The following is a 72,089-nucleotide window of genomic DNA, read 5'->3' as shown; positions in this document are numbered from 1 at the left end:
TTTCAAAGAATCTATATTCTAGAAATGCTGATGGAGAGGTTCATGAAAATTCAAGAAATGATGGCAATAGAGCAGGAAGAAATAAAGAAACATCAAGAGATGATAAGCAAGAACCAAGAGGCCTCACTCAGAAGACTTGAAAGGCAGATGGAACAACTGGTTCAAAACCTTGCTGAATTGGGTGAGAAGAAGGGGACTCTGAACCCAAAGAGCCATGAAAAGGATGCTGGGTTGAAAGAGAAGGGAGTCATGGAGGAAAGTAAGAAGGCTATGGAAAGAGAAACAGAGGGAAGGAAGCCCATAGCAAGAGGAGGAAACCTAAGGCAACAGAAGCCTCAACTTCTATGAGCACAGAATTAAGGATGTCAAGCTAGTGACAATAAAAGAGCGCTTGTTGGGAGGCAACCCAACCGGAGGTAACTATCTTTTCATATCTATTTTAATAAAAAGGCTAATTAGTTTTATCTATATTGCTAGAAGCTAAGTTTGGTGTTACACACCAAAACAATATAAAGGAGAATGAAGGATTCTAAGTTTGGTGTTTCACCAAAATCCCATTATAAAACACATTCTCACTTTCTGCATAATGTTGGCTTCAAGCATATTGGATGAACTAGTTAGCTATTTTGCTATTTCCTAGTTTTCAGTTCCATGGCTTTTGAAAAAGAGAAAAAAATTATCACACATGGTTAATTTGATGCATGAAAACCATTGGCATGGTACTAAGTTTGGTGTTCCCACACCAAAGTAAGTTCAAAGGCCTACAAATAAATCATGCAGACTAACCATTGTCTCTAAGTGCTTGGGGAACAAGCAACTTTCAATATCACTGCAGGGTACTATACAAACTTTTGGAAAGATTTAGCGTCATCTATCAAAAGGAAGAGAGAGGAATGTAAAGATCGGCAATGATGATGAGGAAGAGGAAAGCAAGCGAACTCCAAAAGGTTGTATTATTCAGTGATTATTTTGTATCAGATGCTGCTAAATTGAAAGTTACATAATACCCCTGCCTGCCTGCATAGCATAGTTTTTCTGTAATTCAATAAGCAAGATGCTTGATCATTTACAACACTATACTCTCCAAAACTTGTTTGCACTCAATATTTCAAAATAAATGCATCACATGAAAGTTCTTTGAAAAGAAGGATTGAGGAATCAAACAATTTTGAGGCAAGCAAAAGATTAGGAGAAGTGGTGGTTCTAGTTGTATGATTATGTATTGAGGTTGCATGCTTGTGAAAACTTGCATGGGAGCTCATAGGCAGGACATGATGTTCAAAGAAGTATTGTGGAGATTCTCAAAAATCTATTGATCCAAGAAGCAGCAAACAAAACAAAAGAAAGAAAAGAAAATACAAAAACAAAAAGAACATGGCCCAAGGCTCTGAGCATAAATTACTAGGCAGAAAAAGAAAGAAGAAACAAAACTCAAAGAGTTGTTAGCCTAGTAAATGCTTGTGGTTGAGTTGTGTCAAGGAAAGAGGCTTGAGCAAGTAAATCCTTAGGGGTGCTTTAACACCTAATACCTTAAAACCAACTGGTTCAGGAGTATTGATTTAAAGCTTATCTAAAGAGCCGCTTTGAGACATGACACTTATAGTCAAGGCCAAAGCAAAGAAACTATAAGCTGCTTCAAGGTGATTACATATAAAGAGATCTCTATGATACCATTTGGATGAAAATCCTAAGACCTAAGACTCCCAATATGTGAGGACTAGTGAGCACTGAAGCCCTTGCATGAGCATATGATTTAGAGTTCACCCCACTGTTACTTAATCACTTCACTCACAGGACTTTACAAGTTGTTCTTCAATCCATCTTAATTGAAAGAACCTCTGAGCATAATTCATTTCTTGCTTGGGGACAAGTAAGTTTTAAGTTTGGTGTTGTGATGACAAGTCATCTTAGCCTAGTTTCACTAGCCTTTTTCTTTTATTTTCAATTGATTTATGCACTTTCTTGAGCCATAAGCAAGCCAATTGGGTGGATTTTAATGCTTCCTTTGATTTAATCAACCATAGAAGAATTAATGCAATTTCATGAGGTTTTATGCTATAATTGTCACATATTATGAAAGAATGAATATCTCATGATTTTGAGCATAGCTTTGATGTGTTTGGTTGATTAATGATAGGTGAAGAAAGCTTGGAGAAAGGTTGAAGCAAGAAGGAATGGCTAGGAGGAAGAGAGGACAAAATGTATGAGCAAAAGTTTGCCTCAAACTTTAGCTCAAACTTTTGGAATAAGTGAAAACGAACCAGGGAGCAAAAAACTTGACCAAAAGTTTGCCTCAAACTTTTGTGCAAACTTTTGGGCAAAAAGCTTGAGCAAAAGTTTGCCTCAAACTTTTTGGCAAACTTTTGGCATCACAAATCAACACCCTGGAGAGCAAAAGTTTGCGCCAACGTTTGCCTCAAACTTTTTGGCAAACGTTGGCGCCATGAACAACACACCCTGGAGAGCAAAAGCTTGCGCCAACGTTTGCCTCAAACTTTTTGGCAAACGTTGGCGCCATGAGTGTGCAAAGGGGAGCCAACGTTTGAGCAAAAGTTTGACCCCAAACTTTGGCTCAAACGTTGGTAGCAGCAAGGATGGGGTGGCTGATATGAAAAGTTTGAGTAAAAGTTTGCCTCAAACTTTTACTCAAGCTTACATGATTCCAAATCCGGTTCACTTCGATTCTTCTCCAAAATCCAAGAGCAATCAACCAAGGCCTCTATCAACCCAATTCCATCAAGAGCAAAGGCCCAATTGAAGGCTTGAAGACCATTTGAAGAAAGTGTATAAATAGCATAGGATTTAAGTTTTTAGGGAGCATTTCCTTTCGATTTTGATTAGTACACTTAGTAGAGAGCTCACTTTAGATTTCTTGGCATTGTTGTTTTAATTCAGGAGAATTGGGGAGGAGAATTGATCTCTCTTCTTCCTTGTTCTTGCCCAGCACTCATTACTTTCCTTGTCTTGGATCTTGGGTTGGAGAATTGAAGGAAATCTGTTTCAATCTCATCCTGAGATCTCTCTGTTTCATTTTACTGCATAATTGAATTTCCATTTTAGTTAATTGCTTCTGTCTTCTACTTTCTCTGCAATTTACAATTTACAATTCCTTTACAATTTTTCTTGTTGGATCTAAGAAGGCATTGAGATCTAGACTTGGTTATCTAGTCTCTTGAGTCCTGAGATCTGAATTCTCATTTTACTTTCTCTGTTTAACGCTTTTCATGCTCATTTACAATTCTGTTTTTAGATCCGATTCAATCCAAGTCATCTTCTATTTCTCTGTTTGTTGCAATTTTACTTTTCCTTGTTTAATTTCTGCAAATCCAATTCCCAATTCCCTTTACAATTCAAGCCATTTACATTTCTTGCACTTTAAGATTCTGCAATTTACATTTCTTGCGTTCTAAGTTTCTGCCATTTAATTTCTTGTTCTTTAAGATTCAGCACTTTAAATTTCAGTTCTATTTAATTTCATGCAATTTACCCATTCCCTTTACTTTCTATGCAATTTAAATTCTGCAAATCACAAATCTCTCAACCAAATCTTGATTCGCTTCACTAAATCAACCACTAAACTAAAATTGCTCAATCCTTCAATCCCTGTGGGATTGACCTCACTCCCGTGAGTTTTTATTACTTGATGCGACCCGGTACACTTGCCAGTGAGTTTTGTGTCGGATCATTTTCTGCACATCAAGGAATCTCAACACTTTTACTAAAATGTGTGCCAACCTCCAACACAAAGGAAGTGCTAGAAGAAATACACGGCGGTATTTGTGGCAATTATCTCGGAGCACGAGCTCTCGCCAAAAAAGTACTCCGGGCGGGATTTTATTGGCCAACTCTACAGAAAGAAGCCACAGAATTTGTAAAGACATGCCCACCATGTCAGAAACATGCCAACTTTCACATCGCCCTGCCAGAAGAGCTCATCAGCGTGACCTCGCTTTGGCCGTTTGCAAAATGGGGACTCGATCTTCTCGGCCCTTTCCCACAGGGATCAGGACAAGTTAAATTCCTCATAGTAGGGGTAGATTACTTTACAAAGTGGATCGAGGCAGAGCCCCTGACCAATGCCACCGCTCAAAGAAGCCGGAAATTTTTATATAGAAACATTGTCACAAGGTTCGATGTTCCATATTCAATAACCACAGACAATGGCACTCAATTCACAGATGCAGGCTTCAGAAAACTAGTAGCCGACTTGAATATAAAGCACCAGTACACCTCCGTCGAACATCCTCAAGCCAATGGGCAGGCCGAAGCTGCTAACAAAGTCATATTGGCCGGATTAAAACGGAGATTACAAGACGCAAAGGGAGCCTGGGCAGAAGAGCTTCCACAGGTCCTGTGGGCATATCGAATAATGCCACATTCCACCACGAAGGAATCCCCCTTCCGATTAGCATATGGAATAGAGGCGATGATTCCAGTAGAGATTGAGGAAGGGTCGCCCAGAGTAGTTCGCTACAATGAGGGAGCAAACTCCCAACTTCAGAGAGAAGAGCTCGACTTGTTTCTCGAAATCCAAGAAAGAGCTCGGATCAGGGAAGAAGCTCTAAAACGCCGAATGGCTTCCAGATATAATCAAAAGGGAGTGCCGAGAAATTTTGCAGAAAAGGATCTCATCCTAATCTAAAATGATATCGGAACAACTCGACCAGGAGAGGAAAAGCTGACAGCAAACTGGAAAGGACCTTACCGAGTTGTAGAAGTACTTGGAAAGGGCTACTACAGACTGTCTGAACTCGATGGACGAGAGCTTCCCAAGTCATGGAACGCCTACAACCTCAGAAGGTACTACAGTTAGAAAAGATAAAAGATCTCATTATTGGATGCACTCTTTTTCCTGAAAAGGTTTTTTAATGAGGCATCAAGTTGAGACTCAGACAAATCCCATATGTATATATTTGCATTTTTCCTTTAAATAAAATATATTTTAGATATTCTACAAAGATTTCAAGACACATTAATCTGAAGCATTCATCATCCGATTATAAAGCAACAGATCGGCAGAAAGTGAAAAATAATTTCACTGCACGATCATGATAAAGACAACCGTCCGATAAAGGTGAAAACGCGATTCACCCAAAGGACGATCTAGAGACGACAACCACTTTCTACAAATCGTCAAAGATGAACACAGAATAATGTAAGAAGTTATCGAAAGTGATCTAAAAAAGAACCTGACGAGGTCTTACGGATTGCTAAAATAATAACTTAAAGACTGGCCGACGTTGAGAAGTCGGACCAAGTCAACCCAAGTTATAAGTAAACCCTGGAAAGAGGTCTGGCCAACCCTATTAAAGAGGATTACTTTAACTTAGAAGGGCTCGACATGACAAAGTCAGCCCAAAATGAAAAGTTATAAAAGTAATCCCTGAAAGAGACCTGACAAAGGTCCAAGAAAGAGGATTACAAAAATAACTTAAAGGAGACCGATATAACGAAGTCGGACTCCTACTACTAACAAGTTATAAAAGTAATCCCTGAAAGACACCTGACAAAGGTCCAAGAAAGAGGATTACAAAAATAACTTAAAGGAGACCGATATAACCAAGTCGGACTCCTACTACTTAAAAGTTATCAAAATAGTCCCTGAAAGAGATCTGACAAAGATCCAAGAAAGAGGACTACAAAAAATAACTTAAAGGAGACCGGTATAACCAAGTCGGACTCCTACTACTTAAAAGTTATCAAAGTAGCCCCTGAAAGAGATCTGACCAAGATCCAAGAAAGAGGACTACAAAAAAATAACTTAAAGGAGACCGGTATAACCAAGTCGGACTCCTACTACTTAAAAGTTATCAAAGTAGTCCCTGAAAGAGATCTGACAAAGATCCAAGAAAGAGGACTACAAATAACTTAAAGGAGGCCGATCTAACGAAGTCGGACTCCTACAACTGAAAAGTTATAAAAGTAATCCCTGAAGGAGACCTAGCAAAGGTCCAAGACACAGGATTACGAGAATAGCTTAGAAGGGGACCAACGTTAAGAAAGTATACAAAGCAAAGAAAACCAAAGAAATAAGTTGGACCCCCCACAACCACGACCTCAAAGGATTCAAGCTACAAATAACATAACAAAAATAACCCAAGGAGGTCGAGCCGTAAGATTTCGACATCAGCAGAAAACAGAAAAGATGCCTAGTCAAAAAATTACTTTTTTACAGAGTTATAAGGCCTCGAAAGGCCACCAAAAACTACTATAAAAAAGATAGCGAGCTATTGTTTGTTTTTCAAAATAAAAAGTTGCTAGATAAGCAACTAAGAAGTATCAGCAAATAAATAAAAGAGTTCTAAAAAAGCCCACAAGCCGGGCCAACTACACAAATTTTAAGAAAGATCAACAAGCATCAGGAGCCTTCTCGGCAGCATCAGGACAAGGAAAAGGAGGGCGAGTCTGGATCGGCACAGCATCCACAGTTCCATCCTCCCGATTCAGGATCTGGCAATCCGGATCGGGCACAGCGGGAGGAACCGAAGAGGTCGGCACTTTGGTAGAAGACACAGGAGGAACGACATCATCATCATCACCCTCATCATCAGGGACAATCTTGCCATCCCTGACAATATTATCCAGGCTAAAAAGGGTGAGGTCGGCCTCGGGAGCAATGACCTGAACTTGCTCCCTCAAGTTCTCATAAGCAGCAGTCACGCTGCCAACGAGATGACTTTGGAGCTCAGCATAATCTTCCCGAACACTGTCAAGCTCCCCCCTCAGGCGCATCACTTCCCGATATGATGAAAGCTAACTCTCCTTGTGCATCAAGACTGCGTCCTCAGCCAACCTCAAAGAAGCCGCCAATGACTGAGAGCTCGCCTCTTCATTCTTCAAGTCCTTCTCCAGCTTGGCTACCTTCGTCTCAAGCTCCTCCTTTAGCTCCTTCATCTGATCAAACTCCTGTTTTGTCTCCTCCATAAACGCTTTAGTAGCATGGAGAGGGAGATTTTGAGCAGTCCGATATACGGCAGCCGACATGTACGCCATCTTCACATGATTTCAGGCCATGAATTCCAAGTGATGGAGGATGGACACATCGTCCATGGAAAGAGTGCTGATGACATGTCATCATGTCATGTTTTTCTATGCTTTTTCATACAAGAAATTGATAATTAGTGCTTAAATATTGCATTCTTTTATGCTTAAATGGTATATTTCCTTGATCTTTTAATTTTATAAATTTGGTAGGAAATAAGAAGAAAAAGAAGCAAAGAAGCACAAAATAAACTAAAAATTGCTCAATCCTTCAATCCCTGTGGGATCGACCTCACTCATGTGAGTTATTATTACTTGATGCGACCCGGTAAACTTGCCGGTGAGTTTTGTGTTGGATCGTTTTCCACACATCAAGTTTTTGGCGCCGTTGCCGGGGATTGAATTAGATTGACAATGATTAAGTGAAGTGGAGATCTAGATTAAGCACTTTTTCTTTATTTTTGTTCATTTTCTTTATTTCTAACTTGCACACTAACTGTTTGAGAATTTGTCTCTACTAACTCCCACTGCACTCAAGCTACAGAGTGCTCTGTGTATCTTTGCTGTTTTGGTTGTATGACATGAACCAGGAGAGAGAAATTTTTTCCTATTCCAACCTAATTCTTCTCTCCACCTCTGGAATTTCTGAAGAACGGCACCAAGAAATGGAGGAGACCGGAAGGAAGTCCATAGTGAGAGGAGAAAATCAAAGGCAACAGGATTTTCAACCTCCATGATCAAAGAATGGAGGATGTCAAGCTAGTGACAATAAAGAAGCGCTTGTTGGGAGGCAACCCAAGCTGAGGTAGTTTTCTTTCTATTTAATAAAAAGGCTAAGTAACTTTCTCTATATTGTGAGGAGCTAAGTTTGGTGTTGCACACCAAAACAATTTAAGGGAGAATGAAAAATGCTAAGTTTGGTGTTCCACCAAAAATCTCTTTTAAAAACACATTCTCACCTTTTGCATAAATGGTTGCTAGATCCAAGCAAGCAGAGAAACTACTTAACCAATGTCTGTTTTCTAGTTTTTTTTTAGTCTTATTGCCTTTAGCAAAGAAAAAGAGTTTCACACATGGTTAATCTGATGCATGAGAACCACTGGCCATGGCAAGGTACTAAGTTTGGTGTTCCCACACCAAAGTAAGTTCAAAGGCCCACAAATAAATCATGCATGCTAACCATTTTTCAAGTGCTTGGGGAACAAGCAACTTTCAATATCACTGCAGAGCACCCTACAAACTTTTGGAAAGATTAAGCATCATCAATCAAAGAAATGAAAGAGGAATGTGAAGACCAGCATTGATGATGATGAGAAGAAGGAAAGCAAGTAAATTCCAAAAGGTTGTGTTATTCAGTGATTATTCTACATCAGATATTGCTGTGATTGAAAGTGATATTATATCCCTATCTATCTGTCCGTCTGTCTATTTAGTATAGTTTTCTATAATTCAATAATTAAGATGCTTGATTATTCACAACACTACACTTTTCAAACTTGCATGCACTCAAAATTTCAAAAAAAAAGGGGGCACCACATGAAAGTTCTTTGAAAAGAGGGATTGAGGAATTAAACAATTTTGAGGCAAGCAAAAGATTAGGAGAAGTGGTGGTTCTGGTTGTGTGATTATGCATTGAGGTTGCATGCTTATGAAAACTTGCATGGGAGCTCATAGGCAGGACATAGAGTTCAAAGAAGTATTGTGGAGATTCTCAAACATTTATTGATCCAAGAAGCAGCAACCAAAAGAAAATAAAGAAAACATAAAAACAAAAAGAACATCACCCAAGACTCTGAGCATCAATTACTAGGCAGAAAAGAAAGAAGAAACAAAAACTCAAAGAGTTGTTATCCTAGTAAATGCTTGTGGTCGAATTGTGTCAAAGAGAGAAGCTTGAGCAAGTAAATTCTTAGGGGTGCTTTAACACCTAATACCTTAAAACCAACTGGTTTAGGAGTATTGATTGAAAGCTTATCTAAAGAGCCGCTTTGAGACATGACACTTAGAGTCAAGGCCAAAGCACAGAAACTATAAGCTGCTTCAAGGTGATTACCTATAGAGAGATCTCCATGATATCATTTGGATGAAAATCCTAAGACCTAAGACTTCCAAGATGTAGGGACTAGTAAGCACTGAAGCCCTTGCATGAGCATATAATTTAGAGTTTACCCCACTGTCACTTATTCACTTCACTCACAGGATAGTACATGTAATTCTTCAAATCCATTCTAATTGAAAGAACCTTTGAGCATAATTCTTTTCTTGCTTGGGGACAAGCAAGTTTTAAGTTTGGTGTTGTGATGACAAGTCATCTTGGCCTAGTTTCACTAGCCTTTTTCTTTGATTTTATTAGGTTTTATGCACTTTCTTACATTCTAAGTAAGTAATTTGGAATGAAAATGCATAACTTCTTTGAATCAAACAACCACCATTTATTTGATGCTAAATCATGAGGATAAAGCCAAATTTAATTGAATTTTAATGATTTATAAACCTTTTGAATTTAGTGATACTTTGATTGGTTGTTTTAATTATTTGTAGGTGAAGAAAGAAGAAAAGAAGAAAAGCGTGGCATAAGAAATGTGCCCAAGGAAGCAAAAAGCGTGCCCAAGGGAAGCAAAAATGTGCCAACATTGAGGAAGAAGGCAAGGTACAAAGCTAAGTTCAAATAGTTAACTGAGCACTAAAGAAAGCAAGGAAATGGCATAAAGCTCAGTTAACTAAGTGAGCTTTATCGGGGACCTCTCCAAATTAATTCAAGATGAAATCCCATGAGTGAAGCCACCAAGTTTCGAACTCATGAGCTAAAGGAAGCAAGGAACGCTCCTTGCAATGAAAATGAGAAGAAAATAGCCAAAATGCCTCCTCCATGATTCGAACTTGGAACCACACGCTACTCCTTGCAAGGGAAATCAAGAAGAAATAGCTAAAATGCTTGGGCTAAGTTTCGAACTTGGGAACTCTTTGAGAAACAAGGGAGGAGCGTCCAACCCTTCCAAGAAAAATAGCCTCCACTTGCTCCCTCTAGGATTCGAACTTGGGAATTCTTGGAGACATAAGGAAGGAGCGCCCACTCTTCCAAAGGAAATTGCTCCAAACTTCCTCCACCAAGTGTTGAACCTGGGACCTTGAGGCTGAAAACAAGGCGCCACCAAGGAAAGCTCAGTTGGTTTTTCCAACTGAGCATTACCTCCCCAAGCTCCCCACACATTGGCGCACAACTTTGCAAACCAAGGGGGCTGTGACAAGCAATTTGGCGCAACAAGGAGCAAACCTAGCTCACCATGACACGGCCTAGAGCTCAGTTCAAAATTCCAATTGAGCTCTAGTGTCACGCACTCAACCAAGGCTGGGACACACGCACCAAATGACACGGGCAGCAACAATGGAGTGCTCAGTTGGTTTTTCCAACTGAGCTTACCCCTGGGAGGTGCATTTGGGCTAAAAATTGAATTAAAAATCCAACTTAATTCATTTCTTAATCCAATTGCTCAGTTGCTTTTCTGTTTTTTTGAATTCTTCAAGGCATTTTACTCTTCTGTTTGAAATCTACTTCAATTCAATTCATCTTTTGCTTTTCTACTTGTTGCAATTTGCTTGTTCTTGTTTAAATTCTGCAATCCCAATTCCCAATTCCTTTTATGATTCAAGCAATTTACGTTTCTTGCACTTTAAGCTTCAGCCATTTACATTACTTGCAATCTAAGTTTCTGCAATTTAATTTACTTGCACTTTAAGATTCAGCTCTTTTACTTTCCTGCTCTTTAATTTACTGCAATTTCCCCTTCCCCTTTTACATTTCATGCAATTTAGTTTCTGCAAAGCACAAACCACTCAACCAATACTTGATTCGCTTGACTAAATCAACCACTAAACTAAAATTGCTCAATCCTTCAATTCCTGTGGGATCGACCTCACTCATGTGAGTTATTATTACTTGATGCGACCCGGTACACTTGCAACAAATTGTTTTCAATCTTTTTGGATGATTGCATCAAATCAAAAATGAAAGTGACACACAAAGATTCTAAGTTTGGTGTGCCACTTATTTTTCTATGCAATTTATTTAAGCAACACTACTTGTTTGCAATAATCATAATGTCTCTGCAATTTTATTTTTCTCTTTTGGTTTAACATTTTAGGTCAGACTATCCAACCTCTTCTCAAAGAGCTCGGCCAAATCGACAAAAGAGCCCAATTAAGGGCCCAAACAGAGGAGCACGACCCGAATCCTAAGGCGGCCTAAGCCTATAGAGATGAAGGCGGTTCCGTTGAAAGATACGCTGACCTCAACTCAAAGATAAAGATAAGATAAGATAACTAACTTATCTTATCAAAAAGGTCACATTTTACCATTATAAATACACTGGAGCACCCAGGTATAACTCATACTCTGATTCTACATAACACCTGTTTAATACCCATGCTAACTTAAGCATCGGAGTCTCTTGCAGGTACCCCCCACCCTTCGGTGACAGAGGATCAGCAGCACGTCCAAGTCCAAACAAGTCGGACGTACCAGCTCCGACCTCCATTCACCAACCGGACACATCGGTTCCGACCATCACTGAGGATCTCGTCCGAGATCGACTTACAGTTTCAGGTAACCTTCAGAACAGATATGCTCCCACACATGAGGAGGAATTTGATGAATTTTACACCAGTAAAACTGACCCATCATCAAAAATCGAACCTACTTCAAATAGGACAGGTCTGGGATACATTTTGAATAATGAGGTTGCTTTCAAAAATCCACCAGTTTACAACAAAAACACATATTTGAAAAATCCAAAAGCTTTCAAAAATTCTGGTTGGAATGCTTTTGCAAAGAGTAAAAACAATAACAAAAATCAGTTTGTCAAAAGAAATGCACCTTCTAAAAAAACCATAAAATTTCAGTCCTTTAATCATTTCCAGCATAATAACTCACATCAATTTCAGAAATATGCATCAGAAAATCATCGCTTTAACTGTAAGAAATTTGGTCACTCATATGCACAATGCTTCGTTGAAAAAAGAATTGTAGGAAACCAAATTTACAATGTTGTTTGTGATTTCAATGCACTTGGCAAACCAAGATGGATTAACTTCAAAGGATCTAAATTAATTTGGATACCTAAGGTTACTTGAAGTTTTTATTGCAGATTTGCCTAGATCTAAGAACAAAAGGGACATGTGATACTTGTATAGTGGATGCTCAAGGCACATGACTGGAAGGTCAACTTTCTTCATCGAACTAAACAAGTATGATGGAGGTTTTGTGACCTTTGGAGATGATGAAAAAGGTAAAATAGTTGTTGTTGAAAAAGTAGGTAAAAATCATTCTACCTTCATTGATGATGTCTTTTTGGTAAATGAGTTGAGGCACAATCTTTTGAGTATAAGTCAACTATGTGATTTGGGTTATTTAGTGACTTTCAAAAGATTAGAATGCTGTGTTGTAAATGAAAAGACAAATGAAGTTTTGTTTGTTGCCAAGCGTTTAACAATTTGTATGGACTTACCCTTGATGAACTAAAGGATCAAAATGTAGCTTGTTTTCATTCTAAAGAATCTGAAAAGTGGCTATGGCACAAGAGATTGGGTCATGCAAGTATATTTCAAATAAAAAACTTGTTAAGAAAGGATTAATAAGAGGTCTTCCTTTGATAAGGTTTGACAAAGACATCACTTGTGATGCTTGCCAAATGGGAAAACAAACAAAGAGTTCATTTAAATCAAAGGAAGACATCTCTACTAAAAGACCACTTGAATTGCTACATATTGATTTATTTGGTCCAACAAGAACTCAAAGCTTAAGTGGTAAACATTATGGTTTAGTAATTGTGGATGACTACTCTAGGTTTGGTTGGGTTTTATTTCTTGCACACAAAAATGAAGCCTTTTTGGCCTTTGAAATATTTTGCAAGAAAGTTCAAAATGAAAAGCATTTAAAGATCTCTTCTATAAGAAGTGACCATGGAACTGAATTTAAAAACCAATTGTTTGAATCCTTTTGTGAGGAATTTGGAATATCTCACAACTTCTCTTGTCCAAGGACACCACAACAAAATGGTGTTGTGAAAAGAAGAAATAGAGGTATTCAAGAAATTACAAGAGCTATGCTTTGTGAGAGGAATGTTCTAAAATTCCTTTGGGCTGAAGTGGTTAACACAGCTTGCCACATTTTGAATAGAACCATAATAAGAAAATTTTTGAAGAAAACCCTTTATGAACTTTGGAAAGGTCACCCTCCAAACTTGAACTACTTACACATCTTTGGATGCAAATGTTTTTTTCTTAATAACAAAGAAAATTTGAAAAAATTTGATCCAAAGGCTTATGAGTGCTTATTTGTAGGATATTCCACAACTAGTAAAGCATATAGAGTTTATCATCAAGATGCTAGAATAATTGAGGAGTCCATACATGTTACATTTTGTGATACTAACTTGGTTCAAAGTATTTTGGAAGACTGTGATATAGGGAATCAAGCTCAAAAGGACAATGAAACTGCACAAAATCATAAAAATGAAAATTCTGAACAAACTGAACCAGAAACTACAGCTGCTGAAAATCCAACAAGAGACAATTCTGTTTTGTCTCATGAATCTGAAGGAAATCCAGAAACCATCAGTTTTCTAAATCCATTGGTGACTGAATTTGCCTCCAAGTCCACTAGACCTTGTGAATGGAGATTCTTGAAGAATTATTCTGAGGAATTTGTCATTGGGGACGTCTCTCATGGTGTTAAAACTCGGTCTTCAACTAGAAAGGCAAGTGAAGAGTCAAACATTGCTCTTATCTCTCAAATGGAGCCTAAAAATGTCAAAGAAGCCCTTGATGACCCCTCTTGGGTAAAGGCAATGGAAGATGAGCTTCATGAGTTAGAGAAGAACCAAGTTTGGATATTGGTTCCAAGGCCGAATGGAAGGAAAGTGACTGGCACCAAGTGGATATTTTGGAACAAGCTAGGAGAGGATGGTAGCATTGGAAGAAACAAAGTAAAGCTAGTGGCACAAGGATATGACTAAGAAGAAGGAATAGACTTTGATGAATCCTTTGCCCCTGTTGCCCGAATGGAAGCCATAAGACTTCTTTTAGCTTATGCTACTTTTTGTAGTTTTAAATTATATCAAATGGATATGAAATGTGCATTCTTAAATGGTGTGATAGATAGAGAAGTGTATGTGGAGTAGCCATCTGGTTTTGAAAATAAAGAATTTCCTAACTATGTTTTCAAATTATCAAAAGCTCTCTATGGTTTAAGACAAGCTCCTAGAGCTTGGTATGAGATACTTAGCTTTTTTTTTTTTGAAAAATGGTTTTCAAAGAGGCACCACAGACACTACTCTATTATCAAGAACTCTAATGGTTCTTTCATTCTAGTCCAAATATATGTTGACATTATTTTTGGATCAGCCAATGAATCCCTTTGTTTTGAATTTGGAAAACTCATGACAAGTGAATTTGACATGAGTATGATGGGTGAACTTAATTTCTTCCTTGGGCTTCAAATTAAGCAAACTGAAAATGGTATTTTTATTCATCAAGAGAAGTATGCCAAGGAACTAGTTAAGAAATTTGGTATAGAAATGCTAAACCCATGGGAACTCCCATGCACCCTAATTCAAAATTAGATAAGGGAGAAACTGAGAAAGATGTAGATGAGACTAGGTATAGAGGAATGATTGGCTCTCTTATGTACTTAACTTCCTCTAGACCTGATATTGTGCAAAGTGTTGGAATGTGTTCAAGATTCCAATCAAAACTAAAAGAGTCTCATCTTTCTGCAGTTAAGAGGATCATTAGACATGTTCATGGCACATCCAATTTTGGTCTATGGTATCCTAAGATTGATGATTTTTCTGCAGTTGATTATTATGATGCAGATTTTGCTGGTGATAGAGTTGATAGAAGAAGCACATCAGGCTTATGTTGCTTCCTTGGAAAGTCCTTAAACGTTTGGTCAAGTAAGAAACAGCCAACAGTGGCTTTATCCACTACAGAGGCTGAGTATATAGCTGCTTTCTCTTGTTGTTTTCAGCTTTTGTGGTTAAAAATGCAGCTTGCTGATTACAAATTAAATGTTGAAAATATTTCCCTATTTTGTGATAATATGAGTGCCATTAATATTTCTAAAAATCCAGTTTTGCACTCTAGGACTAAACATATTGAAGTGAGATTTCACTCAATAAGAGAACATGTTCAAGGGGGATATTAGTATTCAATTTGTTAAATTAGAGGAGCAACTAGCTGATATTTTCACTAAAACACTAGTTAAGGACAAATTTTGCATGCTTAGGACTAGTCTAGGGATTTTAAGCTATGATTCATTGTTTGAAAGTTGCTGATGTGTTTGTTGGAGTTTTTGTCTCATAAACAGGTATGAGACAATTTTGGGTAAATGAAGAACCCTCTCTCCAATCAGCATTCTCTAGCCTTGTTGCACGTGCAGAATCATTTGAGCCAACCTCAAAAATCTGAACATGGGTGGTTCAATATGTTTCCTTAAACCAAACCATGTCTGGGCCCAATATGAATGCTACATAATTTTTTGTTTTTGTTGGAGTGTTTGTTTTAGTTTATTTCTGTTTTTCTTTTAGTCCAAAAAGTTTCAAATTTTAAAATTAAGTTCCAATTTAATTTTTTAATAAAATCAAATCTTTCTCTTTGTGATGTCAAGTCCTTTCAAGTCAAATTAGAGGTGATGCAGTTGCATGGTTTAAGAAATTTTTTTAAGGTACAGTTACCAATACTTCTACTTCTCCCTCCATAACTCCTCAAACTCTTCGGTTTCCTCCATTACCTTTATTGCTTCTCTTTGTTCAATACCAGAAACCACCCAAATGAGGAAGAAAACTATTTCACAAAAGCCTCCACGTGAAAAGATCTTCAAGCTTCCTGCAAAACAAAAACCTTCTACCTACTATCAAGACCGAACATTCACTCTCTCTCCTTCTCCTCCTACCTTACCTCCTCAGTCGGATCCAATGGCTTGCACTAAGAACCCCTCAAGGTTTCCACCTTCAGCCAAGCAGACACCACCACCAAAGGAACCTCCTTCTAAACCTGGTTTGTTGAAGCCAAGCTCTTCGAAAGAGAAACGCCTAGCTGCTACCGAACCTACCTCTGAGCCCACTCAACCTATGATAAAGTCTGTTCCCTTGCATTTTCAGAGAGGTAAACCTCAACTCCCTCTTAAATCTATTAGAGAACCAGACACAGATCCCTTTGCTCATAACTCCTAGTTCATGATATCTCATTCCAATTATAACCCTTACAGATTTAAGTCTACTATGAATAATGATTTTTATGAAGGATTTATTAATTACCGTACCTTGTGTCCCTCTTTTCTTGCTGATTTACCAACTTTGAAAAAGAAAGGTTTTCCTTTTATTGAAAATTTGGAATTTCTAGACTCGAATCACCTTTTTAACATTGTTCATGTCCTGGGTCGAGCTGTACAACCTGCGCTGATTAAAGACAAGTCGACCGACCTCTTCAGGTCTGGAATTCCCAACCTCTTCTCAAAGAGCTCGGCCAAATCGCTACAAGGAGCCCAAACATGCCCAAATAAAGGGACATAGCCCAATCTAAAGGCAACTAAAGCCTAGAAAGATAAGGGCGGTTCTCCTTAAAGATAAGATGACTTCACTCAGAAGATAAGATAAGATAACTAACTTATTTTATCTGGAAAGGTCAGCCTACACTACTATAAATACACTGGAGCACCCAGGTATAACTCATACTCTGATTCTACTAAATACCTGCTTAAAGCCCAAGCTAACTTAAGCATTGGAATCTCTTGCAGGTACCACCACTCTCCGGTGACGAAGGATCAGCAGCATCTCCAAGTCAACAAGTCGGACATGACAGCTCCGGCCACCACAGTAGATCTCATCCGAGATCGACCTTCAATTTCAGGTAACCTTCGGAACATTGGCGCCATTGCCGTGGAACCTGGAAGTCATCCCATTACCATGGCAGACAACATGGACAACGATCGCAACTCTGATTTGGAAAATAGGACGCCGCACAAGAACGCGGACACCACACCAAAAGACACTCCTCAACCAAATGGAGACAAGTACCCTCCAAACACAGAAATTCTAGAAGCTCTCCGAGAACAACAGGATCGTCTCAAACAGCTTGAACAAGAAGCCGAACACCAACGCAAAGCCGAGAGGGACCTCCGGAGAGAAACTAGACGACAATGAGAGCTAGAAGATAAGTTCCTCAAGCTCGAGGCTGATCTCAAAGCTAAAATAGTTCAGTCCAGTCACGGCGACAGCCGCCACAAAGATCAAGATCCCTTCACCAAAGAAATAATAAAACTATGGTTCCAAAGGATTTTAAAGCTCCCAACATAACCCCATATGATGGTACCTCCAATCCAAGCCATTATCTTAGCAACAGAAGCAGAATGTATCTCACCGACGCCTCAAACGCTATTCGATGCAAAGCATTCCCCATTACTCTAACAAAGACGACAATTAAGTGGTTTGACAGTTTGCCTCCTAGATCCATCACAAGCTTCGATGACTTAGCCAAGAAATTTTTTGCCAGATTCTCTATCCAGAGGGACAAAGCCAAACACGCCCCGAGGCTATTAGGGATCAAACAGGGAGATCGGGAGAGTCTTCGCAACTATAAGGAAAGATTCAACAAAGCATATCTGGACATACAAAGCCTACCAATAGAAGCAGCCATCATGGGTCTCATCAATGGCCTGCGAGAAGGCCTTCAGTCACTCCATATCAAAGAAACACCCAACATCTTTAAATGAAGTACAAGAACCAGCGGAGAAGTATATCAACATGGAAGAAAATTCTCGACTAGGAGAGACCTCAAAACCCAGATTCTCCTATCCCTTCCGGGATAAAGATAAAGAGTCTAAGAAAAAAGAAGATCAACACGGAGAGAAGGCTAAGAAATACCATAATTAAACCCCTCTTCGAGTGTCTCTTGTGGATGTCTACCGAAAAGTATGCCACACTAAGAAGATTCCACCACCTCGTCCAATCAAAAGCAAAAAAGGAGGGAAAAATCGGATAGAATATTGTGAATACCATCGAATCTATGGACATCCTACCAACGAGTGCTTCGACTTAAAGATTGTCATAGAAAAATTGGTAAGAGAAGGGAGACTAGATCGGTACTTAGCCAACAAGACGGACGAACCCGGAAAAAGAAGAAGGGACGAAAAGGTCGGACAAGCTGACTGACCACCTCACACCCCGGAGAGGCATGTTCATATGATAAATGGAGGATTCACAGGAGGAAAAATCTCCAAATCATCCCACAAGAGGCACCTTAAGGAGGTATATCATGTTGGGGAAGGAGAAGGATCACCCGACCTCCCTACTATTACTTTTACCCAAGAAGACGCGGCCGGCATCATCCCGGACATGATGATCCCATGGTCATTACTATCATATTGGCCAATGCTAATCTCCATCGTACGTTGGTGGACCAAGGAAGCTCAGCGGATATCTTGTTTAAATCCGCCTTCGACAAACTCGGCCTACAAGAGAAAGAGCTCAGAGCATATCCGAACAGCTTGTTCAGACTAGGAGACACTCCAATCCAACCACTTGGATATATCTCACTACATACAACCTTTGGAAAGGGAACCCGATCAAGGACACTCAACATAGACTACATCGTAGTCGACGTAAGCTCAGCCTACAATGCCCTGATAGGTCAGACAACACTGAATTAGCTTGCCGCAGTAGTTTTGACTCCACATCTATGCATAAAGTTTCCAACTACAGAAGGGATCGCCATGATAAAAGAAGACCAGAAAATTGCGCGACGCTATTACAACAAAAGTCTGAACCTTAGAGGCAAAGGAGAAGAAATCAACACTATCGAACTCGGGGGAGTTCGAGGTTGGGAGGAACTTCGTCCACAATCGGAGGGCGAGATTGAGGAAGTCCAGATCGGAGATATCCTGGATAAAATAACAAATATTGGGGCAACCTTGAAAAGAGACATAAAAGAGTCTCTGATACAGTTCCTAAGGGATAATGCCGACCTCTTTGCATGGAAGCCGCAGACATGCCGGGCATAAATCCCAAACTAATGTGCCACAAACTGACGGTATACCCAGGATCTCAGCCAGTACAACAGAAGCGTAGGAAGCTCGAACCGGAGAGATCCCAAGCTGTGAAAGAATAGGTACAAGCTCTACTGGAGGCAGGATTCATAAGAGAAGTCAAGTACCCACTATGGCTAGCCAATGTTGTATTGGTGAAAAAATCAAATGGAAAATGGCGGATGTGTACTGATTACACTGACCTCAATAAAGCCTGTCCAAAAAATCCCTATCCACTCCCAAACATAGACACTCTAGTGGATGCCTCCTCCGGATACAAGTACCTCTCATTCATGGATGCGTATTTAGGATACAATCAAATCCCAATGTACCCACCTGATCAAGAAAAGACCTCATTCCTAACCCCAAAAGTAAATTACTGTTATGTTCTCATGCCATTCGGACTCAAAAACGCAGGAGCTACCTACCAAAGATTAATGAATAAGGTCTTCACAGACCATATCGGGAAACTCATGGAGGTATATGTGGATGACATGTTGATAAAAACACAAAGTGATGAGTCATTACTGTCTGACCTCACTAAAGTGTTTGACACCATCAAAAAGCATGACATGCGACTTAATCCCACAAAGTGTACCTTTACAGTAGAAGTTGGCAAATTTATGGGTTTCATGCTAACACAACGAGGAATTAAGGCGAACCCGGAAAAATGCCAGGCTATACTTGACATGAAGAGTCCGACCTGTGTCAAAGAGGTACAACAACTCAACGGGAGATTGGCAGCCTTGTCCAGATTTCTAGCCGGATCGGCCATAAGATCTCTCCCTTTCTATGCCACTTTAAAGAAGGGAAAGAGGTTTTGAATAGACAACGGAGTGCGAGCAAGCTTTCTAGGATTTCAAAAGGTTCCTGGGACAACCACCTATTCTAACTCGACCACGGAAAGGAGAACCCCTCGTATTGTACCTCGCAGTAGGAAATCGGACAATAGCCTCAACACTAGTCATAGAGGACGAAAGTGGACAACAACCCATCTACTTCATCAGCAATGCCCTACAAGGGTCTGAACTGAACGACCAAAAAATAGAAAATTTTGCCTATGCTCTCATACTAACCTTTTGATGACTCCGCCCATATTTTCAAGCTCATACCATCAAAGTTCAGACCAACCAGCCCATAAAAGGCATTCTACAGAAGACAGATTTAGCTGGAAGAATTCTACAATGGGCAGTCGAGCTATCTGAGTTTGATCTTCAGTATGAAGCTCGGACCGCCATCAAGTCACAGTATTTGGCCGAATTCATTGCTGAGTACACTGACACCCCAAGAACTCCTACAAAATGGAATCTTTATATAGACGACTCTTCAAACGAAACCGGGAGTGGTGCAGGTGTGATAATAAAAAGTGATTAGGGAATTCAAATCGAACTCTCCTAAAAATTTGAGTTCCCTGCTTTAAACAACCAGGCCAAATACGAAGCATTGCTAGCTGGTTTGAGGCTGGCTAAGGAGGTTGGAGTTCAAAAGCTTATCATCTTCAGTGATTCACAAGTTGTCACCTCACAAATAGCAGGGAGCTACCAAGCTAAGGACTCTACCATGAAAAAATACCTGGACAAAACCAGGGAACAGCTTGGACAGCTCGGGGAATATGAGGTCCGTCACATACCTCGGGAACAGAATGCTCGAGCTGATGCACTCTCAAAATTAGCCAGCACCAAAACAGGGGGCAATAATAGAAGCCTCATCCAGGAAATACTGTTGAGCCCATCAATCTCGGGGGAAGAGAAGGTCCTAGCCATATCAGGTCAGGATCATGGATGGATGACCCCCATAATCAACTACCTCAAATCGGAGACACTCTCTACAGATAAGAAGGAGGCGAAGAGGCTAAGACGAGAAGCATAATACTACACCATCATAAACAACATCCTATACAAGAGAGGGATCTCGACACCCCTATTAAAATGTGTGCCGACCTCCAACACAAATGAGGTCTTGGAAGAAATACGCAGTGGCATATGTGGCAACTATCTTGGAGCACGAGCTCTCTCCAAAAAAGTCCTTCGAGTCGGATTCTTTTGGCCGACTTTGCAAAAGAAAGCAATAGAGTTTGTAAAGACATGTCCACCATGTCAAAAACATGCTAACTTACACATCGCCCCACTAGAGGAGCTCATTAGCGTAACATCACCTTGGCCGTTCGCAAAAAGGGGACTCGACCTCCTGGGACCCTTTCCCCAAGGATCAGAACAAGTCAAGTTCCTCATTGTAGGGGTCGATTACTTCACAAAATGGATTGAGGCAGAGCCCCTAGCTAATGCCACTGCTCAAAGAAGTTGAAAATTCTTATATAGAAACATTTGTCACAAGGTTTGGGGTTTCTCACTCCATCACTACAGACAATGGTACTCAATTCACAAACGCAGGTTTCAGGAAGTTGGTAGCTGACTTGAAAATAAAACACCAATTCACATCCTTAGAACACCCCCAGGTTAATGGACAAGCAGATGCTGCCAACAAAGTCATACTAGTCGGGTTAAAATGGAGACTACAGGACGCAAAGGGAGCCTGGGCTGAAGAACTTCCACAAGTCCTCTGGGCATATCAGACAACTCCACACTCCACCACAAGGGAATCACCTTTCCGACTGGCTTATGGAATGGAGGCAATGATCCCAGTGGAGGTCGAAGAAGGATCCCCCAGAATGATCCACTACAGTGAAGAAGCTAACTCTCAACTTTAAAGGGAAGAGATCGACCTACTTCCAGAAATCCGAGAAAGAGCTCGGATCAGGGAGGAGGCGTTAAAACGTCGAATGGCCTCAAGATACAATTGGAGGGTAGTACAGCAAAGTTTTGCCAACAACGACCTCATCCTAATCCGAAATAGTATGGGAACAAGTCGACCAGGAGAGGGGAAGCTAGAAGCTAACTGGAAAGGACTCTACCGAGTCACAAAGGTACTGGGAAAAGGCTACTACAGGGTGTCCGAACTCGAGGGGCAAGAGCTACCAAGGTCATGGCACGCCTGCAACCTAAGAAGGTATTATAGTTAGGAGGTAATAAAAGATCTTAGCTCAAGGCACACTCTTTTTCCTGAAAAGGTTTTTTAACGAGGCACCAAGCCAAGATCCGCAAAATTGCCTGACCTAGAAGGGTAAGCACCCACATGTATATATATCTTTTTTGGCCTATATGTCTACTTTCTATTGGAATAAAACTTTTCAGATTTTCTACAAAGTTTCTCTACCAAGATGCATCAATCTGAACGCAAATATTCATCGCCTGATTACAAAGCTACAGGTCGGCAAGGTGAAAACCAAATTCACCTCCCGACCACGATGAAGATCGAATTCATCGTCCAAATTTCTTCAAAGGTCAGCAAGGTGAAAACAAAATTCACCACCCGACTTCGACAGGGTCGGCCATGTGAGAACCAAACTCACCGCCCGATTTCTACAAAATCGACAAGATGAAAAAGCGATAAAAACAGATTAATGCAAAAAGTTATAAAAAGTAATCCATAGAAAGAGGCCTAACGAGGTCTGAGAAAAAATGGATTGCTAAAAATAACTTAGGATGGACCGACATGAAGAAGTCAGACCAATCGACATAACAGCAACAATGTTATAAAAAGTAATCCATAGAAAGAGGCCTGACGAGGTCTGAGAAAAAATGGATTGCTAAAAATTACTTGGGACGGACCGACATGAAGAAGTCGGACTAATAGACATAAAAGCAACAAAGCTATAAAAATTAATCCATAGAAAGATGCCTGATGAGGTCTGAGAAAAAATGGATTGCTAAAGTTAACTTAGGATGGACCGACATGAAGAAGTCGGACCAATCGACATAAAAGCGACAAAAAGTTATAAAAAGTAATCCATAGAAAGAGGCCTGACGAGGTTTGAGAAAAAATGGATTACTAAAAATAACTTGGGACGGACCGACATGAAGAAATTGGACCAGATTGATCAAAGTAACAGGATTATAAAAAGTAATCCATAGAAAGAGGCTTGGCCAAGCCTAATTAAAAATGGATTACTAAAAATAACTCGAGAAGAATCGATAAGAGAAGTCGGACCAACAAAAGGCGTGCGCTAGAAGGGACACAACTCGACCTAAAAAGCCACGACCTCACAAAAAGCTATCAGAATTGTTCAGACTAAAAAGGTTCCATGAGAACACTAGAAAGACATCGAACAAAACTAGCCTCAAAGGTCACTCCGACTAAAGCAGGAAACGAACAAACACAAAGGCAATCAAAAGAGGTCGGACAGCAAAGTCCAACACTCTAAAGATTCCTGGAAGCATCAAAGGCTGCAAACAAACATACCAAGAGAGACAAAGCTACTTGACGATTGGATTTTCTGTCGGTAAAGAAATTCACAAATAAAGTCTCGTTGCAAGTATAGTTTCTAAACCAGCAAAGAATCCTTTCGTACCAAAGTTTTGGTTGTCACAAGTAACAAAACCCAATAAAATTAATAACCGAAGTATTTAAACCTCGGGTTGTCTCTCAAGTAATTGCAGGGAAGTATGATTTATTATTGGTTATGGAAAAGTATCGTTTTGGATTTTTGAATTAGGGAACAAGAAATAATTTGGCAAGAAAATAAATTAATAATTATGAAAACCATTGCAAGGTATAAGAACTGGAAATCCCATCCTAATTATCCTTATCAAGTGTGATGAGAATTGTTTATTGCTCCCACTTAGTTAACCCTTACTAAATAAAGGAAAGTCAAGTAGACCAATTAATGGAATTTCTCAAGTCCTAGTCAACTCCTGAGGAAAGACTAGCTTTAGAGGGATCCAAATCAACCAGCAAATTCCAATTATCAATCAATAATGGAGTTTGATAACTCAAGTATCACCAATTACTCAAACCAAAGCAAAGGGGAAGAAATCTAAACTAAATCAAAAGCATCAATAACATAAATAAAAAAAAGCAATCATAAATCTGAAATACCTCAAATTGTATTAAATAAAAAATCAAATCTAACATGGAGTTCATAAACCAAATTGGGAAAATAAACAAACTAAAGTAATATAATAAATAAAAGTAGAAGACAAATTAAATTAAAGGAACATTGAACCTGGAATTGAGAAGGAATGAACCATAAACTAAGAGAAATCCTAAATCCTAAAACCTAAGAGAGAGGAAAGAGCCTCTCTCTCTAGAACCTACATCTAAAACCTAAAATTGTGAATTATGAATCAATATGAATGAATTTATTGATTTCCCCACTTCGTAGCCTCTAATCTGTGTTTTCTGAGCCAAAAACTGGGTCAAAAACAGCCCAGAAATTGCTCCCAGTGATTTCTGATACGTCCAGCACGCGGCAAACTCACGCATACGCGTTGTCCATGCATGCGCATGGTTTGAATTTTCTCCAGATCACACATGTGCGTGATCTACGAATGTTAGCTTTCCAACGCAACTAGAACCGCCTCATTTGGACCTCTGTAGCTCAAGTTATGATCGATTTAGCACCAAGAGGTCAGGCTGGATAGCTTTAGCAGTTCCTTCACTTTCTTGTATTCCTTCCACTTTTGCATGCTTCCTTTCCATCCTCTAAGCCATTTCTGTCCTGCAATCTCTAAAAACACTTAACACACATATCACGGCATCAAATGGTAATAAGAGAGGATTAATAATTAGCAAATTTAAGGCCAAAGAACCATGTTTTCAATCATAGCACAAAAGTTGGAAGGAAAATGTAAAACCATGCAATTAGTATAAATAAGTGTGCAAAGACTTGATAAAAACCACTGTATTGAGCACAAGATAAACCATAAAATAGTGGTTTATCAAATCTCCCCACACTTAAACATTAGCATGTCCTCACACTAAGCTCAAGAGAAACTATAAGAGTGAAGAGGAATGGTAGAAAGTATGAAATGCAACCTATCTTCATGAATACAACTACATGCAAAATGTTTCTACCTACTTGGTTAAAAGTAAACAAATCCTTCAAGAAGAAATATGAACTGGATCTCACTAATTCAAATCATAAAATAAGGTACAAGTAAACTTGCAAAAGAAAATAGCTCGTGAAAGCCGGGAACAAAGAATCGAGCATCGAACCCTCACCGGAAGTGTATACACTCTAATCACTCAAGTGTTTAAGGTTCGATTCTCTCAATTCTCTACTAATATTGCTTTCTAAGGCTTGTTCTTCATCTAACAATCAACAAAAATTTAATACACAAAATACACATATCAAGAGGTCTTTTAAGGGTTGTAATGGGGTTAGGGTCAAGGTAGGATTGTATTTGGCCAAGTGGACTAAAATCTGAATCCTTAATTATTAACTTAAACTTTTCCCACCTAACTTAAGACAATCCATGTAATTACAATAAAAAATCTAACTACCCATTTACTATGTTCGCCACATATTCATGCATCCGATTTTGAGTACAGTACATATGCATTGCTTTCACCATTTACTTTGGGGCATTTTGTCCCCTTTTTCTTATTTGCTCTTTTTCTTTTCTTTTTCTCTTTTTTTTCTTTTTAATTTTATATATATATATATATATATATATATATATATATATTCTTTATTTTTCTCAATTCATATGATTAAATTATTGAATGCATGAACATGTTCTAAACATTTCTTTCACATTTTCATAAAGAAGTTTAACATACTTAATTTTGAAAACCAAACGTTTCCAAACCCACTTTCTCCACACTTAATTCATGAGCACTCTCACTAGTCTAAGCTAACCAAGGATTCAAATTAAGGACATTATTATTTTTCACTTAGAGTTAGTGATGAGCTAAAGTAAAGAACAAAGAGGTATAATAGGCTCAACATTGGTTTGCAAAGGATAATGAAAGGGTAAGGTCATATGGGTATGTAAGCTCAGTGAAACAAAGGTCTCAATCATATAAGTGTATGCATACATCAAACAATGAAAATATAAAATTAAGCAAGACAAAGATCACAATTTTAGAGAAAAAAACACACCAAAAATAAAATATTGGTTGATAAAATGCAACCAATTCAAATAAGCTCAAAAATCTCACAGGTTTTGTGTGTTCAAGCTCTAAACCATGTTCCAAAATAATATTTCTTCAAGCAAGTTTAACAAAATTTTATTCAAATTAGTGAAATACTCTAAAAAGTTTCTTGAAAAAGTAAATATTACTTCAACCAAGTAGTTGGTAAAATATGCACAAAATGTAACAAACATGCAATCAGACATGCAAATGCAACAACTAACTACAAAGAAAATAAAATATTGGTGTTGAGAAGAAAATAACTAACCCACGAAAGTCGGTATCGACCTCCCCATACTTAAAGATTGCACCGTCCTCGGTGCATGCTAAGATGTGCAAGTGGACGGGTGGCTTCAACTGATGCTTGTCTCCAAAGGTTGTGCAGAAGGACTTGTCTGTTGCCCCATGTAAAAGTCTTCTGTTTCCCTTCCTGGTGGTCATCCTAAAAGAAGAGAAAAGGGAAGAAAAGTAACCCAAAAACAAAGATAGAAAAAAAATAAAATATGGTTGGGTCAATGCCAAATAATGAGGGTCTCAATTACATGGTAGCTACAACATGCAAGTGAGAACATAGTATAAGCAAATGGCATATTAATAGTGCAAGAATTGCAACAATGGGGGAGAGGGTGTGGGTAATGCAAGATAGTGCAAGTATCATAAAAGATTAGCATTGAATTGATAGATAAATAATATCACCCAACAGTGTAAAATAAGTCATTAAGCACCAAAATATTACCAGGAAAGATACAACAGTTGAATAAGAACAGTTAACACCAACGGAAGAATAATAAACTTAGAAAAGAAAATAAAAAATATGCACAAAATTAAAATGCAATGAATGAAAGTATGCAAATAAATTAAGTAAAATAGAATGAAAGTGAAGAAGGATGAGAAGTTAAAGAATTGAAGAAGAAGAAGGTAAGAAAAGAGGAGGGAAGAAGGAGAGAAGATAGAAGAAAAGAAAAGGGAATGAAAAACGGGATGTGACGCACGCGCAGGGCGCGCGTGTGCGTGAAAACTGTATTCGCTATTCGACGCGTACGCGTCGCCCACGCGTGCGCGTGGGTGGTCTGAGAGCGAAATGACGTTTATACGTGGGTCAAACTTTCTGCAGGGGACTCCCGCGCGTCTCTCGCGCAGCTCTCTGTCTAGTTGCGCAGGCACATACGACGTGTGCGCGTCGTTGACGCTTGCGTGTCGTTCATGCTTGCGCGTCGATCCCTTTTTTTTATGCAGAATGCAGAATGCAGGTGAATATGCAGAAATTATGAATGAAGACTAGTAAAAATAAAATAAAATAAGATTAAGAAAAAAAAGGAACGATTATACTATGGTGGGTTGTCTCTCACCTAGCACTTTTAGTTAAAGTCCTTAAGTTGGACATTTGGTGAGTTTCTTGTCATGGAGGCTTGTGCTTGAACTCATCCAGGAATCCCCACCAATGTTTGTAATTCCAATGGCCTCCAGGATCCCAAACTAGGTACAAAGAGCCTTCAAGCAAGATTAAGCAAGTGACAAGGCCCCAAGTGTGTTGATTCCTAGACTGAATTCTGGGGTCCCGAACCTTGCTTTTGCACCCATCTTCTTGTTGACCATCTTTGTTCCAACCGGGTGGTAAGCAATCCGAATTCTCACTGAGGCATCCAAACAGCTTCCTAGACCCATACAATTTAGTATTCTTCCAACCATGATAATTCAGCTGTGAGCTTCCTACCACAATGAACCTAGGATTATGTTGCCAACCACTAACCATCTCCCTCTTACGCTTATAGCCACAAAGAGCTCTAAGTTGCCCATCCGTCTCAAGCAAATCATATTCAAGTGGGCTAATTAAGCTTAGAGATGAGAGATTTACCCACTTGAATGAAGGGATAGATGGTGATGGCTTTGGGGAAGAGGTCTCCAACAACCTTGGCAAGGTAATCTCCAGCTCCATTCCCTTGGGCTCTTCTTTGACAACTGCCACCTCTTTGCAAGATTCTTCAATATCAACCTCTTCTTCTTGGTAGTTTTCTTCTAATTCGATCTCTTCTTCATTGTTTACCAAGGGCATGGGAGGTTGTGCTTCTTCTTCTTTAATTTCTATGTCAAGTCCAATGGGAGAGGATTCAAATGTAGATAAGAATTCATCAATGATTGAATCCATCTCTTGATCATCCCCTTCAAAGTCTTCAACCATGATATGCCTTGGAGGTTGTACACCCTCCTCAACATCAAATTCAAACTCCTTAAAAGGGGGCTCTATGACTGGGCTTTCCCATGGACGTTCTGCATCTCCTAAGTCTTCGACCACTTTTTCCTCTTCAATAATTCTGGCTTCCTGCACTTGTTCCAGTACAAAGTCATGCTCCTTACTGTCCACCGGAGTTTCTAGTGTCTCCTTCATGCTACGTTCTTCATTAGATTCTCCACATGAAGCCATGGGGTTCCTTGAGTGTCCGAACGTCGGGAAGCTAATTGATTTATCGCTTGCTCCAATTGATGAAGGGTTGCATAAAATTGATCCACTGTTTCCTTGAGACGATCCTGTAACTCTTGTTGCGCTCGACTATCATAAGTAGGATCATAGTGCTCTTGGATTGATGGATATAGACATGGTGTATATGGAGATAGTGGTTCTTAGGAGTAATTGGGTTGGAATTGGGGTGGCTCTATGTATGGTTCATACGGTTCATAGGGTGGTTGGTATGGTGGATAAGGGTTGGGGTCATATGAAGGTGAATGGTGTAAAGGGGCTTGTGAGTATGGTGGTTCAAAGGTATGTTGGGGAGGTGGTTCATAAGCATATGGTGGGGCTTGTTGGTAACTACAAGGGGGTCCACCATATTCATCATCTTGGTACGCTCCCTGGAATGGCTCTTAACCATAGTAATTTGGTGGAGGTGATTTGTCACGAAAGGGTCCACCATAACTATTGTCTTGGTATGCATCACAGAATGGTTGTTGGTTATAGGGCATTGGAGAGGGTTGTTGCCGAGAGGGTTGATCAAATCCTTGTGGCTGCTCCCATCTTTGATTCTTCCAACCTTGATGCCTGTTCTCATTATAGCTTCCATTCCTTATAACAACATTGGAACCAAACTTAAAGCCAGAGGGGTGAGAATTCATAGTAGCTAAAGAAAATAAAAACAAAAACTAATAAAAATTAATAAAAATAAACTCCTAAAACTAGAAACACTAACAAAGAAACGAAAAAGCAAATATTTACAATAACCAATAATAAGGCTCACATTTGCAATTCTCCGGTAACGGCGCCATTTTTTACGATCGGATTTTCTGTCGGTAAAGGAATTCACAAATAAAGTCTCGTTGCAAGTATAGTTTCTAAACCAGCAAAGAATCCTTTCATACAAAAGTTTTGGTTGTCACAAGTAACAAAACCCAATAAAATTAATAACCGAAGTATTTAAACCTCGGGTCGTCTCTCAAGGAATTGCACGGAAGTATGATTTATTATTGGTTATCGAAAAGTATCTTTTTGGGTTTTTGAATTAGGGAACAAGAAAATAAATTAATAATTATGAAAACCATTGCAAGGTATAAGAACTGGAAATCCCATCCTAGTTATCCTTATCAAGTGTGATGAGAATCGTTTATTACTCTCACTTAGTTAACCCTTACTAAATAAAGGAAAGTCAAGTGGACCAATTAATGGGATTCCTCAAGTCCTAGTCAACTCCTGAGGAAAGACTAGCTTTAGAGGGATCCAAATCAACCAGCAAATTCCAATTAATAATTAACAATGGAGTTTGATAACTCAAGTGTCACCAATTACTCAACCAAAACAAAGGGGAAGAAATCTAAACTAAATCAAAAGCATCAATAACATAAATCGAAGAAAGCAATCATAAATCTGAAATACCTCAAATTGTATTAAATAAAAAATCAAATCTAACATGGAGTTCTCAAACCAAATTGGGAAAATAAACAAACTAAAGTAATAGAATAAATAAAAGTAGAAGAGAAATTAAATTAAAGGAATATTGAACCTGGAATTGAGAAGGAATGAACCATAAACTAAGAGAAATCCTAAATCCTAAAACCTAAGAGAGAGGAGAGAGCCTCTCTCTCTCTAGAACCTACATCTAAAACCTAAAATTGTGAATTATGAATCAATGTGAATGAATTGATTGATTCCCCCACTTTCTAGCCTCTAATCTGTGTTTTCTGGGCTAAAAACTGGGTCAAAAATAGCCCAGAAATCGCTCCCAGCAATTTCTGATACGTCCAGCATGCGGCAAAGTCACGCGTACACATCTTCCACGCGTACGCGTCGTCCACACATACGCGTGGATTGAATTTTCTGCAGGTCACGCGTGCAAGTGATCCACGCGTGCGCATTGCCTATCTTCAGGAAGCTATAGCAAATTATATATCGTTGCGAAGCCCCAGATGTTAGCTTTCCAACGCAACTAAAACCACCTCATTTGGACCTCCGTAGCTCAAGTTATGGTCAATTTAGTACCAAGAGGTCAGGCTGGACAGCTTTAGCAGTTCCTTTAGTTTCTTGTATTCCTTCCACTTTTGCATGCTTCCTTTCCATCCTCTAAGCCATTCCTGCTGATGTGTGGAAAACGATCCAACACAAAACTCACCGAAAAATGTACCGGGTCGCATCAAGTAATAATAACTCACGTGAGTGAGGTTGATCCCACAGGGATTGAAGGATTGAGCAATTTTAGTTAGATGGTTGATATAGTCAAGCGAACAAGAGTTGATTTGAGTGATTTGTATCTAATAGAAGCTAAATTGCATGAAATTCAAAGGGAGGGGGGTAATTGACTGTAAATTAAAAGGCAAAGAAAGTAAAGAAGCTGAATCTTATAATGCAAGTAATGTAAATTGCAGAAACTTAAATTGCAAGAAATGTAAATAGCTGAAGCTTAAAGTGCAAGAAATGTAAATGGCTTGAATAATAAAATGATTTGGGAGTTGGGATTGCAGAAATTAAACAAGAGAAAGTAAAATGGCATTAAACAGAGAAGTAAAGGATGAATTAAATTGCAACAGATCTAAACAAGAGAAGAATAATTGCTTGAGAAGACAAACAGAAAGTGAAATGTAGCTTAATTGCAATAACTAAAAGAAAGTTGAAGATCTCAGGGGTCAAGAGACTAGAAATCCAAGTCTAGATCTCACTTCCTTCCTTGATCCAACTCAAAGAACAATTTCAAACAAATTAAAGATCAAACAGTAAAGAAACTTGAATTCAAATCACCAAATCTTGAATTATGCAGAGAAAGGAACAAAGAGATCTCAAGGTGAGATTGAAACAGAATTTCCTCAATTCTCAACACCCAAGACTCAAGCAAAGTATGTAGAAAAGAAAACAAGAAAACCCAGAGGAAGAGAACTCAATTCTCCTCCCAATTCTCTCAGATCCAAAATCAAAGTAAAAACTCTCAAAATTACTAGTGAAAATTCTAAAAGAAGAAAAAAGGTCCTTTCTAAATCAAACTAGCTTCTATTTATACAATTTCTTGTAATGATCATTAAGCCTTGAATTTGGGCCCTTGGCCTTGATGGAATTGGGTTGAAGATAGCCTCTGTTGATTGCTCTGGGTCTTGAGAAGAAATCCGTTTGCACTATGGACTTTAGGATCATTCACGTTTGAGTCAACGTTTGAGGCAAACGTTGACTCAAACGTCTTCGTGCAATGGCATCATGCAGAACGGGTGCTTGCTGTCACTCACGTTTGAGTTCACGTTTGAGGTCAAACGTGGGCTCAAATGTGATCCCTCCAAGGCAATTTTCAGAAAATGTTTGACCTCACGTTTGAGGCAAACGTTGGCACAAACGTTGAGTCCTCCAGGGTATACCTTTAAGCCCACGTTTGAGGCAAACGTTGGTGCAAACGTTGAGTCCTCCAGGGTATTCTTTTAAGCCAATGTTTGACCTCACGTTTGAGGCAAATGTTGGCGCAAACGTTGAGTCCTCCAGGGTACTCTTTTAAGCCAACGTTTAACCTCACGTTTGAGGCAAACGTTGGCGCAAACGTTGAGTCCTCCAGGGTGGCTTTGCTGTTATCCACATTTGAGTTCATGTTTGAGGCAAACGTGAATTCAAACGTGATCTTCTCAATGCTGCCTTCATTTTCATTCCTGCCATCCCCTTTCTTCAAATTAACAAATGCATCAAAGCTATGCTAAAATCATGAGACTTCTTCATATCCTTGACATAAGCAATTATAGTACAAAACCTCATGAAAATTCTTCAATTTACTCATGATTGATTGAATCCAAGTACACATGAATTTCTACCCAAATGGCTTACTTGTAACTCAAGAAAGTGTATAAAACCTATTAAAAACAAAGGAAAAAGACTAGTAAAACTAGGCTAAGATGCCCTGGCATCACAACACCAAACTTAAATCTTGCTTGTCTCCAAGCAAGCATCAAACATAGGAGAGAATGACATGAAACAGAGAAGTGTGCATATCCTTATTGAGCATATAGTTGAATTTAGTTCATGGGGTTTTTCTGCAGACAATGGTGGTTCATTTATTGCTTGTTGTTACATAAGAGATGTTTCCTTAAAGGTTTACTAAGTTTGCTGCTATAAGGCTTTGCTTTTGCTTGTTCCCTTGTTAACTTTTCCTTCTTTGTTTTGCTCAGAGAGCTTATTATTCTTTGAAGGCTTGGTGGCAAATATTACAGCAGCCTTTGGCTTAATTTCGCTCAACATTTCTTCAACACAGACACATGGCTCACCCTTTTCTTCCTAGGATCATTGATGCCCAGCATCTCTTTAGATAACTAAGTGTTTTGTAGCTAGGTTGCTCTTTATTGTGGACTTTCAGTTGGCAATCCCAAATCAGTTGATCTAAGTGGCCAAGTTTTGAAATACTCCTTAGAACTTACTTGTCCAAGCATATCCTAGCACAAAAACACCACAAGCATGTGTCCTAGGGTCTAAGCTATTGGTGCCTAGCCTTATTATTTGTTTTCTTTGCCACTCTTGGCTTTTTCTCTTTCTTTTTCTTTCTGTTATATTTTATTCTCAAGGGATCTTTTAATGATACAAGCATTTATAATAGCAAACTAGTTCCTTTTCCGAAGAACATATCATTATGCAGCATTTATTTTATGAGCCATGCATTAAATCAACAAATACCACCACTAACTTTCATTCTAACTTATGCAATATTGGATATTTACTTCCTAATTCAAACATGTCTCTTTTATTCAGGCACATGGGAAACAAAACAAAATTCAAGGTAATGAAGGATGACAATAATTATGCAGATCAGCATTCTTGACAAACAATTTTACTTGCAACCAGAGGAACGCTTTAGCAGGTCATATAAGAATTAAAACATTTCTCAACAACAAGGATTAAGTATAAATACAACCTGTTGGGTTGCAACTTTTCATTCTTCCTTCTGTTGTGTCTCTTTTGGGTCCTACTGCAGATTACTTCCAAATGTTAGCCATTTTTCTGTATGAGTCTCAAAAGTTGCTTGCTTCTCAAGCCCTTAAGGCAGCTGGTTAGTATGAAAAGCTTATTTATGGGCTTTTGAACTTACTTTGGTGTGTGAACACCAAACTTAGTCCCTTGCCACTGCTTTTCTGATGTAACAAGTTAACTAATTATGAACTCTTTTGGCCTTGCTAAAGGTTATGGAACTAAAGACTAGAAAACAGCAGATTGGTTAACTAGTTTATCTGATTGCTTGAAGCTAGCATTATGTATAAGGTGAAAATGTGTTGTATGATGGGGTTTTTGGTAGAACACCAAACTTAGAATCCTTCATTCTCCCTTAGATTGTTTTGATGTGCAACACCAAACTTAGCTTCTTGCAATATAGATAAAACTAATTAACCTTTTTATTAAAATAGCTATGAAAAGAAAACTACCTCAGGTTGGGTTGCTTCCCAACAAGCGCTCTTTTATTGTCATTAGCTTGACATTGGCCCCCATTAGGGTGGTTGATGACTGTAGTGTCTCAGTTTGTCCCCCCTCACTGTGAGCTTCCTTTTTGCTCCTTGATGCTCAATTTCAGCATGCTCAAGTGAGAGTATTTTGCAAACAGTAGAGTAGTCATTGGCTTGTTGGCTTGTTCCCAACTGTTGATAGATCAACTATACTTCATCACCCTTGGAAAATCCCTCAGTAGGGATCTTCTTGTTCTCCCATCCCTTTTGAGTCTTTTTCTTGCTTTTCTTTCTTCTTTTTGTTGATCCTTCTTCCTTGACAATAGGCTTCACCTTGGGGTTTTTCTTCTCAGTGGTTAACACTTCAATTTCTTCTTGATTTCCCTCTTCGCCTTGCACAGTCTCATTCTCCTTTTGCCTTACTATGTTGTTTATTTCTTGCCTTGGAAAATAATCAGTGATTTCCTTGCTAGTTCCTTCCTTCCACTGCAAGTCCTCTTTGTCAATTTCTATGCAGTTTTTCTTTTCATCTCTGAACTGTGTCCCTGGAAAGACATTCAAGGTGATGCTTTCATCATGCATTCTGAGGGTAAGCTCTCCCTGCTCCACGTCTATAATGGCCCTAGCAGTGGCCAAGAATGGTCTCCCCAGTATAATGGAATCACCTTCATCCTTATCTGAGTCTAAGACCACAAAGTCTGCAGGGAATATGAATTTGTCCACCTTAACTAGAAGGTTTTCAATCACACCCCTGGGACATATCACTGACTTATCCACCAGTTCTAGAGACATTTGTATTGGCTTCACTTCTTCTATACAAAGCTTTTTCACCAAAGAAGAGGGTATTAGGTTGATACTTGCCCCTAAATCACACATTGCCTTGTTGATGCTCAATCTTCCAATGGTACAAGGCAGAAAGAAACTTCCAGGATCTTCAAGTTTGGGTGGAAGCCCTTTTTGAATTAATGCCTTGCCTTCTTCAGTGAGCAATATAGTTTCTTTCTCATGCCAACTTCTCTTCTTATTGATGAGATCTTTCAGGAATTTCACATATAGAGGCATTTGATCTAATGCCTCAGCCAAAGGGATGTTTATCTCCAGCCTCTTGAAAACCTCAAGAAATTTATAGAAGTGTTGATCCTTGGTTTCTTTATTGAATCTTTGGGGATATGGCAGTGGAGGTGTAAAGCTCACTCCCTGCTTGTGATCCTTGGTTGGTTCTTCCATTGCTTCCTTCCCTTTTTTTGAGATTTGTGGTTGGTCTTCCTTTTCTTGAGCTTGCTTGCCTGTTATCACATCCTTGTTGCTGGCTTCCCCTTTTTCTGTTGGCTCTTTGTTGCTGTCCATAGCTTTCTTGGTTGCTTCTTTGTTGTCCACCAATGTCTTTGATAAACCACTATTTTATGGTTTATAATGAGTTTAATTGTGTGGTTTTATCATGATCTTTACCCACTTATTCATATGATTAGCATGCATTTATATTTCCTTCCTAAAATTATTACATGATTGAAAACTTGCTTCCTAGAGACTTTTAATTATGTATTTTAATTCTCCATTGTTCCATTCGATGCCGTGATCTGTGTGTTAAGTGTTTCAGGCTTTATAGGGCATGAATGAGTTGGAGATTGGAAAGGAAGCTTGCAAAAATGGAAGGAACACAAGAAATTAAGGAGATGACCAGCGAGAAGTGACGCGGCCACATGACTCACGCGACCGTGCGAAAGAGAGGAAATCGCAGTGACGCGGCCGCATGGCTCACGCGACCGCGCGGATTGGAATAGCACAAGTGATGCGGAGGCGTGGACGACGTGCCCGCATGGCAAAGCAAAACGCCGCATGACGCGTCCGCATGAATGACGCGATCGCATGACATGCGTGATCTGCATAATCTGCAGAATTCACTGGGGGCGATTTTGGGCCCTGTTTTGACCCAGTTTTCGGCTCGGAAAAGCAGACTAGAGCCAGAGGACATGCAGAAACCAAAACAACATTCATTCTACACAGTTTTTAGTTTTTAGATCTAGTTTTACTCATCCTCTAGGTTTTCTCTCTACACATTCATAGTTCTTAGGATTTTTATTTCGATTGCTCTTTGCATTGGAATATTAAGAAGAGTTATTACCTCATCAAGACTTCGTCATTCTAGTTCGTTTTCTTTACTTGGCTTTACTCTTCCATGTCCTTTAATTTACTCAATTTTACTATTGGATTATTTTTTAGAATTTATTAATACAAGAGTTACTTTTATTTTTAATTGATTCCTTTGAGTTTTATTTATCATGTCTTTCTTTAATTCCCTTTCCTATGTTATGAGTTCTACATTCACAATGAGCGAGTAGTTCCCTGACTTGATGGGGAGTTGATTGAAAGGAACCCTTGAGTTGGAATGTTCAAAGGAGAAATTGTAATTGGGTTCATTGTTGGATGGCTCTCTAGTCACTAACGCCAATCCTTCCAAGTAAGTGGATTGGGACTTGTGAGTAGAAACATCATTCCAACTTTTTTGACTTTCCCTTATTTAGTAAGGGATAACTAAACAGAATGACCTTCAATTATCAATTAATCTTGAGAGTACTGCAACAAGAATAGGGCTTCTAACTAATCTACTCCCAGTCAAGGCTTTTATTTAAATTACTTAATTTCCCCAATTTAATTCCCTGTTTATTCAACTCAAACTCTTTCTGAAAATATCTGATTAATAAAATAGCACACCTTTCTGCAACTCGTTGGGAGACGACCTGGGATTCATACTCCCAGTATTTTAATTTAAATTTTTGTGACAACCTTTCTAAATTGATAAGCAGATTTCTGGTTGGTTAAGAACTATACTTGCAACGCACAACTTATATCAATTCTTAATTAGCCAATTTCTGCCACGTCAATTTTTGGCGCCGTTGCCAGAGAATTGCAATAGAGTGCTAGAGTTATTAATTGGATTTTATTTATTTGCATTTCATTTATCTTGTTACAATGAGCTGCTTGTTTCTTTCGTTAGATGACGCGTTCACTTCCTGATCCAAACTTGCTAGTATTCGATTCTGAGATTGAAAGAACTATTTCACGAATAAGGAAAGCTCGGCATCGGTTAGTCCTCTCTGAGGGCAGATCTGAAACATCACTTGAGAAAGAAACCAGCCCCCGTTCTACTGATTTGGTTGATTTACGTGCAGGTAACATGGCAGCAGCTAGGAGAGTTACTATCCAGGAGGCTGGGGCCCCTGATTTTACAATGCAACTATTTCAAGCGCATCACCCAGAGGTGGCTACAGACTTTGAAACAAAGACCGTACTGCTCAATTTGATGCCCAAGTTTCATGGCTTGCCTGCTCAAGAGCCTATCAAGCACCTGAGAGATTTTCAAGTGGCCTGTTCTACTGTCAGGCATGATGGTACAGATGAAACTTCAATTTTGTTTAAAGCTTTTCCGTTTTCTCTTGAGGGAAAGGCAAGAGAGTGGTACTACACTCAACCAGCAGCAACTGTATCCAACTGGGATACACTGAGAAGAGAATTCTTGGAAAAATTCTTTCCAGCTGAAGTTACTGATAAACTGAGGAAAGACATTTCCATGATTGTTCAGGATGAATCTGAGACTCTCTATGAATACTGGGAGCGCTTCAATAATCTTCTAGAAGCATGCCCCCACCATATGATTGACAAGATAGTATTGCTCGGTTACGTCACACAAGGCATGAGGCCCCAAGATAAGACCACATTGGAAAGTGCTAGCAATGGGTCTATGAAAAAGTACAAGACCACTGATGAGGCATGGCAATTGATCAGCGACTTAGCTGAATCTACTCGGAATCACAGGTAGAAACAAGGCCGTTCAAAAGCCATTGCAGAAGTATCCTCTAGCAGAGAGACTGCTGCTCTAACTCAGAGTATCTGTGAAATGACCAACTTGTTGAAGCAGATGTAATTGAATCAACAGCAAGTTCAGCAAGCTCAACCTTCTCCACCACAGAAAAACCAACAGTTAGTCCCACAGAGAGTTTGCGGAATCTGTGCTGATTATAGCCACTATACTGATGAGTGTCCGTAGCTTCAGCAGAAAGACAACACCATAGCAGCCACTCATAACTTCTATGACCGCCCCAACCAAGGGTACAATCAAGGTGGCAACTACAACCATGGATGGCAGGACAATCCTAACCAGAATTGGAGGGACAACAACAACAGAGGAGGCAGAGACAATCAGGGAAATCAGAGGTGGAATAATAACAATAACAGGCAGCAGAACCAGAACCAGCCTTATAGAGCGCCTCACCTGAGATAGTCCCAAGGACCACAGAATACCCAACAGCAGACCTCTCAAATTCTTTATCCTTCCTTATCTTCTAATGATGATTTACTACAATCCATTGATCGGAGACAACAGACCATGGAAAATAACATTAATGCCACTCTAAATGGTTTGAACGCTACTTTGCAAGCTCTTGTCTCACAGATTGGATCAATGAATAACTCCAATAACCAGCCTTTGAGCTCCAGTAGAATCCCCTCTCAAACATTACCCAATCCCAAGGGTGGCATTAATGCCATCACCCTAAGGTCCGGAACCACATTGCAGGAGAGGAATCAGGAGGAGCCAAGCCTACCAGAACACGCCTCAGCTGAAGAGGTAGTGGAACTAGAAGATGCTGAAGAGGAAGAGGACATACATGACATAGCTGAAAAAGAAGAAGTTCAACCACAGGAGGAAGCACCACAGGGCGCAGATACTGCAGAAGACACCACTCCTATCCCATTTCCATAACTTGCAAGGAAGCCCAGGAAGCAGCTGGAACCTGATCCCAAAATGGTAGAGATATTCAAAAAGGTTGAGGTAACTATTCCTCTTCTTGATGTTATTCAACAGGTACCTAAATATGCAAAGTTTCTAAAAGATTTATGTATACATAAAGACAAAATTAATGAATTAGAAACTATTCCTTTAGGTAGTTCCATATCTGCTTTAATGGGAGGTTTACCTGAAAAGTGTAGTGACCTAGGTCCTTGTATAGTTAATTGTACTATTGGTGGTGTGATAATTTCTGACTGCATGTGTGATTTAGGAGCATGTGTGAGTATAATGCCTTTGTCTATATATGATATTTTGAGGCTCCCTCCCTTAAAAAGGTCGGCAGCTCGTTTTATGTTAGCAGATAAAAGCAATATTATAGTGGTTAGAGTTGCTGAAGATGTATTAGTGGGCATTAAGGGACTCACATTCTCCACTGATTTTTATATTCTGGAGATGCCCCAAAATGACTCAGAGAAGCCATCATCAATCCTACTTGGAAGACCATTCCTGAAGACATCTAAGTTCAAATTGGATGCTTTTTCAGGAACATACTCTTTTGAAATAGATGGCCGATTAGTAAGTTTCAATCTGAATGGAGTTATGAAGCACCCTTCAGAAGATCATTCTATCTTCCAGTGTGACATTATAGATGAAACCGTGGCTGAAGTTCACCAGGAGGAGTTAGAAGAGAAGCACACAGGACAAGGTCCAAGTGTGGGGACATTCTCAGAGGACAATGACAGTGCTTACCCATTGTTGCCAACTCCAAACAACCCAGAGCCTGACCATGACCAGAAGTTAGAATTAAAACCCCTTTCTCCATACCTCAAATATGCTTACCTTGAGGACAAGCAAAAGTGTCCAGTTATCATTGCAAGGGAACTCACTTCTCAACAAGAAGAGCAGCTACTAAGTGTGCTGAGGAGGCACAAGAAAGCAATTGGGTGGAGTTTGGCAGATATAGTAGGCATCAACCCTCAAGTATGTGAGCACAGAATATTTTTAGAAGAATGAGCAAGGCCCGTTCGTCAACCCCAGAGAAGACTGAACCCCACTATCTTAGAGGTTGTCAAAAAGGAAGTGACCAGACTACTGGAGGAAGATATCATCTATCTCATCTCAGACAGTGAATGGATAAGCCCAGTACAAGTAGTGCCAAAGAAGTCTGGAGTCACTACAGTGAAAAATGAGCATGGAGAGCTCATAGCAACCAGAGTACAGAATGCTTAGCGGGTCTGCATCGATTACAGACGCCTCAACCAAGCAACCCGTAAGGATCACTATCCTCTTCCATTCATTGATCAAATGCTGGATTGCCTGTCAGGTAAATTACATTATTATTTTCTAGATGGTTACACAGGTTATTTCCAGATTCATATAGCTCTTGAGGATCAGGAAAAGACTACTTTTACATGTCCTTTTGGGACTTATGCTTACAAGAGAATGCTGTTGGCTTGTGCAATGCACCAGCTACCTTCCAAAGGTGCATGATGAGTCTTTTCTCTGATCTTATTGAGGACTGTATGGAAGTTTTTATGGATGATTTTAGTGTTTATGGCGATTCCTTTAGCCTTTGCTTAGATAGATTATCTAGAGTATTAGATAGATGTGTCAGTACAAACCTTGTATTAAATTTTGAAAAATGTCACTTTATGGTTAAACAAGGGATTGTACTAGGACATGTTGTGTCTAATACTGGCATATCTGTAGATCCAGCAAAGGTGGATGTTATTTCTAGTTCACCTTACCCCTCTTCTGTGAGGGAAGTCCGCTCGTTCCTTGGCCATGCAGGGTTTTACAAGAGATTCATTAAGGACTTCAGTAAGGTAGCACTTCCCTTATCCAGACTACTGCAGAAGGATATTGGGTTCACGTTCAGTGAAGATTGCAAACAAGTGTTTGATAAGCTGAAGACCGCCCTGACTCAAGCTCCAATTGTGAGAGGACCGGACTGGAGCCAGCCATTCAAAATAATGTGCGATGCTTCCAACCATGCAGTAGGAGCAGCATTGGCTCAGCGTGAAGGTAAGGATCCTTTTGTTATTGCTTATGCGTCTAAAACTCTAGATGCAGCATAGTCCAATTACACTACTACTGAGAAAGAGCTTCTTGCTATTATTTTTGCTCTGGATAAATTCCGAGCCTATTTACTTGGTACGAAGGTAGTAGTGTACTCAGACCACACAGCTCTAAAGTATCTATTAGCTAAAAAGGAGTCCAAACCAAGGCTTATACGTTGGATACTACTATTACAAGAATTTGATTTAGAAATTAAGGATAGGAGTGGTAACCAGAATTTAGTGGCAGACCACTTGAGTCGCCTTGAGTACATTTCAGATGACCCCACTCCTATAGCTGATAATTTCCCATTTGATAACCTGCAAGCAGTATCTGAGGTAGTCCCTTAGTATGCACCTGTAGCTAATTATCTAGTTAGCCGCACCTTTCCTCCAAACTTTTCTAAGCATCAAAGAGACAAGCTGAAAAGCGAGTCTAAATATTATATATAGGATGACCCATATTTATGGAGATGTGGCACTGACCAGGTAATTAGACGGTGTGTTCCTCAATCAGAATTTCAGTCCATCTTAGAAGCCTGTCACTCATCTGAGAATGGAGGACATTTTGGCCCTCAAAGAACAGCTAGAAAAATCTTAGACTGTGAATTCTGGTGGCCTACACTTTTTAGAGATGCTGCTGAATTTTGTAGATCTTGTTTTCCATGCCAAAAATTTGGTAATATATCCAAGAGGGATGAAATGCCTCAAAAAATTATGCTTTTCTGTGGAATTTTTGATGTTTGGTGCATTGACTTCATAGGTCCATTCCTAATTCTAATGGTTATTTTTATATATTGTTAACTGTGGATTATGTTTCCAAATGGGTGGAAGCAATTTCTACCCGCACTGATGATGCTAACACTGTTGTTTTCTTTGTGAGAAACCACATTATTTGTCGCTTTGGATCACCACGAGCAATCGTGAGCGATCAAGGCACCCATTTTTGTAACAGGAGACTAATAGGATTAATGAAGAAGCATGGAATAATTCATAAGGTTGCAACAGCATACCATCCTCAGACTAATGGGCAAGCCGAGGTATCAAACAGAGAGATAAAGCGTATCTTGCAGAAGATAGTCAAACCTCATAGAAGAGATTGGAGCACCAGGCTACAAAATGCACTTTGGGCGTACAGAACCGTATACAAGACACCCATTGGGATGAGTCCTTTCCGCTTAGTCTATCGAAAGGCTTGTCATCTCCCTATTGAAGTCGAGCACAAAGCCTTTTGGGCAGTAAAGGAGTGCAACATGAGAATTGAGGAAGCCAGAGCTGAAAGGAAATCGCAACTGCAAGAATTGGAAAGCCTTCGCCTAGAAGCTTATGAGAATTCAAGACTATACAAGGAGAAGATGAAGGCTGTACATGATCAGCACATTAAGAGAAAAGAGTTTCAACCTGGAGACTTAGTCCTCCTTTACAAATCTCGACAGAGGCTCATGCCAGGCAAGTTGAGATCAAGATGGGAAGGTCCATACAGAGTAGAGAAGGCCGAACCGTACGGAGTTTATCACCTAAGCCATCCTTCCAGCTCTGAACTTATCAAAGTTAATGGACATCGTTTAAAGCTGTACCATGGAGAACAGATGCAGAAAAACAAGGAGCTCGAGGTCTTCCTCTTGGAAGATCCTCACATAGCCAAAGATTGAGCTAATGGAGTGTCCAACTTACGGACGTTAAAGCAAAGTTCTAGGTGGGAGACAACCCACCATGGTATGATCGTTCTTTTCTTTATTTTTAGTTTTTCTATTTAATAACTCTTCTCTTTATTAGTACATTTCGTGCATTTGCATTTACATACTTTTATTTTTAATTTTAATTGAAAAAAAAGGTTACACGACGCGACCGCATCATTGACGCGTCCGCGTCGCAAGGAGATGGGAGAAAATAAAAACAAATAGAGAGTCACGCAGGAGCGTGGCTGGAGGCGTGCCAATGGCACAAATTGCCCCACGCGACCGCGTCGCTGACGCGTCTGCATCACATGGGAACATTGGCCTCCCACGCGACCGCGTGACCCACGCGGTCGCGTGCCCTAGAATTCGACATCAAAAGGGTGCACGACCGAAAGTTATGCTAGAGTGGTGCTGAATGCACAATCCTTCCCACGCAGCCGCGTGACCGACGCGACCGCGTCATATCCTTCTAATGGCCACTCACGCGATCGCATGCCCCACGCGATCGTGTCACCCAATATTTGGCAATTAATGATTTTGAACAGAGAGTTGTGCGAGTGCGAGGCTGCCCTCGCGCCAGTGGCATAAAACGGGTCACGCGACCGCGTGACCGACGCGACCGCGTCAATCAGTATCAGCGCAAGTCGCGCGGCACGTCGATTGCGCCGCACAGCTTCCTTGATTTGCCACTTATCTTATCTTTTTCTCCTCAAATCCTATTTTCTCTTTTCCCTCCTGATTTCTTCCTCCTCCCTTCTTCCTTCTTCCTTCTTCCTTCTTTCTTACTTTTTACACCCTCACTCTCCCTCTCTGCCCCATTAACAAGGTTTTCTTTTTCTTCTTCTCTCCTTACTTTTCTATTTTTCTTCTTATTTTTATATGTTATCTTCTTTTCTTTTCTTTCTCCTTTCATTATTCATATTTTCTTCCTTTTTACTTGGTGTTAGAAATTTATTTGAGTCATTATCTCTCATTATATGCTTGTGGATTGTTCTAAATTTGTTTGGCAATTATGTATTACTTTTTAAAGGGTTGCTTGCATGTTCAATTTAATACTTTCCATACATTATTTCACCATGCATGCTATGTGTTTGTGAAAAAGCCCATATGGCATTTTGCACTTTTCTACGTTATTCTACTCTACTATTAAATGCCCATTTTTCACAAAACCCTTTTATATTTTATTTGTTATAAATAATTGTGAATACAAATGTGATGGTTTATTACGAGTGATGCTTGATCTATGCTACTCATGCCTTTGCCAGCATGCCAATAAACACCTTGCATTCACTTGTCATCATATGCACTAACTACTTTCCATTGATGACTTTTCACTTGTAGTCATGACCATGTGATAACATCATTTAACTTTTATTGTGCATTCATAACCACCCTTTTCCGTTCTCTTCCTTGCTCTATCTCTTTGAATTTAATTTACTTTCTCTTCCCTTTTTCAGAATGGCCACCAAGAAAGGAAAAGAGAAAGCTACTCCCAAATCCACAGCAAGAAGAGGAACAAAAAGAGCATTAGTGGCAGAACCCTCTTCAACTGCGGTTAAACCCTCAACAAAGAGACTTAAGAGGATTATAAAGGTTGATGATAAAGAAAAAGCCTTCCCAGCAAAGGACACTGCACGATTTCCCAATCGCTACTGTGAGAAGATGTTCCCCATCCTGGCAGAAAGGAGCTACAACAACGAATACCTTCTTCTCCTCCCAAACCATATTGCTACCTTTGTTGAGCCGCAAATTGCACAAAGACAATGGGGTTTCCTACAGAGACAGACGAGGCAGGTCAATCTTTCTTGGGTAGTTGAGTTCTACTCCAACTTCCACCTACCAACCCTGCAGTCTGTCTTTGTCCGTCAGAAGCAAGTCCCCATTACAGAAGAGGCCATTCAAAAAGCTCTAGGTCTTCCCCCTATTCCAGAAGGTTTGGACGCCTTTCAAGAAGCCGCACTCAAGCGCCAGATGTACCAATTTGACTGGGACACCGTTCTCAGAGTTATCGCACTACTTGGCAGCCGATGGATCTACGGATACCATCGTACCCGCCCTAAGGGAATTTCGGCTTCAGCACTTACCTTGGAGGCTCGTGTATGGGCACAGATCATGTCCTATTACGTCTTTCCGAGCACTCACGAGTCCTCCTTCACTGCGGACATGGTCGTCCTACTATGGTGCATCCTTACAGACCAGCCTCTAAACCTACCAAGAGACATCCGGAATGCCATGGGACACATACAAATCGTGGGCAACTTACCTTTTCCTGCTTTGATCTCAGATCTCGTCTCAGCAGCCGGAGTCTCCTTTAGAGCTGGGGACACCAAAGCCATACTTCCACGGGATGATCAATATGTCCTAATGGGAAATATATCAGACTTTCAGCAGCCACTACAAGCAAGCCCACTGAACCGGCTCAGGACATTCCTCCTTCCGTACCACAAGCACCTACCACAGACCAACTGCTCCATCAGATACTCGAAAGGTTGGATCGGTAGGAACACAAAGCTAAGATGAGAGAGCGCCGTAACAAGCGCCGATTCACATACCTCAAGGAGCTGATTATGGGAAAATTCAAGGACTCAGACACCCTGGACTCCACTTCCTTTACCAGCACAGGGAGCCATGATGGTCCCGACTGTGGAGATACTGCTACCAGCCCACCCCTGTTCCTGACAGATGGCACCAAAGACTGTGCAAAGCCTTAAGTGTGGGGAGGTCGGTCAGTACCTGACTTTCGGAGGTAATTTCTCTTACCTAAACACCAATAAATTAGGATATTTAGTTTGTTTTTCTTTTATAGAATAGGATAAATTGCATAGTAATAGATTAGTTGCATGCATGTTCTACTTGATTGAAAAGACAATAAGTTTCTTCTAAGACTCTATTTTTGGAACAAAATTTCACTAATTTTAATTAAATTTTTATGTTAAATTTGCTTGAAGTTGTACTTGGAATATGATTTTTGAGCTAAAGAACACACAACCTATGAGATTTGAGCTTTTATGCATGGTTACATTATTTAACCATAATTATTTTATTCTTATGTGTTTACTTCTCTATGATTGTAATCTATATTTTGTTTCATCCTATATGTCCAATATTTATTATATTTATATGTTTGCATATGATTGAGGCCATTAATCGTTTAGCTCACTTATCCAAATTAAGCCTACCCTTTCAATTACCTTTGTTAGCCACTTTGAGCCTTTAAATCCCATTTGTTCTATATTTTACCATATTACTAGCCTTAAGCGGAAAAATAATTATATATCCCAAACTGAATCTTTAGTTAGCTTAAGATAGAATTGTGTGTGCTAATTAAGTATGGAAAATTGTGGAAACAAAAGATAATAAGGGAATGTGTCATGATAATAGAATGGGAATTTGGATACCTACTCATGTGAAACTATAAGAATAAAAACTCTATGTGCATTGATAAGCTATGTTTATTTTTATGCTTATAATAAAAAAAATAAAAAATATTCAATAAATAAATAAGGGGACAAAATTACCCCAACGTTAAGTTAAGAATTCAAAGGTCAATGCATGTATGATAACATTAAAATAAAAGTTGATACATGAGTATGGAATGTGAAAGAGAAATTCTGGGTAGCTAGGTATGAATTCTAAAGTTATAAAGAATATATACATAGGTTATGTTAAAGCTTGGGTTAATTAAAGATTCAGTTTATAAGCTTAGCCATATATGTATCCTTACCATTACCTTGGCCCCATTATAACCTTGAAAAGACCTCATGATGTCAGTGTTGGTATATTAAATGTTGTTGATTGATTAGGAGAAGAACAAAAATTAGAAAGCATGATTAGAGAAGGATAGAGTGATTGCCTTATACACTAGAGAGATTAGAGCGTACATACATCATCAGTGAGGGTTCAATGCTTAAAATTCTATATTCCCTGCTTTCATGAGCTGCCTTCTTGCATTTTTATCTGTTCTTACTGCATGAGAATTGAATTAGTGGAATTTGATTTGTAATTATTTTGAAGAGCTTATTTATTATTGATAAAGTGGACAAAAATCATATAGTTGCATTCATATATATAGGTTGCATTGCATTGCATGAGTTTTACGTGTTCCTACTCATTTATTTTATCTCCTTCAACTAAGCATGAGGACATGCTAATGTTTAAGTGTGGGGAGGTTGATAAACCACTATTTTATGGTTTATAATGTGTTTAATTGTGTGGTTTTATCATGATCTTTAACCACTTATTCATATGATTAGCATGCATTTATATTTCCTTCCTAAAATTATTACATGATTGCAAACTTGCTTTCCAGAGACTTTTAATTATGTATTTTAATTCTCCTTTGTTCCATTCGATGCCGTGATCTGTGTGTTAAGTGTTTCAGGCTTTATAGGTCATAAATGAGTTAGAGATTGGAAAGAAAGCTTGCAAAAATGGAAGGAACACAAGAAATTAAGGAGATGACCAGTGAGAAGTGACGTGGCCGCATTGCTCACGAGACCGCACTGAAGAGAGGAAATCGCAGTGACGCGGCCGCATGGCTCACACGACCGCGCGGATTGGAATAGCACAAGTGATGCAGAGGCGTGGACGACGCGCCCACGTGGCAAAGCAAAATGCCGCATGACGCGTCCGCATGAATGACGCGATCGCGTGACATGCGCGATCTGCATAATCTGCAGAATTCACTGGGGGCGATTTTGGGCCCTGTTTTGACCCAGTTTTCGGCCCGGAAAAGCATACTAGAGCCAGAGGACATATGAAAACCAAAACAACATTCATTCTACAGAGTTTTTAGTTTTTAGATCTAGTTTTACTCCTCCTCTAGGTTTTCTCTCTACACATTCATAGTTCTTAGGATTTTTATTTCAATTGCTCTTTGCATTGGGATATTGAGAAGAGTTATTACCTCATCAAGACTTCGTCATTCTAGTTTGTTTTCTTTACTTGGCTTTACTCTTCCATGTCCTTTAATTTACTCAATTTTACTATTGGATTATTTTTTAGAATTTATTAATACAAGAGTTACTTTTATTTTTAATTAATTCCTTTGAGTTTTATTTATCATGTCTTTCTTTAATTCCCTTTCCTATGTTATGAGTTCTACATTCACAATGAGCGAGTAGTTCCCTAACTAGATTGGGAGTTGATTGAAAGGAACCTTTGAGTTGGAATGTTCAAAGGAGAAATTGTAATTGGGTTCATTGTTGGATGGCTCTCTAGTCACTAACGCCAACCCTTCCAAGTAAGCGGATTGGGACTTGTGAGTAGAAACATCATTCCAACTTGTTTGACTTTCCCTTATTTAGTAAGGGATAACTAAACTGAACGACCTTCAATTATCAATTAATCTTGAGAGTACTGCAATAAGAATAGGGCTTCCAACTAATCTACTCCCAGTCAAGGCTTTTATTTAAATTACTTAATTTCCCCAATTTAATTTCCTGTTTCTTCAACTCAAACTCTTTCTAAAAATATCTGATTAATAAAATATCACACCTTTCTGCAACTCGTTAGGAGACGACCTGGGATTCATACTCCCAGTATTTTAATTTTAATTTTTGTGACAACCTTTCTAAATTGATAAGCGGATTTCTGGTTGGTTAAGAACTATACTTGCAACGCACAACTTATATCAATTCTTAATTAGCCAATTTCTGCCACGTCAGTCTTTCCACTCCTTAGCTGTATAGCTTTGCACTCCTCTTTTGGATTAGGAATGGTGTCGCTTGGTAATGAGCTTTATGGGATCTCAATAGCAATCTGCTTGGAAAGCTGTCCAATCTGCCTTTTCATATTTTTCATGGAAGCTTCCTGGTTCTTTGTTGTCATCTCTTGGTGCTTCATTATTTTCTCCATTAAGAGTTCCAAATTGGTGATCCTCTGAGAGTCTTGTGAGATTAGTTGGTTGTGAGATGTTGAGGGTTGATGGTATGTATTTTGATTGGTGGTTTGGTTATTGGATGGATGATGGTTAGAGTTGGGGTAAGTGTTTTGTGGTTTTATGTATGTATTTTGGTTATTATTCTGCTAGTTGTTTTGTTTGTATTTTTTCAACTATTTTGGGTTGAATTCTTTTGCCATGGCTGTTGAATCTGAGTGTGATTGTCTCCCCACCTAAGGTTTGGATGGTTCTTCCAGGAGGGGTTGTAAGTGTCACCATAAACCTCATTGTGTCCAAAGCCTTGATTGTGCATGTAATTCACTTGTTCTTGCTGTTGATCTTCACAAGCTTCTTCACCTTGCCCCCATGTGGTTGATGGTTGGCTTGTATTTACTGCTGCAACTTGGAGGCTATCAACTCTTTTGGCCATTTGCTCAAATTGTTGCTGAATCTGCTGATGCATCATTTTGTTTTGAGCTAGGATTGAGTCCACTCCTTCCAACTCCATCACTCCTTTCCTTTGTGACAGTTGGCGTTGCATTTAGTGAGCAAATAAATATTGGTTGTTAGCCACCATCTCAATGAGATTTTGGGCCTCCTCTGCAGTTTTCATGAGTTGCAAAGAGCCTCCAGCTGAGTGATCCAGAGCTTCTTGAGATTTCAATGTCAAGCCTTCATAAAAATTCTGTAATATGTCCCATTCATTGAATATTTCAGGAGGACACTTCCTGATTAAAGCCTTGTATCTCTCTCATGCCTCATAGAGGGGTTCAGTATCCATCTGTGTGAATATTTGTACTTCATTCTTCAACCTAATAATCCTCTGAGGCGGGTAAAATTTGGCAAGGAACTTGCTCACTAAATCTTCCCAATTGTTGATGCTGTTTCTTGGGAAGGATTCCAACCATTGAGTAGCTTTGTCTCTGAGGAAAAATGGAAATAACAGCAGCTTGTAGCTGTCAGGATGCACACCATTGGTTTTGACAGTATCATAAATCCTCAGGAAAGTAGACAAGTGTTGGTTTGGATCTTCAAGTGGTCCTCCTCCATATGAGCAGTTGTTTTGAACCAAGGTGATGAGCTGTGGCTTCAGTTCAAAGTTGTTTGCATTAACATTTGGGGTAAGAATGATACTCCCACAATGTCTAGGATTTGCAAATGTATAGGAAGGCAAAACTCTTCTCTGTGGTGGATTGTTGTTGTTGTTGGCTGCTCCTGCTGGTGGATTAGAATTAGAAGGATCCCCTTCCATCTCGTGATATTCCTCCTCAGAATCTTCCTTTCCAATAACAGCCTTCCCTCTAGCTTCTCTTCTTATCCTTCTGAGAGTTCTTTCGTCTTGTTCACAAAAGGTAAGTATAGCTCTCCTTGTACCTGACATACAAACAAAACATAAGAAACACACAAAACCAGAAAACCAGTAACACTTCAATCTATTGCTAGAGTGAAGTTTTGGTTAGCTTAGGCAAAAATTCAAACAGTTAATGTGTTAGCTAAAAACAAAGAAAAAAAAATGCTTAATCTAGATCACCACCTCACTTAATCATTGTCAACCTAATCAATCCCCGACAACGGTGCCAAAAACTTGATGTGTGGAAAACGATCCAACACAAAACTCACCGGCAAGTGTACGGGGTTGCATCAAGTAATAATAACTCACGTGAGTGAGGTCGATCCCACAGGGATTGAAGGATTGAGCAATTTTAGTTAGATGGTTGATTTAGTCAAGCGAAGAAGAGTTGATTTGAGTGATTTGTATCCAATAGAAGCTAAATTGCATGAAATTTAAAGGAAGAGGGTTAATTGACTGTAAATTAAAAGGCAAAGAAAGTAAAGAAGCTGAATCTTACAGTGCAAGTAATGTAAATTGCAGAAACTTAAATTGTAAGAAATGTAAATAGCTGAAGCTTAAAGTGCAAGAAATGTAAATGGCTTGAATAATAAACGGATTTGGGAGTTGGGATTGCAGAAATTAAACAAGAGAAAGTAAAATGGCATTAAACAGAGAAGTAAAGGATGAATTAAATTGCAACAGATCTAAACAAGAGAAGAATAATTGCTTGAGAAGACAAACAGAAAGTGAAATGTAGCTTAATTGCAATAACTAAAAGAAAGTTGAAGATCTCAGGGGTCAAGAGACTAGAAATCCAAGTCTAGATCTCAGTGCCTTCCTTGATCCAACTCAAAGAACAATTGCAAACAAATTAAAGATCAAACAGTAAAGAAATTTGAATTCAAATTACCAAATCTTGAATTATGCAGAGAAAAGAACAAAGAGATCTCAATGTAAGATTGAGACAGAATTTCTTCAATTCTCAACACCCAAGACTCAAGCAAATTATGTAGAAAAGAAAACAAGAAAACCCAGAGGAAGAGAACTCAATTCTCCTTTATATTCTCTCATATCCAAAATCAAAGTAAAAAATCTCAAAATTACAAGTGAAAATTCTAAAAGAAGAAAAAAGGTCCATTCTAAATCAAACTAGCTTCTATTTATATACTTTCTACTAATGATCATTAAGTCTTGAATTTGGGCCCTTGGCCTTGATGGAATTGGGTTGAAGATAGCCTCTGTTGATTGCTCTTGGTCTTGAGAAGAAATCCATTTGTACTATGGACTTTAGGATCATTCACGTTTGAGTCAACATTTGAGGCAAACGTTGACTCAAACGTCTTCGTGCAATGGCATTATGCAGAATGGGTGCTTGCTGTCACTCACGTTTGAGTACACGTTTGAGGTCAATCGTGGGCTCAAACGTGATCCCTCCAAGGCAATTTTCAGCCAACGTTTGACCTTACGTTTGAGGCAAATGTTGGCGCAAACGTTGAGTCCTCTAGGGTATTCCTTTAAGCCAACGTTTGACCTCACGTTTGAGGCAAATGTTGGCACAAACGTTGAGTCCTCCAGGGTATTCTTTTAAGCCAACGTTTGACCTCACGTTTGAGGCAAACGTTGGCGCAAACATTGAGTCCTCCAGGGTATTCTTTTAAGCCAACGTTTGACCTCACGTTTGAGGCAAACGTTGGCGCAAACGTTGAGTCCTCCAGGGTATTCTTTTTAGCCAACATTTGACCTCACGTTTTAGGCAAACGTTGGCGCAAACATTGAGTCCTCCAGGGTGGCTTTGCTGTTATCCACGTTTGAGTTAACGTTTGAGGCAAACGTGAACTCAAATGTGATCTTCTCAATGCTGCCTTCATTTTCATTCCTGCCATCCCCTCTCTTCAACCTTCCTCCAAGCCTTTTGATCACCTATCATCAATCAACAAATGCATCAAAGCTACGCTAAAATCATGAGACTTCTTCATATCCTTGACATAAGCAATTATAGCACAAAACCTCATGAAAATGCATCAATTTACTCATGATTGATTGAATCCAAGTACACATGAATTTCTACCCAAATGGCTTACTTGTAACTCAAGAAAGTGTATAAAACCTATTAAAAACAAAGGAAAAAGACTAGTAAAACTAGGCTAAAATGCCCTGGCATCACCTGCCCTGCAATCTCTGAAACACTTAACACACATATCATGGTATCAAATGGTAACAAGAGAAGATTAATAATTATCAAATTTAAGGACAAAGAAGCTTGTTTTCAATCATAGCACAAAAGTAGGAAGGAAAATGTAAAACCATGCAATTAGTATGAATAAGTGTGCAAAGACTTGATAAAAACCACTCTATTGAGCACCAGATAAACCATAAAATAGTGGTATATCACTACTACAATAAAAACTCAGAAGGCCACCTGAAGGTCGACCTCAGAAGTTCAAAAGCATTTGTTTTTTCCTAAATAAAGTTGCTAAGAAAAGCAACTAGAATGTCAAGGCCACACCAGAGCTCAATTACAAGAAAGCAGAGTTTAAAAGCTCACAAACCGGGCTATATAAAATACATCAGAAAAAGTCACAGGGGATCTAAGTTCTCCTTAGGAGCGACACCCTGAGTCGTCGGGGGGAGGAATGATCTTCATCGGAATTGCATCTACAGTCTCATCCTCCCAGTTTAAGATTTGGACGTCAGGGTCGGACTCAAGGTGGCCGACCTCAGCAGCAGGAGTCGAAGAAGTCGCCGCAGAAGGAGCTTTGACTAGCGGCTTAGGGGGAGGACCATCCTCCTCATCTTCATCAGGGGTAGGAACACTTTTACCATTTTGAATGACGTTATCCAAACTAAAAAGACTCAGGTCGAGCTCGAGAGCAAGAACTCGGACTTGAGCTTTTAGGATCTCATATGCATCCGTCACACTACCCACGAGATGGCCTTGAAGCTCAGAATAGTCAGCATAGGCTGATTCAAGCCTCTCCCTGACCTCCAGCAACTTGCCATAAGTTCAAGTATAACTCTCCTTCGACTTCTTGGCCATCTTCTCGGCCAGATTCATAGTAGCCTTCGTAGCAACAGCCCTGGATTTCTCCTTCTCTACATCTAGCTCCAGCTTGGCCACTTTGGCATCTAGCTCATCCTTCAACCCCTTGATCCTGTCAAACTCCGACTTGGCTTCGTGCATAAAGGCCTTCGTCGCGTGAACAGGAGATTCTTGGATTGAGCGAAATAAAGCCGCACCCATATGCGCCATCCATACACTACTGTTGGTGATAAAATCCAGGTGGTGCAGGATAGACACGTCGTCCATGGGAAGTCGGCCATAAGGAGCGATCTGGTTATCCACAAACCCCACATCATCAAAGTCAGGGGCATCCAGATTAAAAGGCTCAACAGTCCTCTGCTTCTTGGGAGGAGGACCGGCAGCAGAAGATGAGGCAGCACTAGAGGTCCGCTGGGGAGGATCAGAAGAAGCCAGGCGAACCTGGGGAGTTGGTATGACCTTCCTCGGCCCAGAGGTGTCCGAGGTCGACCTCCTCAGAGTAACTTTTAAAGACCCCTCCCCAGAACCTTTGGCCGAGATGTTCTGGGCAGCAGTTGCCTTCCTCGCCCTCTTAAAGGCATTAATAGAATCAGTGGTCTTTATCATCTCTGAAAACACAGCAAAAACCAGAATTTCAAGAGAAAAAAGGATGGATTGATAAAACAAACAAATAAAATAAGGAGAAAAAGCCAGCAAAGAAATCAGCAAACTACCCAATTCAGTTTGGAGAAGTAAGGGGTCCCCTAAAAACTTCTTCGTCTCAATATGGGGAGGTTGCCCCTAATTCTCCTCGAACACATGCACAAATGTCTGCTCGACCTCATCTAACATTTTCCACGAATACTTAGACACTACCACATTCTTCTGCCAGCATAAGGGGAAGGCAGGTTCATTATTCTGTTCCAAGAAGAAAGGCCGAGCTCCTTCAGCAACTCGGACCTTGAAATAATAGTTTTTAAAGTCCCTAAAAGACTCATCATACATGGAGAAAACTTTCTTTCCCTGGGCAGCACGGAAAGAAACCCTGGAAGCCTTCTTGTTAGCTACCCCAGGCTTCGTCAAAACAAAGAGGTAAAGAAAGAGAGTCTGAGAAAGGTCGAACATCCAGTTCTTAACACAACAGTTGGAAGATTTTTATGAAGCCCCACGAGTTCGGGTGAAGCTGAGAAGGAGCTACGTTGCAGGACCACAACAGGTCGGTCTCGAAGGAAGTGAAAGGAATGGTGATATTCATTTGGCTAAAAAAGTAGTCATACGCATAAAAGAAGGGACGTTCCCCCTGAGTCAGAGAAGGAAAATAAACCCTCTCATCAGGATCAGTCGCTACCAACTCGTAGTTTTTCTCCTGATCTCTACTACTAGAAATCCTATGATGCCTCCTAAGTCGCACATAGTACTCAGAATCGACCACGGAAACACACATCAACACAAGGGAGTCCAGCCAGTCAGACATGCCACCCGGGACCTTGGTAGACATCTCAACAATATTTTTACCAGAAGACATGGGTCAACTAGTCCTACAGTGAGAGAAAAGGAAAAGGGGTTACTAATCAAACAACTCGGACAATAACATGCGAATGTTAGAAGTCAAAAACAGTAGTAAAAGGAAAACCCCGGGACTCACACCAAGGTCCAGGGGCATCCTTTGGAGGCAGTAATAAGGTAAGAACCCAGAAAGAAAGAAGTCAACAGTCTATCTCCTAAAAACATCTCTCAAAATACAAATCCTTCACCAACATCACTCTACACAAGCAGCAAGAAACCCATCATCATCAAATCAGCAAAACTATAGTCATCCTCTACCAACAGTTCAAACAAAAGTAGTGAACCCAGAAACGAGGACATGTATGGATGAAAAGAAACGAGAACAGTGATAATCCTAAGGAAGCAAAAAACTATCATGTACATGTCATAGCAAGAGAGTGCAGGGATCACCATAAAGATGCAAACTTTCTCAGAAAAACAGAAACAAAATTCCGAAAAGAAAGACACAATCTTTTTCGAAGGAATCAAGACTCGCAATCAGTAAAAACCACATGCAACAATTTTCTTCATACAAGAAGGTGACTATTAAAAACATAGAAGGAGAAAAGAAAAATACCAACCTGTAGGGGGAGAAGAAGCGAGCGAAAGGGAAAGATCAGGAAGAAACGGCGACAAATCTACACTAACAAGAAAAAAGAGAAACCCGAAGACACGAGAGCGTGAGAAAAACGGAGGGGACGAAGTAATTGCAGTGAATAACGAAGTAAAGGGAGACGAAGAAACTGAAAGCAAGTCTTTTTGAAATTCAAAATAAAGATGCAAAAGAGGGAAAGAAGGAACGGAAAAAGGAGTTAATAAGCATTAAACCCTCGCACGTTTCCAAGGAAACAAAAACACGCGCAACAATTAAAAAGAGGAAACATTCCGCATTCAAGCCACTAGTAGGAGTTCTACAACGAAATCAACAAAAAATGCTCGAGATCGGCTTCTCCAGAAAAGAGATCAAAGTCTAAAAAAGGACACGACTCCAAAAGGAAGACTGCGCTCAAGCAGGGGCACTGTTCATGTCCTGGGTCGAGCTGTACGACCCGACCTGATTAAAGACAAGTCGACCGACCTCTTTAGGTCTGGAATTCCCGACCTCTTCTCAAAGAGTGATAAACCACTATTTTATGATTTATCTTGTGCTCAATTGAGTGGTTTTTGTCAATCCTTCACCCACTTATTCATATAATTTGCATGGTTTTACAATTCCTTCCTTATTCTGTGATATATATGAAAATATGTTTCCTAGGCCTTAAAACTGTTAATTTTAATTATCCTTAATTACCATTCGATGCCATGATCTGTGTGTTGAGTATTTTCAGGCTATATAGGGTAGGAATGGCTTAGAGGATAGAAAGGAAACATGCAAAAGTGGAAGGAACGCGCAAAATGAAGTTTTGAAGGAAATGGCAGCGACGCGTGCGCATGAACGATGTGGACGCATGCCTAGCACAGAGCACAAGCGATGCGTACGCGTGACAAGGAAAACTTCCAAATGATGCGCACGTGTGACCTACGCGTACGCGTGACAAACGCCATGTGCAGAAAGTTGCAGAAGTCACCTCCAGCGATTTCTAGGCCCTTTTTCGGCCCAAATCCAAGCCCAGAAACACAGAATAAAGGCTGGAGAATGAGGGAATCAAATAATTCATCAATCATTCATTCAATATGGAGAATTTTAGGTTTTAGATGTAGTTTCTAGAGAGAGAGGCTCTCTCCTCTCTCTATGTTTCAGAATTTAGGATTTCTCTTAGTTTTAGGTTTATTTCGTCCCAATTTCAGGTTCAATGTTCCTTTAATTTATGTTCTCTTCTACTTTTATTTATTCTATTACTTGAGTTTGTTTATTTTCTCAATATTGGTTTATGAACTTCATGTTAATTTGATTTTTTATTTAATACAATTTGAGGTATTTCAGATTTAAGATTGCTTTCTTTTATTTATGTTAATGATGCTTTTAATTTAATTTAGATTTCTTCTCCCTTTGCTTTGGTTGAGTAATGGGTGACACTTGAATTATCAAACTCAGTTGTTGATTGAAAATTAGAATTTGCTGATTGATTTGGATCCCTCTAAACCTAGTCTTTCCATAGGAGTTAACTAGGACCTGAGGAATCCCATTGATTAGTCCACTTGACTTTCCTTTATTTAGTAAGGGTTAACTAAGTGGGAGCAATAAATATTTTTCATCATACTTGATAAGGATAACTAGGATGGGATTTTCAGTTCTTATACCCTGCAATGGTTTTCATGATAATTAATTTACTTTCTTGCCAATTTATTTTCTTGTTCTCTATTTCAAAAAACCCAAAAATATACCCTTTTCCAAAACCAATAATAAATCATACTTCCCTGCAATTCCTTGAGAGACGACCCGAGGTTTAAATACTTTGGTTATAAATTTTATTGGGTTTTGTTACTTGTGACAACCAAACTTTTGTATGAAAGGATTCTTTGCTGGTTTAGAAACTATACCTACAATGTGATTATTTTTATAAAATTCTTTACCGACAAAAAATCCCGTTCGTCAAAATGGCGTCGTTGCTGGGGACTTGCAATTGTGTGCCTTATTATTGGTTATTTTAAATATTTGCTTTTTCTTGTTTATTTGTTTTTATTCTTGTTTTTTATTTTTAATTTTTATTTTTATTAGCTACTATGAGTTTTCACCCCTCTGGCTTTAAGTTTGGTTCCAATGTTGTTGTAAGGAATGGAAGCTATAATAGAAACATGCATCAAGGTCAAATTAATCAGAGATGGAAGGAGCCACGAGGATTTGATCAACCCTTTTGGCAGCAACGCCTTCCAAAGTACCATGGACAACGACCATTATACAATGCATACCAAGACAATAGTTATGCTGGATCTTTTCGTGAGAACCAACCCTCACCAAATTACTATGGTCAAGAGCCATTCTGAGGTGTGTACGTACCAAGATGATAGATATGGTGGTCCCCCTTGTAGTTACCAAAAACCCCCATGATATGCTATTGAACCACCTCCTCAACCTAGCTTTGAACCACCCTACTCATAAGCCACCTACAACCATTCACCTCTATATGACCCTAACCCTTATCCACCCCAATTCCAATCCAATTACCCCCAAGAACCACCACTTCCATATGCACCATGTCCATATCCATCGACCCAAGAATCATAGGCTCACCTCAAGGAAACAGTAGATCAATTCCATGCAACTCTTCACCAATTAGAGCAAGCGATAAATTGATTAGCCTCCCAACGTTCGGACATTCAAGGAAACCCCATGGTTTCATGTGGAGAATCTAATAAAGAACGTAGTACGAAGGAGACACTAGAAGCTTCGGTGGACAGTAAGGAGCATGACTTTGTATTGGAACAAGTGGAGGAAGCCGGAATTGTCGAAGAAGAAGAATTGGTTGAAGACTTAGGAGACGCTGAACCTCCATGGGAATCAAGAGTTATAGAGAATTCCGCCAAGAAATCTACAATTGATGCTAAGGAGGATAATGCACAACCCCCAAGGCATACACCTTATGAAGAACTAGATGGAATAGATCAAGAAGCAAGTTTCCTTGGTAATGATGATCATGAATCATGCTCTCCTAGTGATGAACCTGCATCCGTAATTGAACTCCTTGAGCTTGAAGAATCTTCCCCAAGTGAATATGAAGATGATATAGAGATAGATTTTTCTCAACCTCCAACCTATGACTTGAGTAATGGAGAGGAAATTGAAGACTTTGATCAAGACATAGTTGCAGTTGAAGAGGTTTGTAAGGAAATGAAAGAATTCACAGAGGAGTACAAGGAAGTGGAGCTTGAAAGACCACTGGAAACACCTCTCCCAAGGCCATTACCACACAATACAAACTTCAAGTGGGTAAAATCTTTAGCCTTTATCTTCACCTTCCCACTTGAATATGGTTTGCTCGAAACCGATGGCCAGCTTAGAGCTCTTTGTGACTTTAAGAGTAAGAGGGAGATGGTTTGTAATAGGAGTTGGCATACAAGGTTTTAGATGATGAAGATGATGAGTTCATTCCTGAGGAATCTCCTCCTCCTTCTATCGAAGGCAGTTCCATCTCCACTGGACAAAAATCTGCACTGTTTAATGTTGTTCGAGATGTGGTCCAATAATTTGTCTTTCAATCCAATCATATGATCGTCATGAGTAAGGAACAAAGGAACCTGGCAAGCAAGCATGAGAACTTCCTCCGTAAATCAAGAGACAGAGTGGCTGTGTTCATGAAGTTCATTGTTAATCTTCAACAAGATGAAGATCATGCCACTGATGTTGAAGAGGAAGCTGATTCTGAGGAAAATGGTCCAGATGCCTAGATTTGCCTCATGAAGCTGCTGCTGTCTGCTCACTTTTGTCTCATGAAAACTATTTTTTCTTGTTATTTTTGAACTACTTTCTATTATTCTGGATGACTGTAATACTTTAACTACTGCTGCATTTACTTTTAATTAATTTGGTGTTTTAGACTGTGCATTAACACTTTCTTGCAGGTTTTAAGGTGCGGATTTTACTTGATCTTGACAATTTCCACCCTTGATGACAAAAGGGGGAGTAATAGCGTGACTGTGAATTTTAATTTTTCTGGGGAATTTTGATTGCTGCTAAATTTTTATTGTGAATCTTGATTGATTTCACTGTGATAATTTTAAATTAGTTGTTGTCATGTGAATTTTGAATGTGCTGTCATATGAAGTCTGAAAGTGAATTTCAATTTATGAATCTGCCTTACATGATAAGCTAGTATGTCTTGCTTAGTTTTGGGCATCAAAACTTGAATTGATTTTTGGTGTTCTGCCATTGATGCGCGATATTTTGTTGGTATAGAATTTTTCAATAGAATTATGTCATAAGTATAGTCTAAACCAACAAGCTATAACGCATCAAACTTATAAAATGTGTCACCACAATTCAAGATCATAACCGGGAGTAGAATCTCGAGTCGTTCTCCTTAGGAGTTGCCCTAAGATGCACATCATTGGTTAGGAGTTCTCTTGGTATTTTGAAGTTGAATACATGAAAAGTAAATGAGCATGAATTAAGGCAATGAGCAATTAACAATTGAACTAAGGAAAACAAGAACTTAAGCTAACAAGTGAATGACAATCAATCAATGTAAAATCCTCGGCTAGGGGTAAGAATTGGAATTCCTATCCTCATTGCCTCCATCAATTGTGATAAGAATTGGTTATTGCTCCACTTAGTTAACCTTTAACTATGAAGAAAAGTCAAGTGAAGATAATCAATTTGAGTCCACAAGTCCTAGTCAAATCCTAAGGAAAGACTAGAGTTAGTGTCATCCAAATCAATTAGCAATTTTCAATTATCAATCAACAAAAGGCTTTGACAATTCAAGTGTCTCCAATTACCCAACCCCCAAGCCAAGAGTAAAAATCTACTCCATAGCTATAGTTGACATTTTCTCAAACACTTGGTGAACAAGAATGAAAGGCATTGTGAAATTGAGAAGAGAATTTGAATTCAAGCTATCTACTACAAGTAATTAACAACAATAAAGCAATTAACAACAATGAACATAAAATTCCTCAATGCATTAATAGAAATCAATGTAAACAAGATCCAAATCCTAGATCCAAAATAACTAGAGTAAGAAGAACACTAAATAAGAGTAGGAGAATGAGATCTACAAATTGAAGCAATGTAAAATTGAAATTAAATTCAGATCTAACCAAAAGATCCAAGTGAAATTGAAATTGAGAAAGCCAAAACCTAGAGAGAAGTTAGAGTTTCTATCTTTAGAACCACAAATTCAGAAACTAGCTAGAAAATTGTCTAATGTGTGTATCCCTTTTTCCTCCTTGGTCCCTTGGGTCGTTTCCCTCCAGAATTCAGCTCAAATTGGGCCTGGAGCTCTTCAGAAATTGCCAGTCACGATTTCACTAATGAAGTCACGTGCCGAGCGCCACGCGTACGCGTTATCTGGGTTTTTGTGATCCACGCGTACGCGTCGAGCGTGCACACGCGTCAATGAGATTTCTGCCCAGCCACGCGGAGTCGTCAACTTTTGCGCGCTAATTTTAAATCCAAGCTCCCACGCATGTGTGTCGGCTCCGCGTGCACGTCGATGCTAATACTCCAAAGCTCCATTTTTCATGCTCCTTCCACTTATGCATGCTTCCTTCCTCTCTTCTAGACCATTCTTGCCCCTATAAACTCTGAAATCACTTAACAAACAAATGACAGCATCGAATGGTAATAGAGAGAGATAAAAATATAGCATATTTAAGGCCTAAAAAGGATGTTTTCAATCATCAAGAAAAATTAGGAAGGAGACACAAAACTATGCATTTTATATGGATAAGTGTGATAGAATATTGATAAAACTCCCCAAATTCTATACAAAATAAACCCTAAAATTAGGGTTTGTTGAATCTTCTCACACTTAAACCAAGAATGTCCTCATGCTAAAAGGGATTAAAAGACCAAAGAATCATAGGAGAATGGGGATTTATTAAATGCAAACTACCTATATGGATGCAACTAATGCAAATGTATCTATCTACTTGGTCAAAGATAAATCAACTTCCAAGAATATATATGAGCACATAGGGCCAAAATGACAAAATAATTCATGACTCTACCAATTCAAAGCATCAAAGTGGAGTGTACATAACTTGCACGAGAAAAGCTCGTGAAAGCCGGGAACAAAGAATTGAGCGTCAAACCCTCGCCGAAAGTGTTTGAACTCTATCCTCTCTAGTGTTTAGGGTTGACCACTCAATTCTCCTCTAATCATGCTTTCCCCAATTTGTTTGTCATCTAACAATCAACAATTATTCAATGCATGCATACACCTATCATGAGGTCTTTTCATAGGTTGTAATGGGGCTAGGGTCAATGTAAGGTCATATATAGCTAAGTGAGCTCAGAATTTGAATCTTTGATTAACATAAGCTTCCCACCTAACCTATATAACAACCTATAGGAATCTAATGCAAGCCTAACTACCCATTCTTCACTTCTTCACACACTCATGCATTTTCTTTTCTTTATCACCTCCCATATGCATTGATTATTATTGAACCTTACTTTGGGGCATTTTGTCCCCTTTTTATTTCTTTCTTTTTCTTTTTCATTTTTTTATATTTTTTCCTTCTTTTCGAACTACAAAAATATACAAGAGCATCAATGCATATGGATTCACATTTCATGCATGAATATGTACCCAATTCCCAAGATCTTCAAAGAAAATTCTAAACACCCTTTTACCTCAACCAATGTCCCAAGTTTTCCCACACTTGAATGACACATACTCACTAGCCTAAGCTAATCAAAGATCTAAATAAGGACATTTATTGTTTTTCGCTTAGTGCGAAGAGGTCAGGCTGGACAGCTTAGCAATTTCTCCAACTTCTTGTATTCCTTCCACTTTTGCATGCTTCCTTTTCATCCTCTGAGCCATTCCTGCCCTGTAATATCTGAAATCACTTAACACACATATCAAGGCATCTAATGGTAATAAGAGAGGATTAAACATGGGGAACTTAAAGCCAAAGAAGCACGTTTTCAATCAAAGCACATAATTAGGAAGGCAAATGTGAACTATGCAAATAGTATGAATAAGTGGGTAAAGAGTTGATAAAAATCACTTAATTGAGCACAAGATAAACCATAAAATAGTGGTTTATCAACCTCGCCACACTTAAACATTAGCATGTCCTCATGCTAAGCTCAAGAGAAGCTATAAAAGTGAAGAGAAATGGTAGAATGTATGAAATGCAACCTATCTATGTGAATGCAACTACATGCAAAAATGTTTCTACCTACTTGGTTTAAAAGTAAATAAATTCTCCAAGAATAAATATGAACTGGATTTCACTAATTCAAATCATAAAAATAAAGTAAAAATAGGCTTGTAGAAGAAAATAGCTCATGGAAGCCGGGAACAAAGAATCGAGCATCGAACCCTCACTGGTAGTGTATACACTCTAATCACTAAAGTGTTTAAGGTTCGATTCCATTAATTCTCTACTAACCTTGCTTTCTAAGGCTTGCTCTTCATCTAACAATCAACAAAAAATTTAATGCATAGATACATATATCAAGAGGTCTTTTAAGGGTTGTAATGGAGTTATGTTCCGAGGGTTACCTGAAACTCGAGGTCGATCTCGGATGAAATCTTCTGTACTGGTCGGAGATGGCGTGTCCGGCTGGCTGGTGGCGGCCGGAGCTGTTGTGTCCGACTTGTTGGACTTGCTGCACTGCTGATCCTTGGTCACCGGAGGGTGGGGGGTACCTGCAAGAGACTCCGATGCTTAAGTTAGCACGGGTATTAAGCAGGTTTTTTGTAGAATCAGAGTATGAGTTATACCTGGGTGCTCCAGTGTATTTATAGTAGTTGTAGAGTGACCTTTTTAGATAAGATAAGTTAGTTATCTTATCTTATCTTATCTTTTGGTAAGGTCAGCTTATCTTCAATGGAACCGCCCTTATCTCTATAGGCTTGGATTGCCTTTGGATCTGGGTCGTATTCCTTGAGTTGGGCCCATTTTTCGGGCTTTTCTGTCGATTTGGCCGAGCTCTTTTGGAAAGAGGTCAGATAGTCTGACCTGAAGAGGTCGGTCGCTTTGTCGCCGATCATCCCGGGTCGGATAGCTCGACCCAGGGTATGAACAGTGCCCCTGCTCGAGCTCGGTCTTTCTTTTGGAGGTCGAGTCTTGGTTTTAGGACTTCGATCCTTCTCGGGTGAAGCCGAACTCGAGCATTTTATCGACTTCCTCTTTTGTAGAACCTTTTTGAATGTAGAACGTTTTCCTCTAAAAGTGCGTGCTTTTGTATTAGCGCCTTGTTATTGGGAACGTGGGAGGGTTTAATGCCCCAATTAATTTGGCATTAATTGCCCCGTTTCCCTTAACTTCTTTATTTTTGAACTTTACACTCAGGAAACGGTTTTTCTTTTTCACTCTTTCTTCGTAACTTCTCCCTTTACTCTCTCGCTTTCTGTTTCTGGCCTTGAGTCCATAGCTCCTTCCTACAACGCTTGCTTTGTTGCTGTTTTTCGTGGAAGAGGGGTGATTCTAGATTTCGCCTTCCGTTTTTCTGCTTTCTTTTGTAGCTTTCCTCCCATTTTCCAGGTTTGGTTCTTCTTCCTTCCTTCCTTTACGCCATTTATTTTGAGAAAGTTTTGATTTTGGCTGGAGAAAGTTTGGATCTTTCTGCCTTTGCTTATGCCTGATCGTGGTGTCTTCTGTAGTTTCTTTACCTCTTTGCATGATTTTTCGCTTTTCCTGTTGCTTGCTGTTTTTAGGGCTTCTGCCTGTTGTTAGTGCTTTTGGTTTCGAAGCTTTGAGTGATAATTTTGTTTGATCCTGAAAAGGAAGTATCTTTGATGCTTTCTACTTTATCGTGCTTCGATGTTTGGGGATGCATGCTTGTTCTTTACTGATAGACTGTAGGAAGATAGTGGTTTTGATGACTTTCTGTGCTTTTTGCGTTTTGTCTTTCTCCTATGAAAATGCTCGCTGTTTGAGGTCTTCTATTCTTGTTTACGAGATGCTGGAATGTAAGCGGTTGTTTTTTCCTGAAACGGTGCTTTGTTACTGCCTCCAAAGGATGCCCCAGGACTTTGGTTTGAGTCTTGGGATTTTTCTTTCCTTTTTGTTCTTCTGTATCATATTAGTCAAGTTGTTTCACCCTTTGTTCGAGATGCTTTTTAGTAATCCATTCTTCTTTTCTTATTGTAGGATTAGTTGGTCTCATGTCTTCTCGCAATAACGTTGTAGAGATGTCTTCCCAGGTTCCTGAGGGCATGGCCGATTGGGTGGACTCAATGGTTCTTATGTGTGTCTCTTTGGTTGATTCTGAGTTTTGTGCGCAGCTTAGACAGTTTCATAGTGTCTGTAGTAGTGCAGGTGATGAAAAGAATTATGAACTTGTCCCTCCCTCTTCTGAAGAGAGAGTTTGTTTCTCTACTCGGGTTGTTAGAGATCGCCCTTATTTCTATGCTTAAGACTTCTTCTTTGGTCAGCTGGGTATCACCCTCCTTTTTACTGAATTTGAGACTAACATGTTATGGTCCTGTAATGTTGCTCCCTCTCAACTTCACCCTAATTCCTGGGGTTTCATGAAAATTTTTCAACTGTTGTATGATGGTTTCGGTATTCCTGCCTCACAATCTCTCTTCTTCTATCTATTTGTTTTGACGAAGCCTGGAGTAGTAAAAAAGAAGGCAGCTTGGGTCTCCTTTCGATCTTCCCAGGGGAAGAAGGTCTTCTCCATGTTTGACGATCATTTTGTGATTTTAAAACTTACTTTTTCAAGGTCCGAGCTGTTGAAGGAGCTCGGCCTTTTTTTCTGGATGAAAATGATGAGCCCGCCTTTCCCTTGGAATGGAAAATTGATGTGAGAGTGTCCAGATACACGTGGGAGATGTTGGATGAAACTGAGCGAGCTTTTGTGACCGTCTTGGAAGAACACTGGGGTCAACCTCCCCATCTTGATATAAAGAAATTTTTAACCAATCCTTCTCTTCTTCAAACCGAGCTGGGTATTTTGCGTTCCTGATTTTCCCTTTATTATCTGTTTATATTGCTTGTAAATGCCTTTCCGACTTGCAGCTTAATTTCTTACCGTTGTGTTTTATTTGCAGAGGTAATAAAGAATAATGAATCCATGAAGGCTTTTAAAAGAGCACAGAAGGCGACTGCTGCTAAAAACATCTCGGCCAAGGCGGTCGGGGAGGGATCTTCCCAAGTGCGTGTGAAGCCGTCCATGCCGAGTTCTCCTGGGGCGAGGAAGGTGATCCCCACTACCCCGAGTTCGTCTAGCTGACTCTCCACCAACTTCTGGCGCTCCTTCTAGCGCTCCTCCCAATAAGAAACAAAAAACGGCTGAGCCTTTCAACTTTGATGCTCCCGACTTCAATGCGATCAAATTTGTGGATCAGCAAATTGGTCCCTACAGTGCTCTTCCTATGGATGATGTGTCTATCCTTCGCCATCTAGAATTTATGGCCCGAAACAGTGTAAAAATAGCGTATATGGGGGCTGCTTTGTACCGAACTACTCAGAATATTCCTCTTCATGCCACCAAAGAGTTTATGGAGGAGGCGAAGCAGGAGTTTGACCGGATGAAGGGCCTTAAAGAGGAGCTTGAGGTAAAGGTTGCCAAGTTGGAGAAGGATTTAGAGAACGAGAAGGCAAATTCTCTTGCTTTGGCAGCTTCTGTGCGGCTGGCCGAGGACACGGCACTGATGCATAAGGATAGCTACGTTACGTCTTATCGGGAGGTGATGCGTCTGAGGGGGGAGTTGGAGAGTGCCCGGGAAGATTACTCTGAGCTTCAGGGTCATCTCGTTGGCAGTGTGACTGCTGCTTACGAGAACCTGAAGGAACAAGTTCGGGTTATTACTCCTGAGGCCGACCTTACCCTCTTCAGCCTGGATAATGTTGTCAGGGATGGCAAGATTATCCCTGATGACGAGGATGATGATGTTGAACCTCCCCCTGTGTCCTCTGTCAAAGTGTCGACTTCTTCAGCTCCTCTGGTTGTAGCCGATCCGGATTGCCAGATTCTGAACCGGGAAGATGGAACTGTGGATGCTGTGCCTATTCAGACTCGCCCTCCTCCCCTAATGATGTTGCCAAGAAGGCTCCCGATGTTTGCTGATTTCTCTCTGAACATTTGTGTAGCTGGCCCGGCTTGTGGGCTTTTAAACTCTTTATTGTTTTGTTAACTGCTGACACTTTCTAGTCGCTTGCCTAGCAACTTTTATTTTGAAACACAAAGGTAGTTTTCTAGCTTTTTGAGGTAGATTTTGGTGGCCTCTAAAGCTTTCTAACTTTTGTAGATTATATCATGCTTTTTTGCATTTAACATGGTATCTCTTCTGGTTTTTGAGAGTGTTGGAATCTTGCGGCTCGACCTTTTTGGATTGCTTTGTACTTATTGTTTGTAGCTTAAATCCTTTGAGGTTGTGGCTGTGTGAGTCCAACTTGTTTTTCGGTTTTCTCGCTTTTGCTTGTATCTTTAGCACTTTCATAACCGATTTCTTTACGTTAGTCCTCTTTCCAGTTATTTTTGTTGTCCTCTTTTGCCAGATCTCTTTTTAAGGACTACTTTTATAACTTGGTTTTTGTAGGAGGCCGACTTCTTTACGTCGTTCTCTTCTAAGTTATTTTTGTAATCCTCTTTCTTGGACCTTTGTCAGGTCTCTTTCAGGGATTGCTTTTATAACTTGTTTTGTAGGAGGCCGACTTCTTTACGTCGTCCTCTTCTAAGTTATTTTTGTAATCCTCTTTCTTGGACCTTTGTCATGTCTCTTTTAGGGATTACTTTTATAACTTGTTTTGTAGGAGGCCGACTTCTTTACGTCGTCCTCTTCTAAGTTATTTTTGTAATCCTCTTTCTTGGACCTTTGTCAGGTCTCTTTCAGGGATTACTTTTATAACTTGTTTTATAGGAGGCCGACTTCTTTACGTCGTCCTCTTCTAAGTTATTTTTGTAATCCTCTTTCTTGGACCTTTGTCAGGTCTCTTTCAGGGATTACTTCTATAACTTTTTCATTTTGGGCTGACTTTGTTATGTCGGGCCCTTCTAAGTTAAAGTAATCCTCTTTAATAGGGTTGGCCAGACCTCTTTCCAGGGTTTACTTGTAACTTGGGTTGACTTGGTCCGACTTCTTTACGTCAGCCAGTCTTTAAGTTATTATTTAGCAATCCATAAGACCTCATCAGGTTCTTTTTTGGATCACTTTCGATAACTTTTTACATTATTCTGTGTTCATCTTTGCCGATTTGTAGAAGGTGGTTGCTATCTTTAGATTGTCTTTTAGGTGAATCGCGTTTTCACCCTTATCGGACGATTGTCTTGATCGTGATCGTGCAGTGAAGTTGCTTTTCACTTTATGCCGATCTGTTGCTTTATAATCGGACGATGAATGCTTCAGATTAATGCGTCTTGAAAACTTGTAGAATATCTAAAATATATTTTATTAAAGGAAAGTGCAAATATATACATGTGGGAATTTTTCATCCCTTTAAGTCGGATAGTGTCTGAGTCTCAACTTGGTGCCTCATTAAAAAACCTTTTTCAGGAAAAAGAGTGCATCCAGTAGTGAGATCTTTACTTTTTCTAGCTGTAGTACCTTCTTAGGTTGCAGGCGTACCATGATCTGGGAAGCTCTCGTCCATCGAGTTTGGACAGTCTGTAGTAGCCCTTCCCAAGTACTTCTACGACTAGGTAGGGTCCTTTCCAGTTTGCTGCCAACTTTCCTTCTCCTGGTCGAGTTGTTCCAATATCATTTCGGATTAGGATGAGATCATTTTCTGCGAAACTTCTCGGCACTACCCTTTGATTATATCTGGAAGCCATTCGATGCTTTAGTGCTTCTTCCCTGATCCGAGCTCTTTCTTGGATTTCAAGTAGTAGGTCGAGCTCTTCCCTTTGATGTTGGGAATTTGCTCCCTCATTGTAATGAACCACTCTAGGCGATCCTTCTTCAATCTCTACTGGAATCATTGCCTCTATTTCGTATGCTAACCGAAAGGGGGATTCCTTCGTGGTGGAGTGTGGTGTCGTTCGATACGCCCATAGAACTTGTGGAAGCTCTTCTGCCCAAGCTCCCTTTGCGTCTTGTAATCTCCATTTTAACCCAGCCAATATGACTTTGTTGGCAGCTTCAGCCTGTCCATTAGCTTGCGGATGTTCCACGGAGGTGTACTGGTGCTTTATGTTTAAGTCGGCTACTAACTTTCTGAAGCCTGCATCTGTGAATTGAGTGCCATTGTCTGTGGTGATAGAGTGTGGAACCCCGAACCTTGTGACAATGTTTCTATATAGGAATTTCTGGCTTCTTTTAGCAGTGGTGTTGGCTAGGGGCTCTGCCTGAATCCACTTTGTGAAATAGTCTACGCCAACTATGAGGAATTTAACCCGTCCTGATCCCTGGGGGAAGGGTCCGAAAAGATCAAGTCCCCATTTTGCAAAAGGCCAAGGCGAAGTTACACTGATGAGCTCTTCTGGCGAGGCGATGTGAAAGTTGGCATGTTTCTGACATGGTGGGCATGTCTTTACAAATTCTGTAGCTTCTTTCTGTAGAGTTGGCCAATAAAATCCCACCCGGAGTACTTTTTTGGCGAGAGCTCGTGCTCCGAGATGATTGCTGCAAATGCCGCTGTGTACTTCTTCTAGCACTTCCTTTGTGTTGTTGGTCGGCACACATTTTAGTAATGGTATTGAGATCCCTCTTTTGTACAAGATGTTGTTTATGATAGTGTAGTACCATGCCTCCCTTTTTAACCTCTTTGCCTCATTTTCTTCTGTGGGGAGTATTTCTGTTTTGAGGTAGTTAATTATGGGGGTCATCCATCTTTGGTCCTGACTTGTTATGGCTACGACTTTTTCCTCTTCCAAGATTGATGGGTTCTGTAGCATTTCCTGGATGAGGCTTCTATTGTTGCCTCCTGGTTTGGTACTGGCTAGTTTCGAGAGTACGTCAGCTCGGGTATTTTGTTCGCGGGGTATGTGGTGGATCTTATATTCCCCAAGTTGTCCGAGTTGTTCTTTGGTTTTATCCAAATAATTTTTCATGGTGGGATCTTTGGCTTGGTAGCTCCCTGTTATCTGTGACGTGACTACTTGTGAATCGCTGTAAATGTTGAGTTTTTGAGCTCCAACCTCTTTAGCCAGCTTCAAACCAGCTAATAATGCTTCATATTCCGCCTGATTGTTTGAGGCCGGGAACCCGGATTTAAGGGAGAGCTCAACTTGGTTCCTTGGTTGCTTTCTATTATCACACCTGCGCCGCTTCCAGTCTTATTTGAAGAACCGTCCACATAGAGATTCCATTCTGTGGGGATTTCTGGGGCATCTGTGAATTCTGCGATGAAGTCGGCCAAATACTGTGATTTGATGGCCGTCCGAGCTTCATATTGGAGGTCGAACTCGGATAACTCGACTGCCCATTGTAAAATTCTGCCTGCTAAATCTGTTTTCTACAATATTCCTTTTATGGGCTGGTTAGTTCGAACCTTAATTGTGTGAGCCTGGAAGTATGGGCGAAGTCATCGAGATGTTAGAACGAGAGTATAGGCAAACTTTTCTATTTTTTGGTAGTTCAACTTGGATCCCTGTAGCACTTTACTAATGAAGTAGACGGGTTGTTGCCCACTTTCGTCTTTTCTGACTAGTGCTGAGGCTATTGCCCGGCTTTCTACTGCGAGATATAATATGAGCGGTTCTCCTTTTCGTGGCCGAGATAGGATAGGTGGCCGTCCTAAGAAATCTTTGAAGACTTGGAAGGCTTGTTCACATTCTGATATCCATTCGAACTGCTTTCCCTTTCTTAAAGTAGCATAGAAGGGGAGAGATCTTATCGCTGATCCTGCTAAGAACCTGGATAGGGCGGCCAATCTCCCGTTGAGTTGCTGTACTTCTTTGACACAGGTTGGGCTTTTCATGTTGAGTATGGCTTGACATTTATCCGGATTTTCTTTAATTCCTCTTTGTGTGAGCATGAAACCTAAAAATTTGCCCGCTTCTACTGCAAAGGTGCATTTTGCGGGATTGAGTCGCATGTCATGCTTCCTTATAGTGTCAAACACTTGAGCCAGGTCGGATAACAATGTCTCTTCACTTTGTGTCTTTATCAATATGTCGTCCACATAGACTTCCATGATTTTCCCGATGTTATCTGAGAAGACTTTATTCATTAGCCTTTGATAAGTAGCTCCTGCATTCTTGAGACCAAAAGGCATCACAATGTAGCAGTAGTTTGCTTTCGGCGTTAAAAACGAGGTCTTTTCTTGATCTGGTGGATACATGGGATTTGGTTGTATCCTGAATATGCGTCCATAAATGAGAGGTATCTATATCCAGAGGAAGCATCGACCAGAGCGTCGATACTTGGGAGTGGGTAAGGATCTTTTGGGCAGGCTTTGTTGAGATCGGTGTAATCGGTGCACATTCGCCACTTCCCATTTGATTTTCTCACCAAGACGACGTTGGCTAGCCATAGTGGGTACTTGACCTCTCTTATAAATCCTGCCTCCAGTAATGCTTGTACCTATTCTTCCACAGCTTGGGATCGTTCTGGCCCAAGTTTTCTTCGTCTTTGCTATACCGGCCGAGATCCTGGATAGACCGCCAACTTGTGGCACATTAGCTTGGGGTCTATGCCTGGCATGTCTGCGGCATTCCATGCGAAGAGATCGACATTATCTCGTAAGAATTGTACCAGTAATTCTTTTGAGTTTCTTCTCAGGATCGTGCCGATATTAGTCGTTTTGTCCGAGGTATCTCCGATCTGAACCTTCTCTATCTCACCTTCTGGCTGCGGACAGAGCTCTTCTCGTCTCTGAACTCCGCCAAACTCAATTGTGTAGAATTCTTCTCTTCTACCTCTGAGGTTTAGATTTTCGTTATAACAGCGGCGTGCCATCTTTTGATCTACTTTTATTGTGGCTATCCCCTCTGTAGTTGGGAATTTCATGCATAGATGTGGAGTCGAGACTATTGCCCCGAGTTGATTTAGTGTGGTCCGACCTATTAGGGCATTGTAGGCTGAACTCACGTCGACCACAATGTAGTCTATTTTGAGTGTTCTGGATTGGTTCCCTTTTCCGAAGGTTGTATGTAGTGATACGTATCCTAATGGTTGTACCGGGGTATCTTCCAGTCCGAACAGACTGTTCGGGTATCCCTTAAGCTCTTTGTCTTCTAGGCCGAGCTTGTCGAAGGCAGTTTTGAATAAGATGTCGGCGGAGCTCCCTTGGTCTATTAATGTGCGGTGCAGATTGGCGTTTGCCAGTATGATGGTGATGACCATGGGGTCGTCGTGTCCCGAGATGATACCGGATGCGTCCTCTTTAGTGAATGTGATTGCAGGGATGTCTGGTGTTTCTTCTTTTCCCTCGACATGATATACTTCTTTGAGATATCTTTTGCAGGATGACTTGGAGATTCTTCCCCCTGCGAATCCGCCGTGTATCATGTGGACGTGTCTTTCCGGTGTACGAGGTGATCGCGCGGTTCGTCCGATATCTTCGTCCCTTCCTCTCTTTCTTTGGTCGTCATCTCGGGTGGCTAGAAACCGATCTAGTTTTCCTTGCCTCACCAATTTTTCTATGATGTTTTTTATATCGAAGCAGTTGTTGGTGGAGTGCCCTCGCACTCGATGATATTCACAATATTCATTCTGGTTTTCTCCTCCTCTTTTGCCTTTGAGTGGTCGAGCTGGGGTATTTTCTCCGTATGGCAGACTTCTTTATATACGTCGACTAGGGATGCCCTGAGAGGGGTGTAATTGTGGTATTTTTTTATTTTCTCTCCTTGTCGATCTTCTTTCCTTTTGGATTCCTTGTCTTTATCTCGGTAGGGGACCCCGAATTTTGAGGTTTCTCCTAACCGAGCGTTTTCTTCCATGTTGATGTATTTTTCTGCTCGCTCCTGCACTTCGTCTAAGGAGGTAGGGTACTTCTTTGATATGGATTGGCTAAAAGGTCTTTCTCGTAGGCCATTGATGAGTCACATGATGGCGGCCTCTGTTGGCAAGCTTTGTATGTCCATGCATGTTTTGTTGAATCTTTCCATGTAGTTGCGGAGGCTCTCCCGATCTCCTTGCTTGATCCCTAGTAAACTGGGGGCGTGTTTGGTCTTATCTTTTTTGGCCAGGTCGTCAGAGTTTGAGATGGACTTTGGAGGTAGGTTGTCGAACCATCTGATTGCTGTCTTCGTGAGAGTTGTTGGAAAAGCTTTGCAACGAACGGCGTCTGAGGCGTCGGTGAGGTACATTCTGCTTCTGAAATTGCTGAGGTGATGGTTGGGATCTGTGGTACCACCATACAAAATCATATCTGGGAGTTTGAAGTCTTTGGGGATTTTGGTTTTCATGATTTTCCTAGTGAATGGATCT

At 39.9% G+C, this 72,089-nt stretch overlaps 2 non-coding genes across 2 annotated transcripts; one reads left to right on the top strand and one right to left on the bottom strand.

Annotated features, from left to right (window-relative positions):
* Nucleotides 1-37,457: 37,457 nt before the first annotated feature.
* On the bottom strand, nt 37,458-37,565 carry LOC112787666 (small nucleolar RNA R71). The gene has a single exon (XR_003195066.1). It is a non-coding gene; the product is annotated as a small nucleolar RNA R71 (small nucleolar RNA).
* An 11,458-nt stretch (nt 37,566-49,023) lies between these two features.
* Nucleotides 49,024-49,127, top strand: LOC112788283 (small nucleolar RNA R71). The gene has a single exon (XR_003195653.1). It is a non-coding gene; the product is annotated as a small nucleolar RNA R71 (small nucleolar RNA).
* Nucleotides 49,128-72,089: the final 22,962 nt, after the last annotated feature.

The sequence above is a fragment of the Arachis hypogaea genome, chromosome 20 (assembly GCF_003086295.3).
Source record: "Arachis hypogaea cultivar Tifrunner chromosome 20, arahy.Tifrunner.gnm2.J5K5, whole genome shotgun sequence".
NCBI lineage: Eukaryota > Viridiplantae > Streptophyta > Magnoliopsida > Fabales > Fabaceae > Arachis > Arachis hypogaea.
Note: the sequence above shows the minus strand (reverse complement) of the source record. Positions and strands in the feature narration are given on the sequence as shown.